The sequence below is a fragment of the Coregonus clupeaformis genome, chromosome 31 (assembly GCF_020615455.1).
Source record: "Coregonus clupeaformis isolate EN_2021a chromosome 31, ASM2061545v1, whole genome shotgun sequence".
Classification (NCBI taxonomy): domain Eukaryota; kingdom Metazoa; phylum Chordata; class Actinopteri; order Salmoniformes; family Salmonidae; genus Coregonus; species Coregonus clupeaformis.
Window position 1 is genome coordinate 3,127,935 of NC_059222.1, and position 72,089 is coordinate 3,200,023.

Sequence of the window (72,089 nt, forward strand, 5' to 3'; positions counted from 1 at the left end):
TTATCATTGGCCCCACCCAGGACCTGCTGGACTGTCGATTTCCAATCATTGGTGACCAAAGTGAATATGCTGACCATACAATACCAGGAACGTTTCCTACTGTACAAGCAAACCCTACACACAAACAACAGGACATAAAAAAAAACTATCCTAAATAGTGCCGCGCTCCATGGATCTGGCCATAGACAAGCCATATGCTGTGCCCATTCTTTTTTTTATCACCTTTATGTAACCAGGTAAGCCAGTTGAGAACAAGTTCTCATTTACAACTGCGACGTGGCCAAGATAAAGCAAAGCAGTGCGATTAAAAACAACAACAACACAGAGTTACATATGGAATAAACAAAACGTACAGTCACTAACACAATAGAAAATCTATATACATTGTGTGCAAATGTAGTAAGTTATGGAGGTAAGGCAATAAATAGGCCATAGTGCAAAATAATTACAATTTAGTATTAACACTGGAGTGATAGATGTGCAGAAGATGATGTGCAAATAGAGATACTGGGGTGCAAATGAGCAAAATAAATAACAATGTAAATAACAATATGGGGATGAGGTAGTTGGGTGGGCTAATTACAGATGGGCTGTGTACAGGTGCAGTGATCGGTAAGCTGCTCTGACAACTGATGCATAAAGTTAGTGAGGGAGTTAAGTCTTCAGCTTCAGAGTTTTTGCAGTTCGTTCCAGTCATTTGCAGCAGAGAACTGGAAGGAATGGCGGCCAAAGGAGGTGTTGGCTTTGGGGATGACCAGTGAGATATACCTGCTGGAACGCATACTACGGGTGGGTGTTGCTATGGTGACCAATGAGCTAAGATAAGGAGGATTTGCCTAGCAGAGATTTATAGATGACCTGGAGCCAGTGGGTTTGGCGACGAATATGTAGTGAGGGCCAGCCAACGAGAGCGTACAGGTCACAATGGTGGCACTGTGATAGACTACATTCAATTTGCTGAGTAGAGTGTTGGAAGCTATTTTGTAAATGACATCGCCGAAGTCAAGGATCGGTAGGATAGTCCGTTTTACGAGGGCATGTTTAGCAGCATGAGTGAAGGAGGCTTTGTTGCGAAATAGGAAGCCGATTCTAGATTTAACTTTGTATTGGAATGCTTAATGTGAGTCTGGAAGGAGAGTTTACGGTCTAACCAGACACCTAGGTATTTGTAGTTGTTCACATATTCTAAGTCAGACCCGTCGAGAGTAGTGATTCTAGTCGGGCGGGCGGATGCAAGCAGCGTTCGATTGAAGAGCATGCATTTAGTTTTACTAACGTTTAAGAGCAGTTGGAGGCCACGGAATGAGTGTTGTATGTCATTGAAGCTCGTTTGGAGGTTTGTTAACACAGTGTCCAATGAAGGGCCAGATGTATACAAAATAGTGTCGTCTGCATAGAGGTGGATCTGAGAGTCACCAGCAGCAAGAGCGACATCAGTGATATACACAGAGAATAGAGTCGGCCCGAGAATTGAACCCTGTGGCACCCCCATAGAGACTGCCAGAGGTCCAGACAACAGGCCCTCCGATTTGACACATTGAACTCTATCTGAGAAGTAGTTGGTGAACCAGGCAAGGCAGTCATTTGAGAAACCAAGGCTATTTAGTCTGCCAATAAGAATGCGGTGATTGACAGAGTCAAAAGCCTTGGCCAGGTCGATGAAGACAGCTGTACAGTACTGTCTTTTATCGATCGAGGTTATTATATCATTTAGGACCTTGAGCGTGGCTGAGGTGCACCCATGACCAGCTCGGAAACCAGATTACATAGCGGAGAAGGTACGGTGGGATTCGAAATGGTCGGTGATCTGTTTGTTAACTTGGCTTTCAAATACTTTCGAAAGGCAGGGCAGGATGGATATATAGTATCTCACAAAAGTGAGTACACCCCTCACATTTTTGTAAATATTGAGTATATCTTTTCATGTGACAACACTGAAGAAATGACACTTTGCTACAATGTAAAGTAGTGAGTGTACAGCTTGTATAACAGTGTAAATTTGCTGTCCCTCAAAATAACACAACACACAGCCATTAATGTCTAAACCGCTGGCAACAAAAGTGACTCCACCCCTAAATGAAAATGTCCAAATTGGGCCCAATTAGCCATTTTCCCTCCCCAGTGTCATGTGACTCGTTAGGTCTCAGGTGTGAATGGGGAGCAGGTGTGTTAAATTTGTTGATATCGCTCTCACACTCCCTCATACTGGTCACTGGAAGTTCAACATGGTACCTCATGGCAAAGAACTCTCTGAGGATCAGAAAAAAAGAATTGTTGCTCTACATAAAGATGGCCTGGGCTATAAGAAGATTGCCAAGACCCTGAAACTGAGCTGCAGCACGGTGGCCAAGACCATACAGCGGTTTAACAGGACAGGTTCCACTCAGAACAGGCCTCGCCATGGTCGACCAAAGAAGTTGAGTGCACGTGCTCAGCGTCATATCCAGAGGTTGTCTTTGGGAAATAGACGTATGAGTGCTGCCAGAATTGCTGCAGAGGTTGAAGGGGTGGGGGGTCAGCCTGTCAGTGCTCAGACCAGACACTGCATACTGCATCAAATTGGTCTGCATGGCTGTCGTCCCAGAAGGAAGCCTCTTCTAAAGATGATGCACAAGAAAGCCCGCAAACAGTTTGCTGAAGACAAGCAGACTAAGGACATGGATTACTGGAACCATGTCCTGTGGTCTGATGAGACCAAGATAAACTTATTTGGTTCAGATGGTGTCAAGCGTGTGTGGCGGCAACCAGGTGAGGAGTACAAAGTGTGTATTGTCTACAGTCAAGCATGGTGGTGGGAGTGTCATGGTCTGGGGCTGCATGAGTGCTACAGTTCATTGAGGGAACCATGAATGCCAACATGTACTGTGTCATACTGAAGCAGAGCATGATCCGCTCCCTTCAGAGACTGGGCCGCAGGGCAGTATTCCAACATGATAACGACCCCAAACACACCTCCAAGACGAGCACTGCCTTGCTAAAGAAGCTGAGGGTAAAGGTGATGGACTGGCCAAGCATGTCTCCAGACCTAAACCCTATTGAGCATCTGTGGGGCATCCTCAAACGGAAGGTGGAGGAGTGCAAGGTCTCTAACATCCACCAGCTCCGTGATGTCGTCATGTCTCCAGTGGCAACCTGTGAAGCTCTGGTGAACTCCATGCCCAAGAGGGTTAAGGTAGTGCTGGAAAATGATGGTGGCCACACAAAATATTGACACTTTGAGGGCGGGGGCATGGGCAAGTTGCAGCAGAGGGTGCAGAGCTGGTGGCCAGGGTAGGGGTAGCCAGGTGGAAAACATGGCCAGCCGTAGCAAAATGCTTATTGAAATTCTCGATTATCGTAGATTTATCGGTGGTGACAGTGTTTCCTAGCCTCAGTGCAGTGGGTAGCTGGGAGGAGGTGCTCTTATTCTCCATGGACTTTACAGTGTCCCAAAACTTTTTGGAGTTAGTGCTACAGGATGCAAATTTCTGTTTGAAAAAGCTAGCCTTTGCTTTCCTAACTGATTGTGTATATTGGTTCCTGACTTCCCTGAAAAGTTGCATATCGCGGGGGCTGTTCGATGCTAATGCAGTACGCCACAGGATGTTTTTGTGCTGGTCAAGGGCAGTCAAGTCTGGGGTGAACCAGGGGCTATATCTGTTCTTAGTTCTGAATTTTTTGAATGGGGCATGTTTATTTAAGATGGAGAGGAAAGCACTTTTGAAGAACATCCAGGCATCCTCTACTGATGGAATGAGGTCAATATCCATCCAGGATACCCAGGCCAGGTCAATTAGAAAGGCCTGCATGCTGAAGTGCGTTTGACAGGGAGCGTTTGACAGTGATGAGGGGTGGTCGTTTGACCGCGGACCCATTACGGACGCAGGCAATGAGGCAGTGATTGCTGAGATCCTGGTTGAAGACAGCGGAGGTGTATTTAGAGGGTAAATTAGTCAGGATGATATCTATGAGGGTGCCCATGTTTACGGATTTAGGGTTGTACCTGGTAGGTTCCTTGATAATTTGTGTGAGATTGAGGGCATCTAGTTTAGATTGTAGGACGGCCGGGGTGTTAAGCATATCCCAGTTTAGGTCACCAAGCAGTACGAACTCTGAGGATAGATGGGGGGCAAGCAATTCACATATGGTGTCCAGGGCACAACTGGGGGCTGAGGGGGGTCTGTAGCAAGCAGCAACATAAAGCACTGGTCAAAACACACTGACATTCACCATTCAGTTCCTATTTATGGAGTGAGATTTATATATTTTGTAAGTGTGTCTACCACAATCCGTGCGTGTATTCAACATAACTCACAAATAAAACAATGATCTGTGAATATATTACAATATTTTGTAAATAAAACCAAAAATCCATAAATATGTACAAATATTTCACAAATGTAACCATAATCCGTGAATATGTAAAGATATTTACAAATACTCACCATAAATCACAAATAAAAAAAATCCTCATGAAGCTGGTTGAGAGAATGCCAAGAGTGTGCAAAGCTGTCATCAAGGCAAAGGTTGGCTACTTTGAAGAATCTCAAATACAAAATATATTTGTATTTGTTTAACACTTTTTGGGTTACTACATGATTCCATATGTGTTATTTCATAGTTTTGATGTCTTCACCATTATTCTACAATGTAGAAAATAGTAAAAATAAAGAAAAACCCTTGAATGAGTAGGTGTGTCCAAACTTTTGACAGGTACTGTATATGATTATGCATAGCTTAACGCATTACTAATACTTGTGACAAGTACTGAGGATACGAAGAGGCAGGACACAGACACAGGAATTAACAAGGTCAAGGTTTACTGAATAACGAGAAAGAGAATAACAAAGCAAGAGTAAACGTCACAACGCTTAACAATCACACACACAACACAATACAGAACAGTCCAGGGCTAAATAGGGGTGGTGATGAGATGATGAGGTGCAGGTGCGCTGGAGGTGATTAGGGTGCATTGGGTTTCCATTCCGGTGTTGCCGAGGTGGTGCGCTCAGACCGGTGGCTCAGTAGACCGGCGAATCAGAGTGCCGGAGGGGAGCAACGGGAGGAGACGTGACAATACTTGTCATATTTTGTGTCTTCTTTTCTTTTCAAGTTTTTTTAAAAAGCCAACTGAGAATTTTAATCATGTTTTCTTTTCTGTTAATTTATAAGTAATTTCAAAGTTTATATGTTGAACATTACGGAGTTACTATTCAAAAAGGGGGGACTGTTGGATTCTAGCTTGAAATATACTTATTCATGTTACCATACTCTCAAATTCAATCAATCAAATTTTATTTATAAAGCCCTTTTTACATCAGCAGATGTCACAAAGTGCTATACAGAAACCCAGCCTAAAACCCCAAACAGCAAGCAATGCAGATGTAGAAGCACTTATTGATTACTTCACATGTATAAGGAATGTATATGTTGGGGTCAATGGAGGGTGGATAAGAAGTAGGTGTATGGAATGTTACTGAGTGAGGAAGGGGGAGTGCAAAAAGTTTACATTCTGTCAAAACATGGTATTGTTAAATCTCATGGCCCCTATTGAGGGAGGCAAAGGGCAACAGTCTGGTTTCAGTCACTGATAAGGTAGGACAGGCGTGGATCAGGGAGGAGCGAGGAATTCGGCCCGAGGTCAGGTCAAATAAAGTGAAAAGGAACAGTCCTATCCCACACACATACTTCCACGCCCACGAAGGTTCTAGCATCAGGCAGGGCCATGACTACACCAGTGACAGAAACCAATGAAGTTCCTGCCAATACAACAGAGATGTATTGGCTGTCTAGATGTGCAAGGAGTTGACTCCGCCTAGTATACTACCGATCAAAAGTTTTAGAACACCTACTCATTCAAGGGTTTTTCTTTATTTGTACTATTTTCTACATTGTAGAATAATAGTGAAGATATCAAAACTATGAAATAACACATATGGAATCATGTAGTAACCAAAAAAGTGTTAAACAAATCAAACTATATTTTATATTTGAGATTCTTCAAATAGCCACCCTTTGCCTTGATGACAGCTTTGCACACTCTTGGCATTCTCTCAACCAGCTTCACCTGTAATGCTTTTCCAACAGTCTTGAATGAGTTCCCACATATGCTGAGCACTTGTTGGCTGCTTTTCCTTCACTCTGCGGTCCGACTCATTCCAAACCATCTCAATTGGGTTGAGGTCGGGGGATTGTGAAGGCCAGGTCATCTGATGTAGCACTCCATCACTTTCCTTCTTGGTCAAATAGCCCTTACACAGCCTGGAGGTGTGTTGGGTCATTGTCCTCTTGAAAGACAAATGCTAGTCCCACTAAGCGCAAACCAGAAGGGATGGCGTATCGCTGCAGAATGCTGTAGTAGCCATGCTGGTTAAGTGTGCCTTGAAGCCTCTTCTTCTTATTGGTGTCCTTTAGTAGTGGTTTCTTTGCAGCAATTCAACCATGAAGGCCTGATTCACACAGTCCCCTCTAAACAGTTGATGTTGACATGTGTCTGTTACTTGAACTCCGTGAAGCATTTATTTGGGCTGCAATTTCTGAGGCTAACTCTAATGAACTTATCCTCTGCAGCAGAGGTAACTCTGGGTCTTCCATTCCTGTGGCAGTCCTCATGAGAGCCAGTTTCATCATAGCACTTGATGGTTTTTGCGACTGCACTTGAAGAAACTTTCAAAGTTCTCGAAATGTTCCGTATTGACTGACCTTCATGTCTTAAAGTAATGATGGACTGCCGTTTCTCTTTGCTTACTTGAGCTGTTCTTGCTATAATCTGGACTTGGTCTTTTACCAAATAGGGCTATCTTCTGTATACCACCCCTGCCTTGCCACAACACAACTGATTTGCTCAAACGCATTAAGAAGGAAACAAATTCCACTAATTAACTTTTAAGAAGGCACACCTGTTAATTGAAATGCCAGGTGACTACCTCATGAAGCTGGTTGAGAGAATGCCAAGAGTGTGCAAAGCTGTCATCAAGGCAAAGCGTGGCTATTTGAAGAATAAATGGAATGATATCGAACTCATCAAACCCATGTGTTTGATACCATTCCATTCACTCCATTCCAGACATTATTATGTGCCGTCCTCCCCTCAGCAGCCTCCTGTGGAGTAGAGAGAGTTCCAGGGTAGAGAGACCCACAGTAGCAACTGTAATTTAGTACTGGCAGTGTCTGCTGTGGCATGTGGGAAGGTGCAAGTTACCTGAAAAATATCTAATCTCTCAATGTTTGAATCGCTCAATGTTAATCTCAAAGTGCACCAAATTCATGTATTTAGCTGTTGAAATTATTTTCTTAATTTTTTTGCCGTGGGAGAATGTACCCAAGAATGTACCCCCTACTGGCTTTGGGCTAAGCCCACAATGCCTTCAAATCCTAGAAACGCCCCTGATTGTTTTTATGCGGTTTTTAAAATATTCCCATGAAAATCTGTCGCCAATAGGATGGAAACCTAGCTATTGAGAAAGAGGTCAAATTATGTGAAAATTGGCATAAATTGTTTTCTACTGAGGAGAATTGGAGGCAGCTGACAGCAGCGAGAGCTTAACTAAATCTTGAAGAAACTCACCATATTAAACAGGTATGGCTGGTCTTACCTGTCTCAGGCCTCTGTTTACCACTCTCCTTGCCAAACTAAGTACACGTATGTCCTTGTGCGCCGCTGGGAGTTGGCTTGAACAAACTTGTGTTTCTCAGCCTGCAGCGTGGTAGGAGATAGATAATAATACATAATTGGAATAGACAAGCCAGTCTGTTTACATTTACATTACATTTTAGTCATTTAGCAGACGCTCTTATCCAGAGCGACTTACAGGAGCAATTAGGGTTAAGTGCCTTGCTTAAGGGCACATCGACAGATTTTTCACCTAGTCGGCTCGGGGATTAGAACCAGCGACCTTTCGGTTACTGGCACAACGCTCTTACCCACTAAGCTACCTGTTTAACTGATAACAGTCGAAAACCACATACTCAATGCCAGCCTCTTAATGTTTAAATAATGTTTTATCTATATTATATATTGCACACTTATTGCACAGTATTGATATAGCTAATATTTATTTTTATTTGATTTGACCTTTATTTACAATGACGGCCTACACCGGCCAAACCCGGTACATCAGGCCCACTCAAAGGACCATGCAAATGGGTTTTACAATATTCAACAAATTTGTGTCTGGCACAGCTTCCCCAAATAGATAAGGTATTTGCAACAAGGACAGAAATAGAGCATGAACTTGCTTTTAGCATCATTAGCTACATTTCAGTTGCGTTTTACTGTACTACACCTCCAGTACAGCATGTTGCAGTAGTACTCCAATTTTAATTGTAGAACATTTACTGAAGAAGAGGTTCGTATTTGGGAAGTACGCTTTCATCCAACGGAAGTTTAGAAATTCAAGATGGCGCTGGACGGAATGGACCATAATGTAAGCGATTTTGTTGTCTTTATTATGACTATCACCATTTTGAGAAAATATTGTAGATAAGGCATTGATTAGACACTTAACGGTGTGTTCTGTAAAGTTGGTTCTTATCAGAAGTTGATAGAACCGTTTTGAATCGACAAAAACGATCTGTCAAAATAGAGAATCCTGCCAGTTTGCTGTCTCATTGTAAGCTACTTTTAGCAAGCTAGCTAGCTAACTGTTAGCTTTCTAGCTAGCTAATCTAAGTCATTGATCATTATGTTTGTTTCAGGTGACACTCTTTATATTTGTGACTATAAATAACTCGGCATAAGTTAAGTATAATGGACAAAACTATAGTTAGTTATTAAGTAACGTTAGCTAGCTAGCCGCTAGTATGACATATCTTTGTCAGTAAACTGGTAGAAATCTTATTTTATAGCTAGTCGTCTTGCTAGATGGCTAATTAGGCCTATAGCTACAACGTTAGTCACCTTGATGTTAATTAGCCAGCTAACGTTATATACGTTGTTTACTTGACAACTTTATAACAACGATCTCAGTTATTTGATATCTTTCGGTGTATTTGCAGATGGAGATGGAGGACAGTAAAGGTGGTTCTGGTCTCCGGCAATACTACTTGTCCAAAATAGAAGAGTTACAGGTAAGCAAACACAGGTTTTCATAAAAACGTTAATGTTGTCAGTTGACACCGTAGTGACACTGCTAATATAATTTGTCAAGCTAAGAAATAACTGGTCTCTGCCTCCAGTTGACAGTGAATGACAAGAGTCAGAATCTCAGACGTCTACAGGCTCAGAGGAATGAACTCAATGCAAAAGGTAGGAATGATGGTTATCTATCCAGAACAACAACAGCTGAACTTCTCTTCTAAACAGCAATGTAGCTAACTAGCTAGTAGGTAATTAATTGTGACATAGTCTAATTGAAGCAATAATTGTGTAGATTATAAATTGTCAATGCTGTGTCTGACTACTGTAATTTGATTGCACTCAGAAACAAAATGTCACTCAGAAACATGCATATAATGAATTGACAGTCATTGTTCAAATCTATTTGCTTTGTCGCCAGTGCGTCTCCTTCGTGAGGAGCTGCAGTTGCTACAGGAGCAGGGTTCCTATGTTGGAGAGGTGGTGAGGGCCATGGACAAAAAGAAAGTGCTGGTCAAGGTGTGTATAATAGCTTTTTTTTGCTGAAATATAACCCAAACACAAACTTTTACGGTGGTACACTGTAGTTGCTCCCAGATGACACTGACAGTCTACTGTAACTACTTGTCTCCAGGTCCATCCAGAGGGAAAATTTGTGGTGGATGTGGATAAGAATATTGACATCAATGATGTAAGTATGGAAACGTTGTTGATAATTGACCACATTGTGGAGAGAACTAAATATGTTTCTGTGTACAAAGGTACATGTATCTGTGTACAATACAGATTATAAACACACAAGAACCATATTTGAACGATATTTCTTTGTTTTTGTCTAATTGGAATAAGTGTTAAGGAAACAAAATTCAGTTGAAAAGTAAAAATATCCACATCCTATTCAGGTGGCTGGACAGAAGAAGAAAAAAATGGAAATTAAGAATAAATGGAACAAAGTTCCTTATTATTTATGAATGTATCAGACTGATTAACCTTGTTGCCCATTCCCAACAGGTGACTCCAAATTGCCGCGTGGCACTGCGCAACGACAGCTACACCCTTCACAAGATCCTGCCCAACAAGGTGGACCCGCTGGTCTCCCTCATGATGGTGGAGAAAGTTCCCGACTCCACCTACGAGATGATTGGCGGCCTGGACAAGCAGATCAAGGAGATCAAGGAAGTGATCGAGCTGCCAGTCAAGCACCCAGAGCTCTTCGAGGCTCTCGGCATTGCACAGCCCAAGGTGGGTGGCCCAAAAGGAATAAGTCCCTTATTGGGTTCTTGCTTAATTCACATGTTGTGTCATCTGTATATGTTACCCACTCTTACAAGGTAAACTCAAACAATTACCATTTGCATTTGAGTTTACCTTATAAGCATAAAGAGTGTCTGAAAGGGATGCAACACTCCAAAATCTAACTTTTGTCAGACCTTTTCATACCTTGTTGGCAGTGTCCTAAGGTCTTATTCTGTCCAGGTCTCACAGCATTTATCACATATAAACCTCAACAGTCTTGATTCCCAGAAGGAACAGAAAGTGGCACCAGCTAATTCCAGCATAATCACCCTAAAATACATCATGACATTTGAGATGCACTATGTGTCATGTCTCTTAGGTTGTCTAACCCCCCTTGTTGTGTTCCTCTCCACCAGGGCGTGCTGCTGTACGGCCCCCCAGGCACAGGGAAGACCCTGCTGGCCAGAGCTGTGGCCCACCACACCGACTGCACCTTTATCAGGGTGTCAGGCTCGGAGCTGGTGCAGAAGTTCATTGGAGAGGGTGAGTCATCAACGGTCATTCAGTCAGCCATTTCGGTTACCATTCGACAGGGTTCCCAACCGTGAAGTAATTCCCGTAATGTCAAGGAATTAAAGTTAGGGAATTCCAGAATCAGGGAGATATGTTTTGCTGCTTCCATTCGCCAAATAGCTGCTGTTTAGCTAGCTCAAGCATATTGAAGTGCATTTCAGTCCATTTTCATGGAGCACTGCAATGAGTGAAAGTAGTAGGCTAAATGTCTCTCACCGTGCAAGTGGTAAAACAGAAGCTGTTATTATTAGTATTTCACTCATCACACTGCTGGCTGTAACCTTGCTCTCTTCCCCATCCCAGGTGCCCGCATGGTGCGCGAGCTGTTCGTCATGGCCCGCGAGCACGCACCCTCCATCATCTTCATGGACGAGATCGACTCCATCGGTTCGTCACGTCTGGAGGGGGGCAGTGGGGGCGACAGCGAGGTGCAGAGGACCATGCTGGAGCTGCTGAACCAGCTGGATGGCTTCGAGGCCACCAAAAACATCAAGGTGGGTGACGCATACAGAGATACACCACTGTCGTCTTTATAATGCCTTATAAATTCTACTCTACAATAAAACTTGCGCTTATATAACACCCTAACACTCTACACCCTTACTTAATGTGTATGCTATTACTCTGCTATAACGCTCTTGACACCACTTTCTCTGCGGCTTCTCTCACTGATTTCAATCTGTCACTCTCCTGTCAGTACTGACTGACAACACTTTCTTTCCACTGCTCACCAATCAATCACACGCTAGATATTCTATTCTCTATTCACTGTCCTCCCACTCACTCTAACACTCTACAACCTCTCAATCTGTATTTGCATGTTCTCTGTGATGGTACAAATAGACAGAACAAACAGTATTTTTGAAAGACAATTATATAGAAATTAGCAATAAATGCAGATTACAAATATTTCATTATGTCTAAATGTTATAATAAGAAAAACCATTGAAAAAGAGTAGTATAGTTAAAAAATATTTAGAAAATACCAATGTGTTTAAAATATTTAAATTTGATGTTTGAAGACTAAAAGCAGCTATGTCCATGTTGAGCAGTTCAGTTCAGTGCTTGGCCCTCCTTCTTTGAGGCTGCTGACAGAGTGTCAGCAGCCTCAGAGACACCAAGCTGATGTCCACGTCTATCTGGGGCTGCTTGATCCTGCGGCTCAGGTCCAGGCTGTAGCGGCGGGGCTGGCCAGAGGCATTGGCCAGCATGGAGTCCACCATCGAGTGGTGATCTTCTGGGACGCTGTGACCTTTGATCCTCAGGTCCTTGGACCTGCCAGCGGGACTCCTCTCTGGGGGTGCTGGATGGTGGGGGTGGACCGAAAGTCTGGGAGAAAGGCAGCGTTTTTGACGAATCTGACCTCCAGGGGCTCCGCGAGCTCCCGCAGGCTCTCCTCCTGCTCCACCTCCCTCTTCCTCCTCTCCTGATGCTAGAGGGAAGGGGGGATGAATGGACAGAGAAAGAAAGAGTAGGTCAACACCACATGGTATGACAATCACACCCTTAACTCTATCAAAGGGGAAATAGTTTGAGTGGCTCTGTAACAGTACAGTACTGAGTGTAGAAAACATTCAGAACAGCCTCAATTCGTCGGGGCATAGACTCAATTCGTCAGGGCATAGACTCTACAAGGTGTCGAAAGCATTCCACAGTGATGCTGGCCCATGTTGACTCCCATGCTTCCCACAGTTGTGTCAAGTTGGCTGGATGTATTTTGGGTGGTGGACCATTCTTGATACAAACGGGAAACTGTTAAACGTGAAAAATCCAGCAGCGTTGCAGTTCTTGACACACTCAAACCGGTGCGCATGGCACCTACTACAATACCCCGTTTAAAGGAAATTAAATATTTTGACTTGACCGTTCACCCTCTGAATGGCACACATACACAATCCATATCTCAATTGTCTCAAGGCTTAAAAAACTTTATTTGACCTGTCTCCTTCAGTTGTGTTGTGACAAGGTAGGGGTGGTATACAGAAGATAGCCCTATTTGGTAAAAGACCAAGTCCATATTATGGCAAGAACAGCTCAAATAAGCAAAGAGAAATGACAGTCCATCATTACTTTAAGACATGAAGGTCAGTCAATACGGAAAATGTCAAGAACTTTGAAAGTTTCTTGAAGTGCAGTTGCAAAAACCATCAAGCGCTATGATGAAACTGGCTCTCATGAGGACCGTCATAGGAAAGGATTACCCAGAGTTCCCTCTGCTGCAGAGGATAAGTTCATTAGAGTTACCAGCCTCAGAAATTGAAGCCCAAATAAATGCTTCACGGAGTTCAAGTCACAGACACATCTCAACATCAACTGTTCAGATGGGACTGTGTGAATCAGGCCTTCATGGTCGAATTGCTGCAAAGAAACCAGTACTAAAGGACAAGAAGAAGAGACCAGCTTGGGCCAAGAAACACGAGCAATGGACATTAGACTGGTGGAAATCTGTCCTTTTGGTCTGATGAGTCCAAATTTGAGATTTTTGGTTCCAACCGCCGTGTCTTTGTGAGACGCAGATTAGCTGAACGGATGATCTCCGCATGTGTGGTTCCCACCGTGAAGCATGGAGGAGGAGGTGTCATGGTGTGGGGGTGCTTTGCTGATGACACTGAGTGATTTATTTAGAATTCAAGGCACACTTAACCAGCATGGCTACCACAGCATTCTGCAGCGATACACCATCCCATTTGGTTTGCGCTTAGTGGGACTATCATTTGTCTTTCAACAGGACAATGACCCAAAACACATCTCCAGGCTGTGTAAGGACTGTTTGACCAAGAAGGAGAGTGATGGAGTGCTGCATCAGATGACCTGGCCTCCACAATCACCCAACCTCAACCCAATTGAGATGGTTTGGGATGAGTGGGACCGCAGAGTGAAGGAAAAGCAGTCAACAAGTGCTAAGCATATGTGGGAACTCCTTCAAGACTGTTGGAAAAGCATTCCTCATGAAGCTGGTTGAGAGAATGCCAAGAGTGTGCAAAGCTGTCATCAAGGCAAAGGGTGGCTACTTTGAAGAATCTAAAATATATTTTGATTTAACACTTTTTTGATTACAACATGATTCCATGTGTGTTATTTCATAGTTTTGATATCTTCACTATTATTCTACAATGTAGAAAATAGTAAAAATAAAGAAAAACCCTTGAATAAGTAGGTGTGTCCAAACTTTTGACTGGTTCTGTATAATACAGTGACATGACTCTGCCTCAGCCATGTGAGAAAAGTCATCCAGTTTGGTGAAGAACATGACAGAGCTGGGCCTGGGGACCATAGAATTAGGAATTACAATACTAGAATGGACATGAACCTGCTTATGATGGTCCAAAGCTCAGCCATGTTTGTCAGGTAGTTGGTTAACAATGGTTTACCAGTGCTTTGATAAGGTAGTGTTAAAATATGAATGTGAAGAATGTATCAGCACTGTATGTATGTGTGTTAGCTAGCTAGCCAGACAGTTTTAAAGGAATGATTCCATGATTTTTTCAAATTAACTGCCAATATGCCAACATTCCATTCAAACAATGCAGTCAATCCACAGCTACACTGGCTCAAATCAGTTGATGCTAGGACTTGGACAAGTAGTAAATGCAACAAGGACTGATATTGTATCATATAATAGCACTCACCAAGAAAACAACGATTTTACTGAGTTAGAGTTCATATAAGGAAATCAGTCAATTGAAATAAATAAATTAGGCCCAGATCTATGAATTTCACATCACTGGGGAGCCAGGCCCAGCCAATCAGAGTTTCCCCCCACAAAAGGGCTTCATTACAGACAAATACTCCTCAGTTTCATCAGCTGTCCGGTTGGGCCTGGCTCCCAAAGAGTTACATTGTTGCCAGCAGCACAGTTACAGTCACCAACGCTCTGGATAACATGAAAACAGCCTAACCAGCTCTGCTAGGGTGAGTAAAATGGTCAGAGTGAGGTGTTCTCTCATTTGTGTCTGGAAGTAGCTAGCAAGCTACTGGTCTGCGTTCCATTGACCTCTTTACTGCATCTATGCGAGTCTGGAATTAGAAATTAATCATTCATTTTTTAATTATGAGGATGTCATAAGAAGCACTGAAGCACCCAGGAGCCAAAGGCTGCCAGTTCTAGAGTAAATTCATTGTTGTAGATGAGTGTACAGGCCCATTTAATAATGCTCATTTTGACTCTTGGGTCAAATGGTTCAAGGATTTGGTGTAGGGCCATGTTGTGATAAAATGTCAACATTTTCCTGGAATGGGCTACTGTTCAGCCCCACACAACCCTCAATCCTTCCCTTTTACTTTGTGTATCACTCTCCTATCTGACACAATACTCACACACCACTTCATATATCTCCTTCTACTGCTTTGTATGATGCCCACATGTAACTGGATTTGAAATTATTCAATTTCTAGAGCAAACCTCTAAACAAAATGCACAGAAACTTGCACAGTTGTAAAAGTATTTAACGTTATTATCCAACTTCCTATCAGATTTGTTTCTAATTCTGTTGAATTTACAGAACAAATGTTGAGACTGGAGTAGCTGGGAATAATTTCTGTGGTCAGACGTGTTAATTCCCTAAACCCTTTCTATCTAATGTTCTTGCAATCTACAACCTACTTTCCCACACTGCAATGCCTTCAGAAAGTATTTTGTTGTTACAGCCTGAATTAAAAATGGATTAAATAAAATTTTGAGGAATGGTATAATGTGTTGTGTTGAATTTGCCCCAAACATGTGCCAATTTTTTTGCAGTATTACTTAAGTGCCTTGTTGCAAACAGGATGCATGTTTTGGAATATTTGTATTCTGTACAGGCTTGCTTTTCATTCTGTCATTTAGGTTATTATTGTGGAGTAACTACAATGTTAATTCATTCTGTTTTCTCATATCACAACCATTAAACTCTGTAACTGTTTTAAAATCACCATTGGCCTCAAGGTAAAATCCCTGAGCAGTTTCGATCCTCTCTGGCAACTGAGTTAGGAATGACACCTGTATCTTTTGTAGTGACTGGTTGTATTGTTACACAATCCAAAGTCTAATTAATAACTTCACCATAGGATATTCAGCGTCTGCTTTTTATTATTTTTATCTACCAATCGGTGCCCTTCTTTGCGAGGTATTGAAAAACCTCCTTGGTCTTTGTGGTTGAATCTGTGATTTGAAATTCAACTACTCGATTGATTGACCTTTACAGATATTTGTGTGTGTGGGGTACACAGATGTCATTCAAAAATCATGTTAACCACTATTATTACTGAACATGGAGTCCATGCAACTTATTATGATATTTGTTAAGCACATGTTTACTACTGAACTTTAGGCTTGCCATAACAAAGGGGTTGAATACTTATTGACTCAAGACATTTCAGCTTTTAATTTGACACACTAAATTCCACTTTGACATTATGGGGTATTGTGTGTAGATCAGTGACACAAAATATCAATTTAATACATTTTAAATTCAGGCTGTAGTACAACAACATGTGGAAAAAGTTAAGGGGTGTGAATACTTACTGAAGGCACTGTATTATCTCCCCTTTACGTGTAGTAGTAAACATTTCACGGTAAAGTCTACACCTGTTGTATTCACCACGTGACGAAAATACAATTTGATTTCAGATGTATTGAACATGTATTTTGTTTGTATTGAAAGAAAGTCACATAGGGCTAACATACAGTGCATTCGGAAAGTATTCAGAGCCCTTGACTTTTTCCACATTTTGTTACGTTACAGCCATATTCTAAAATGGATTAAATTGTTTTTTCCCCCTCATCAATCTACACATAATACCCCTTAATGACAAAGCAAAAACAGGTTTTTAGAATTGTTTGCAAATTGTATTTTAATAAACCCGGAAATATCACATTTACATAAGTATTCAGACCCTTTACTCAGTACTTTGTTGAAGCACCTTTAGCAGCGATTACAGCCTCGAGTCTTCTTGGGTATGACGCTGCAAGCTTGGCAGACCTGTATTTGGGGAGTTTCTCCCATTCTTCTCTGCAGATCCTCTCAAGCTCTGTCAGGTTGGATGGGGAGCGTCGCTGCACAGCTATTTTCCAGAGATGTTCGATCGGATTCAGGTCCGGACTCTGGCTGGGCCACTCAAGGACATTCAGAGACTTGTCCCGAAGCCACTCCTACGTTGTCTTGACTGTGCTTAGGGTTGTTGTTCTGTTGGGAGGTGAACCTTCGCCTCAGTCTGAGGTACTGAGCGCTCTGGAGCAGGTTTTCATCAAGGATCTCTCTGTACTTTGCTCCGTTCATCTTGATCTTGACTAGTCTCCCTGTCCCTGCTGCTGAAAAACATCCCCACAGCATGATGATGCCACCACCATGCTTCACCGTAGGGATGGTGCCAGGTTTCCTCCAGACGTGACGCTTGGTATTCAGGCGAAATAGTTCAATCTTGGTTTCATCAGACCAGAGAATGTTGTTTCTCATGGTCTGAGAGTCCTTAAGGTGCCTTTTAGCAAACTCCAAGCGGGCTGTCGTGCCTTTTCACTGAGGAGTGGCTTCTGTCTGGCCAGTCTACCATAAAGGCCTGATTGGTGGAGTGCTGTAGTGATGGTTGTCCTTCTGGAAGGTTCTCCCATCTCCACAGAGGAACTCAGGTTCTTGGTCACCTCCCTGACCAAGGCCCTTCTCCCCCGATAGCTCAGGTTGGCCGGGCGACCAGCTCTAGGACTAGTCTTGGTAGTTCCAAACTTCTTTCATTTAAGAATGATAGAGGCCACTGTGTTCCTGGACCTTCAATGCTGCAGACATTATTTTGGTACCCTTCCCCAGATCTGTGCATCGACACAATCCTGTCTCGGAGCTCTACGGACAATTCCTTCGACCTCATGGCTTGGTTTTTGCTCTGATATGCACAGTAAACTGTGGGACGTTATAGACAGGTGTGTGCCTTTCCAAATCATGTCCAATTTAATTGAATTTACCACAGATGGACTCCAAGTTGTAGAAACATCTCAAGGATGATCAGTGGAAACAGGATGCACCTGAGCTCAATTTCAAGTCTTATAGCAAAGGGTCTGAATACTTAAGTAAACAAGGTATTTCTTAAAAACCTGTTTTGGCTTTGTCATTATGGGGTATTGTGTGTAGATTGATTAACATTATGTATTTAATCCATTTTAGAATAAGGCTGTAACGTAACAAAATGTGGAAAACGTCAAGAGGTCTGATTACTTTCCTAATGTACTGAATCTAGAAAAGAACGGCATACCAAAGAAGCCAATAGTGATAAGGTGAATAAAGAAGCTGAATAAGACCCAAGGACTAATATTGTATGTTAAATGTGTTTGTTCTGTTTCAGGTCATCATGGCCACCAACCGTATTGACATCCTAGACTCTGCCTTGCTCCGGCCCGGCCGCATCGACAGGAAGATCGAGTTCCCCCCTCCCAATGAAGAGGTCAGTACTGGCCAATATTTTTTTTGCACCTAAAACATTCTGTGATGATCAAAATAGTAAAAATCTGCCTTGGGCCGGGATTCAATCTGTTGGTGCTTTGTTAGCTGTGCACCTTTTAAAGAGCACTGCCCCTAAAAGCAACTCCTCGTTTAGAATGTGGCATCAATTTGAGTCAGAAACATTTATTTTAGTGTCAAAATTTACTACAAAGTCAATCTCGTCCAAAACAGAGATTTGCAAGATGATAGGGGGAAAGATTATGAAACGGAATTAATGTTACCGTAACAGTTGTCCTTGGGTTGGGTTTATTTCAATTATGCCCACAGCTGGCATCACCAAAGTAATCATCAGTTCTGAGCGCAGCACTACGATACCTGGTCGTAATTTACATTTGAGTCATTTAGCAGACGCTCTTATCCAGAGCGACTTACAGTTAGTGAGTGCATACATTTTCATACTGGCCCCCCGTGGGACACGAAACCACAACCCTGGCGTTGCAAGCGCCATGCTCTACCAACTGAGCTACAGGGGACTGTGGTAATGCCCATGGTCAATTTGGTTTGACATTCGATATCCCTATGGGGCTAGCTAGGGACCATCAGTAAATTACACTATGTACACAATATTTTTACATGTCACTAACTCCAAATTTCAATGACTTAAAAACCTCAAACCAACTATAAATTGTAGAAATGCATATACATATATTGAAAGCATTTGAGACAACTAAAAGATGTGCAACATGAAAATAGTATTGACGGTCCCTAATTAGCCCCAGAGATAGGCTATCCAATGTCAAACCAACTTTGCCACAGTCGCACACCAGCCAGCTGAAGCTAATTGAAGAAGAAAGAAATAGCACTAGCTATACTAGGCGACTTCAAGACCTGGTTAGACTGTTTCAAGTTATCTATCAGGCCGAAAAACGAGGCCAAATCAGGAAGTTCAGCCCCCCTTTAAAGGCAATGTTCCCGCGTTCACAGAGGACTCATTCACGGTAAACGCTGCATATGTCGGCTCAATCGGAAATTACTTTTAAATGTCAAGCGCACTATAATGCAGATTTTTCCTGATCGGATTGAATCCCGGGCTCGGTATGGCAAGACGGCACAGTGCAACATATTTTGAGTGTCGGTAGTAATGATTAGATCTGTTAGTGTTGTATCCTGTACCATTTGTTAATTTAAAAATATATATTTATACAGTACCAGTCAAAAGTTTGGACACCTACTCATTCAAAGGTTTTACTTTATTTTTACTATTTTCTACGTTGTAGAATAATAGTGAAGACATCAAAACTATGAAATAACACATGGAATAATGTAGTAACCCAAAAAGTGTTTAAAAAAATCAAAATATATTTTAGATTCTACAAAGTAGCCACCCTTTGCCTTGATTACAGCTTTGCACACTCTTGGCATTCTCTCAAACAGCTTCATGAGGAATGCTTTTCCAACAGTCTTGAAGGAGTTCCCACATATGCTGAGCACTTGTTGGCTGCTTTTCCTTCACTCTGCAGTCCAACTCATCCCAAACCATCTCAATTGGGTTGAGGTTGGGTAATTGTGGAGGCCAGGTCATCTGATGCAGCACTCCATCACTCTCCTTCTTGGTCAATTAGCCCTTACACAGCCTGGAGGTTGAATGATATGGTAGCCATGCTGGTTAAGTGTGCCTTGAATTCTAAATAAATCACACAGTGTCACCAGCAAAGCACCATCACACCTCCTCCTCCATACTTCACGGTGGGAAACACACATGCGGAGATCATCCGTTCACCTACTCTGCGTCTCACAAAGACACGGAAGTTGGAACCAAAAATCTCAAATTTGGACTCATCAGACCAAAGGACAGATTTCCACCGGTCTAATGTCCATTGCTTGTGTTTCTTGGTCCAAGCAAGTTTCTTCTTCTTATTGGTGTCCTTTAGTATTGGTTTCTTTGGAGCAATTCACCATGAAGGGTTCGTGACGTGACTTTCATTAATGTGAAGACTGTTATTTATCGAATAATTACCTACTATGTTTAATTGTTACTAGATTAAATTAATCATGTAACAATTAACTCATTAGGAATTTGGGGCACCACGGGAAAAGTTGTTTAACAAGTTACCGTTTCCCGAATTAACTCTAAAGATCAGTGGAGACGGCACGGTTAGCTGTGATCATACTTGGTTGGTTTTCCAATCCATCAGTGGGATAAAACGATCCATCAAGTCTGCTCCGAGTTGCAGGGGTTCACTTTCGAGGCTGGTAACATACACAGGGTGAACAAGTGATGTGTCTTCGAAGTGTAGTTTTAGCATGAGTCTCAATGTGAGAGGCGAGGTCTGAGTGAAACCTCTAAGTTTAGTATCCCATCGTTCCGTTTTTAACCAACGTTTTGCTGGGTTCAAAGCCCTTTTGCGATCATTGAACAACGTTTGAGAGATGAGCGATATTGTCGAGCCTGAATCAATTAGCTCGTGACAGGATAAGCAGTCCTCCAGGACTGTTTCCAGGTATGGGCTGTTTGAGTCGCGTTTTTGTGGTCATATTCCCCACAAAGTGGAGTGGTTGTTCGCATTGAAGTGATGTGTCATTAGTGTTCATGGTGAAACAGGTCGACTTATCGGGTTTTGAGTGGAATTGGCTATTGCGATGTTTTTTACCTTTTGCTTCGCAGCATTTGTATCAGAGTCTATAGACAAAGCCTGTGTGCTTGTTTCTAGATCGAGCAGGCCCTGGATAAGGTCTAGAGTGGGAGTAAGTTGATCGTTTACATCCTCGCAAATTGTGTTAATTTTGGCAGACCTGTTGTCCGGCAAATCCACATCTAGTCATAATTACTTATCTTTTTCCCCTTTCTCAATGTTTGCACTTCTGTACTTCTCTTAGCAGAACTTCTAGAGAGAATCTGTTTAAGTTGTGATCGTCATTGAACCGTTTGTTACCCTGGTTACCCTTGTGCCCTGACACTTTGTGTGGGTTGGGTGCAGGAACGTAGCGATCAGGTTGATTGTAGCGGTAGTCGTTTCGCTGGCGGCATACTTTACAGTTATTTCGACCGCAGCGGGTATTGGTATCGTGTTTTCGTGGTAGAAACCGTTGTTCTGTGTCATCACTCAACGCTTCAATACCTGATAACTGGAGTGAGTGCTCCTGTTCAATCTTCAAACCCAAGATTACAGGGCTCTTAGCGTTGCGCACTTTTGATGCTGAGATTGGCAAACCAATGTGGGCTGTAGGACATGTTCGACAGAAACATTTGTTTGAATGGTAATAGCTCTTCCATTCCTGTTTCAGTGAGTAGGCCACAGTAAGCTGAACGAAGCCTATTATAGGAAGCTTGTGGGTGTTCATTCCGAGCTTGTTTGAGAGTGTTAGCCAGCGAGCTGTCGTGTTTACGACTCACTGAACCACTGAATTCTATTTTCAAAGCCGTGGCAAGTTTAGCGTAGTTGTTTTGCACGTGTTGCTGTTGTATATGAATGAACCTTGTCACGTGTTTGTCAACGTTTGTTTCAACAGGTAAAGCCTTTCAGAATCCGTAGCGTTCGGGTAGTCATCCAAGGTGTCCTCTATATCTACTAGGAACGTCTCAGTGTCGTTTGGCGTACCTGGAACGGGGTCAAAGGTGCGGAAGTTTTTGACGAGTTTGTCAAGGTGTTCCGTGCCGAGTGAGCGGAGAGGGTTGGCTTCATCCTGTGGGGAATTGTGGGCCAAGAGGAGAAACCAAGCTTTGGCTTTGTTGGCGAGGAGGCGCCATATTACTCTGCCAAATGGCCAAGAGGAGAAAACTGAGGGACACCTGAGAGAGGCAATGTCTGAAACCTTCTGTCGTCTTCACTCCTTTGTGTACCGAGCTCCTGTTGCGAGCTTGGTTGCTTGACTAGGAAGTCACGCTGTAGCGCCAGACTGTTCTGGAATTCCTCCAGATGGTACCTAACGGTTGTAATCTGCTGCATAGCAGAGTCCTCTTGAGCGCTTAGAGTACTTATTTTAGACACGCGAGTGTCACACTTGCTTCGTTCGGCCTCATACTTATCTGTCATGGTTTGCAGGTAGAGGTCTTGAGTACGGAGCGAGAGATTCAGTGATGAGATTTCCTCCGCTTACTTAGAAATCAATTTGTCCCTCTTCATCACCTGGGTTCTCGCATCATTCATTTTGTCAGCGACTTCAATGAGTTCCGCTGATTTGTCATCCAACTTGGTCATTGTGTTCAGTAACTGATCGTCTTTGGCCTGCAGCATTTGGACTAGAATATTATTGCTTTGAGTAACGTTCATCAAAACTGCATGCATGTTGTCAAGTTGCGCGCTCCTGTTTGTAGATAACTTGTCAGATGTATCTAGTTTAGCGTGGACCTCGTCATATTTTGTTTTGGCTAAATCGAGTTGTTAATGTAGAACATGATTTTGTTGAAGTTTTTGTGCTCGTTCATCGTAATACGTTTTCGCAATTAATTTAATTGTTCCGTTTTCAAAAGCAGTTCCATGGGTAGCAGAATTTTTCCCTTTTCTACTCTTGTCATTAGTGTCCCGGTTCTCTTCACCTGTCCCTTCATGTCAACTGGTTCTTGCTCGTGCTTCTGCTGTGCACTGCAGTACTGGAGAGATGCCAATCTCTGATGGCGATACATCAGGGCTAAACTGGAGAGAACATTTACAAAGCCAGCGCCCGATAGTGTACTTTGGAGGGCGTTTGTCGCAATTTCTGCGGTTTTTCCGCTAATGGCATAGTTAGGGTTTATATCGCTGATGAGGGCAGCGATCAATCATTTTATGGGTGAGGGTTCACTAATTAGCGGGGGAATGGGGACCACCCCCTCTGATAGCTTGTACATTATTTTAATTTTTGGTTTTGCGTCGTTGGAAGCTGCAAAAACGATTTTAATCTATTTATATACGTTAATGGACCATCAACTGGATCAGTAATGTGGGAGTTGGATATGAATTAATTTGTAAAAGCAAATGTAATTGATTAATCAATGTTGATGATTAATCATACCTGTATAGGCTATCTGGGAATTAAACTTTAGTTATCCTGATAGCATCGCTGTATCTAAATTAATGTGGAGAAATGTAAAATGTCTCATTGGTTTGAACAAATACATTTGGACCTTATCCAAATGACCAACCCTGAAAAAGGTTTGTTTGACAATTCACCTTCCCGGTTAAATCGAATGAGACGATGATATCCAATCAGTTGAGATTGGATGGATATCATACATTGTAACCCGTTGTAACAGTGGGTTAAGAGTGTGCCCTCGAATTGTGTGAATAAAAAAAAAAAAACTATTACTGCCGATTCTTCACCACCAGAGGTCGCTGACCGCAGAAAGCTGAAATCAAACGGGAGTCCCGATGGGGCGGAACTTCAGTTGGAACAAAGGGAGAAACAAAAATGGCTGCTCTCCCGTCATTAGCTTAGCATCTAGTGCAAAGCTAGCCCTACTTGTACAGGAATCTCACATCCAAGTACACACAGGGTCCCCTTTAACAAGGGAAGGGGTTTATTAATGACGTCTCACGTTAACCCTTTCGGCAATTCTTTGCTAGCAATGTTTTACCGGAACACGCGAAAACATAAAATAAATACCTGCCTTGAACTCCTCACGCTACTGAAACGCGAGAGATAATCAGTCTGTTTCCGTCAACCAAATATATGTACTCAAATTTCTATAATTGGCGGGCCCATATGTCCACGCTCTAGAAATTAATTATGACCGAGTCTACTCGCTCCTGAAACGCGAGAGACAGAAATAGTACTATGTTTGGCCCAACTAGTCTATTTCTCTTGATTCCTATATTGGCTGGCCCATATGTCCTAGCTCGTAGCATACACACTGACTTTTCGTTAGATATACAACACCGGAGTCAATCTCTCCCTACTAGTATCTGGATGAAAAGGGACCACACACACGCCACTCTCAACAATAATCCTGCGTACAGCGCTATTGGTGTATAACATATCTTGCTACACAATTCCTATAGACTGAATTCAACAGTAAGGCCTTGTTTTATCTTAGACTCCTCACAGGGGGCACCAATATGTTGTGACGTGACTTTCATTCATGTGATGACTGTTATTTATCAAATAATACCTACTAGATTAAATTAATCATGTAACAATTAACTCATTAGGAATTTGGGGCACCACGGGAAAAGTTGTTTAACGAGTTACCTTTTCCCGAATTAACTCTAAAGATATCTAGATATCTCATATCATTTAACAGTCACTTATTAATCATTTACCTCATAAGTCTCATTCTGAAAGTCGTAGACTCCTTAAATCCGCACAAACCCGGGTCTTACTGATCGTTCCGTACCCCACAAATTGATTTAATTATTTATTTATTCACTAACTAATTAAAATTATAACACAAGATACAAACACATACACGGTATAAGTTAGGGATTAGAAACTTAATACAATGAAAACAGGTCCCTAGCGGACTAACACAATATGACACTTTTTACAAAAGATGGTCAGTTAGAGAGAGAGGGAACACTTGGATACACATGGAACTACGCTCACAGTAATCCTAATACCTTGCCCCCGAACTGCCGCCCGTTCTGCAGTCTGTGGACTGACAGGGTAATGTTCACTCTCCCTGTTTTGGAAGAGTGATCTTCTGAGGACGGCTAATCAGCCGGGTCGATGATCCGTGTCAATGGGGTGATGAGAACAGTGTTGTTGATGATGATTTGAAGAGAGTAGCCGGATGGTCCTACTTAAATTCACTTTCTTAGATATAGTACTTAGAAAATGTTCTCAACCATAGCATTGACTGTTAGAGGCTCCTTTGTCTTCTTCAACCACATGTTGGGTTTCAGGGTCGTGACCAATATAGACCTAGCTGCAGCTTGAGGTCCGTCTAGTCTACCTGTTGATTCTTAACTCAACTTTTTATACATTCTGGTAAAGAGGGCGTTTGCGTCATGCTGACACTCTTTCTGAGTTCCCGTGGGCGTGGCTAGTTACTGGAGCAAAGTATTCTGAACACTATGATTTTGTTAGAGAACCAAAATCATCTTCCTATCTTTACAAAAATATTATCTTACTACGCAACGTAACGGATGCAAACTTGAAATGCACAGTATGAAAGCTCTTCAAGTTACAATATTTAAAAAAAAGTTTTAATGACATCACAAAATATTCATTAATTTTCCATATTCCCTCTGTCATCATTCCCAACATTCGGATGTTGAAATATACTGTTCCAGTGTCCACCTTTGGTCGTTAGAGTTTTTGGGCAGCAATCACAGAGACATTCAGATCACCAATACTAGGGACCAACAAGGAGTCGTTTGCTGCAAACCATTTAGATTGGTGTGAGGGATCATAAAACCCCCCACATCAATCCCTAATTTGTTCTGCGGGAGAGAGAGAGAGATCTGTAGACTGTTACTTCTCTGTATTCTGATCTTGGGCTTCTCACGTGGGACCGTCACATGAGTCATGACAAAGGCCTGATTCACGCAGTCTCCTCTGAACAGTTGATATTGATGTGTCTAACTTGAACTCTGTGTAGCATTTATTTGGGCTGCAATCTGAGGTGCAGTTAACTCTAATGAACTTATCCTCTGCAGCAGAGGTAACTCTGGGTCTTCCATTCCTGTGGCGGTCCTCATGAGAGCCAGTTTCATCATAGAGCTTGATGGTTTTTGCGACTGCACTTGAAGGGACTTTCAAAGTTCTTGAAATGTTCCGGATTGACTGACATTCATGTCTTAAAGTAATGATGGACTGTCATTTCTCTTTGCTTATTTGAGCTGTTCTTGCCATAATATGGACTTGGTCTGTTACCAAATAGGGCTATCTTCTGTATACCACCCCTACCTTGTCACAACACAGCTGATTGGCTCAAACGCATTAAGAAGGAAAGAAATTCCCCAAATTAACCTTTAAGAAGGCACACCTGTTAATTGAAATGCATTCCAGGTGACTACCTCATGAAGCTGGTTCAGAGAATGCCAAGAGTGTGCAAAGCTGTCATCAAGTTAACGGGTGGCTATTTGAATAATCTCAAATATAAAATATATTTTGATTTGTTTAACACTTTTTTGGTTACTACATGATTCCATATGTGTTATTTCATAGTTTTGATGTCTTCCCTATTATTCTACAATGTAGAAAATAGTAAAAATAAAGAAAAACCCTGGAATGAGTTTGCGTGTCCAAACTTTTGACTGTTACTGTATATTTATTTTTAAATAAAGGATTTATACCAATGAGTCTAGTCCAGCATCCTCACTGTCTCCTCACACTCAGATATTTGTGTATTTGTGTTGCCACTCATTCATCTTCATGTGAGCAGTTTGCTTCTACAGTGTCTTAATTCTGGCCCGTCCCATTTCATTCTGCTCCTCCTCAGGCCCGTTTGGACATTCTGAAGATCCACTCAAGGAAGATGAACTTGACGCGTGGTATTAACCTGAGGAAGATTGCAGAACTGATGCCCGGAGCCTCCGGGGCCGAGGTTAAGGTAATAGACTGAGACGCACAGTTTGGAATAGGGCCCACCATATGAAGGCTAGCACAGGGCTGAGGAAAGACAGTTCAGTGTATGAGGGGTTCAGTGTATGACTGCTAGTAGGGAAGCCTTTGGCCCCGTCCAGAGATGACCCCTAGCCCCTATCCCTTAGACAGTTGTGTAGATCTGTTTGTTTCACCATTGTACATTTTACATTTTGTAATAGTTTGTTGTAGTGGACACGTGTCCCACAGGGTTTTACATTTACGTTGTGTGTAGAATATCAGGAGAGAATAACCGCAGACTTGATCCTCCCCAAGTTATTGAATGGGGCCCACCACATTAGGGCTAGCACATGCACAAGGGCAGAACATGTACAACTAGGGTTGTTGCAGTGACTGTATTATCGCCACACCGGCAGTCATCAGTCATAACCGCAGTAAAATTCTATGTGACCATTGCATCACGATAATCTCCTAGTAGTGCCCAACTCTCTAATGATCATCAAGTCGCTAATGGACTGGTACTCAGGGCTCTATTGTCCCTCTAACCACTCTGACATCAATGCAAATGCAGTCGAAAATCACAAACACTTATCATCAAACCAGTATGTGCTTTTAAAACTCACCTCCTGTGATTGATCCATTTGAAGAAAGAAGTTCAATAACAGGTTGAAACTGAGTGGAAAACATGGTTGTGGTGGATGTGGTTTCAAAGCCTACACAATGAAATGGACAGCGCTTTCTAAGTTGATGATTAATCCAAAACAACAATTTTTTAGACTTTTTTTTAATGTAGATGTTCCAAAGGCACTCATCAGTGGCTTGTATGCGTGGAGGCCTGGAGATGCAAAACGTGTTTATGTTAATTAATGGTAAATTACCGTGAGACCGGCAGTCTTTTACATGACAATAACTGGCTGACAAAAAGTCATGACTGCCACAGCCCTATGTACAACTAGCCATCCTGAAACATCCCCTAGCCCAGGGATTGGTAACCCTGTTCCTGGAGTGCCTTAGTGTTCGACCACTGTGGGTATTAATGACTTTTTCTTATTTCACCATGGTAAAACCTTTGTGTGTTTCTGTTCCATCTTGCTTCTCAGGGTGTGTGCACCGAGTCAGGGATGTACGCCCTCAGGGAGAGGAGAGTGCACGTCAACCAGGAGGACTTTGAGATGGCTGTTGCCAAGGTTAGTCTTCTATCCTAACACTCTCCAAGAGACAGTTTGTCTCTATTTTACCTCTAGCTCCCTTTATTGTCTATATAATGCCTAATATATCAATACTACACTGAACAAAAATATAAACACAACATGTAAAGTGTTGGTCCCATGTTTCGTGAGCTGAAGTAAAAGATTAAAGACATTTCCCGTACGCACAAAAAGCTTTTCTCTCAAATGTTGTACACACATTTGTTTCCTTGTTAGTGACCATTTCTCCTTTGCCAAAATAATCTAACCACCTGACAGGTGTGGCATATCAAGAAGCTGATTAAACAGCATGACCATTACATAGGTGCCACTCTAAAATGTGCAGTTTTGTCACACAACACAATGCCACAGATGTCTCAAGTTTTGAGAGGGCATGCAATTGTTAACTGACTGCAGGAATGTCCACCAGAGCTGTTGCCAGATAAAAAATGTTCATTTCTCTACCATAAGCTTCCTCCAACGTTGTTTTAGAGAATTTGACAGTACGTCCAACCGGCCTCACAACCGCAGACCACGTGTAACCACGCCAGCCCAGGACCTCCAGTTCCGGCTTCTTCACCTGCAGGATCGTCTGTGATAAGCCACCCGGACAGCTGATGAAACTGTGGGTCAACCAAAGAATTTCTGCACAAACTGTCAGAAACCATCTCAGGGAAGCTCATCTGCGTGCTTGTCATCCTCACCAGGGTCTTGACCTGAATGCAGTTCGACGTCGTAACCGACTTCTTCAGTGGACAAATGCTCACCTTCGATGGCCACTGGCACGCTGGAGAAGTGTGCTCTTCACGGATGAATTCCAGTTTCAACTGTACCGGGCAGATGGCAGACAGCGTAGCGTGTATGGCGTCGTGTTGGCGAGCGGTTTGCTGATGTCAACGTTGTGAACAGAGTGGCCCATGGTGGCGGTGGGGTTATGGTATTGGCAGGCATAAGTTACGGACAATGAACATAATTACATTTTATCGATAGCAATTTGAATGCACAAAGATACCGTGATGAGATCCGGAGGCCCATTGTCGTGCCATTCATCCGCCGCCAACACCTCATGTTTCAGCATGATAATGCACGGCCCCATGTCGCAAGGATCTGTACACAATTCCTGAAAGCTGAAAATGTCCCAGTTCTTCCATGGCCTGCATACTCACCTGCATATGTCACCCATTTGAGGATGTTTGGGATGCTCTGGATCGACGTGTCGACAGCGTGTTCCAGTTCCCGCCAACATCCAGCAACTTCGCACAGCCATTGAAGAGTAGATGGACAACGTTCCACAGGCCACAATCAACAGCCCGGTCAACTCAATGTGAAAGAGATGTCGCACTGCATGAGGCAAATGGTGGTCATACCAGATACTGACTGGTTTTATGATCCACGCCTCTACTTTTTTTTTTAAAGGTATCTGTGATCAACAGATGCATATCTGTATTCCCAATCATATGAAATCCGTAGATTAGGGCCTAATTAATTTATTTCAATTTACTGATTTCCTTATATGAACTGTAACTCAGTTAAGTCTTTGAAATTGTTGCATGTTGCGTTTATATTTTTGTTCATTGTAGTTGATCAGAGATTTTGTATACAATTTTTATTTTATCTATACTGGTCCCAGATCTGTTTTGTCGTCTTTCCAAACTGTTTGACATGACAACGACCATAGGAGTTGGCTATACACAGCTCAAACAGATTTTGGACCAGACTAACTTATATCTGTGTCTTGTCATAAAAAATTAAAAAATAGTCGATTGATGTGCCAGCGTGTCAATTGCATTAATATAATACAAAAATCCCCCCCAAAATCCCCATAAAAATGTGTTTAAGCTAGACTTATTTGGTACCGGTCTGCATCTCAGTCCACCGCATCCGCCTATGTCAGCCTTCCACATCTGCGATGGCAGGTGGCAGAGCTACAGCGCTATTTGTCAGACCGGGAGACATCCCGAAAATCTGTCTTCTCACAAACAAACGTCTTTAGCGTTTTGCTCTACGACCCCCACAATCCCCACGGGACTTGTCTGAAGTCAGTACCACCAATGTGCCAACTTCTGTCTGTAGCGTCCGAACGGTTTGGGCTACAAACTAATATGACCACTAGTGTTGTCACGATACCAGATGTTTTGCTTCAATACCAGGTTTAGTATCATAATACTCGATACTCTCAATCCGTATATGACGTGAGACAAATGACAGAAGTACCGAATGTAACAACGATTCTAGGACTGTACGGTTTTTCATGTTCTAGTATCGGAAAAAGTACATACGTTTCGGTATACCGTGCAACACTAATGACCACACTATGGAAACGAGAGACTCACGAACATGATGGTGTTCTGTCCGTGTTGCCCCCCACAAGTGTCACAGGACTCGTCTGAAGGTAAGCCGGTACCGGTTTAAAAAGTGATTGGAAGTATGGAAGTAGTTTTGTGCCAACAAAAAAAGGGGTTTAAATATGTGTCAAAATATATATTTCCTGAGCTTTCATGTATCTCCTAGATATAGGACAGACACTTCAAAACCTTATTTTCTTATGATTTATTTTTTGACTGTCTGTTTTACCATGTATGAATGTTTTATTCAATGCATTTCAATGGGCTATAGCCAGGACTCTAAAGTCTGACCAATTTGGTCGCATGTGCAACAAAATATTTTGCTGTGCGACCAGGAGTTTTATTTTGGGAGCACTGTGCGACTCGGAAAAAAATCTCCCAGATAATAATTGTTGTAATGATAAGGCTTCGCTGTACCGTTGTTTCCGAGTATCCTAGAGAAAAAAGGTGAGTGCAAATTCGATAGCGTCATGGTTACTACAGCGAAACCGGCTTGCTTTTAGCACAACCAGGTCGAAAGATCTGACCCATATTACCGGCGCAATATTTTTATCTTCCTTTTATCTTCCTACAGCAGATCGCCGGGACCGCATTCATAAACCATGTCCTGGGCCGTTCTAAAACTACTTGTGTGTCGTTAACCATTTGTTTAAACTTTGTGCAGTCATTACATCATTGGCGAGCTAGCTAATTTGACCAGTATATCCAAACATTTGGGGGCACAGAAAGAAAGGGATCGGTTATACAGGAGATCAATGATCATAGCAATGAATGAATGACAGATCTCTTGCATGTTGTAGTCACAAACCTGACATCTTTAAAGAGACTGTGTACAATATGAAAATAGTGCTTTTACACAATGTAGAAACCCATATTCCACAAATGACTTTGTAATTTCAATGACAGGTATTTGTATCAGCATTTTAGCTTTTATAATAAACTAATGTCTTTACATTCGTTTATTACAAAGGTTTATACTTTTAGGGATTAAAATGGACAGATAGACCCCTTTCCCCAGAGTTTGTTGTTTTGCTGATCACTGATTTTAATATGGCTCCTTATGATAAGGTCCTTTATCACTGGCTAACGACTCCTGCCCTGTGTCTTTCCAGGTGATGCAGAAGGACAGCGAGAAGAACATGTCCATCAAGAAACTCTGGAAGTAGACCTTTGGGATTTTTTGGGACCCGAGGGCAGACCTGCAAAGTCACACATGTATATTTTTACTCTTGTTTAGGATTGGTTTATAATTGTTACCCAAAATTAATTCTAAAATAAATGGTGTCTCCCCACTGAGAAACAAGTCCCCCATTTCCCTTTTTTTCCTCCCTATCTCCTCTCCTGTAGCCTGATCCGAGATCTGTTTGTGCTGGGTAGCCTACACGACTATAGGAGTTGGCTATACAGGCTATCACTCCCCGCATTCAAGGTAAATGCTGCAGATGTTGGCTCAATTGGAAATGACCTTTAAATGTCAAGCGCGCTATAGCCTGGTTTCTGATTGAATCCCAGCCTGAATAAGGAATACTCCTCTGGGCAGAATTCCAGGGCTCTTTCTCTATTCTTTCCTCAATTCCTTGTGTCCCATCTTCTCGCCTCTCTCATCCAATAGATCTCATCCATTGAGATTTGTGCGGGGCCTAGTAGAGCCCTATGCTGTAACAGTTTTACTCCAGAAGTCGAGAACCACTTTTTACACGCCAACAATCCAATCACCAGATCAAGAAAACCACATGTTAATGCAAGGTGTAACCAGGGCTAGAAGGTCAATGACAAGTGAGGCCAAATAAACAGGGTCACCTTGTATCTTTATGGAAGAGATTTTCTTGAATGGTTTGGTTAAATATGAGAGATCTCAGAAGCACACAGTCCTCAATTAGTGTTATTTTGCATACAATGAATAATGATTGATCATTCATAATCAATATCTTCATCTTGTCCACATCTATTGTTATGTTTCATTTAAACCAATACTTGTACTTACTAGACTAATCTACACATTGTAGATTATTGTAGAGGGCATAGCTCTGATAAATAGTATATACTGGTTGTCACATTGCTGATTTAGGCCTATAATGCACTACACAAGTCCAGCCAGTATCCACAACTCCCCATTGCACATATACACAATAAAAACAAATCTGTAAACCGAACAAGCTCATACAATGAGGATGAATGAGTAGTACCATTTTTTTTTTAAAACTGTCCACAATGCAAAAGATAATTGATCTTGAGGTGACAAACAGACATCCATTGTCAAGAGCCAGGCAAACCCAAGCAGTTTCAATTGATTCCAATTCCCAAGTACCCTCTTCATTCTCCACTCATCTCAATGTCCTTTTGCCACCACCAACACCATCACTCTGGCAGTGGTGGTCTCTCGTGACTGTTAACGTAAGCGCATGTGAGATTTTGTTCTGGTTGCTGAGATTATGGCACAATGGCAGTGAAACACCTATGTCCAATCCATTCCCAATATCTCAATGTTTCCACTGGCATGGTTTACTTACAGTAATGGAGCTGTACACATTTTTAGTGTATTATATGCAATAGCCCCTCTGTAGCTCCAGGGAGTGTATGCTAGGTGGTTTGGACCCAGCAAACAGCCACCCAGTGGACCTCGGTCTCAACCCTCTGCAGGATGTCCTGGAGTTCTACACAGGCGCTGTCTAAGTCCTCCTTCACAAGGACCCAGTCCATTAGGTGGCCATAACGCTCGTCCATCAGCTCGGCCGACTGCCTCATCTCCTGAAGGTCCTCCTCCTAGCCATGGAACAGAGAGCGAGAGATTCAGAAGTATCAGATGTTTTAAAAGTATGGGTTTTACTGTAGCTACATACAGGTGACTGCCAAAATAATGGAAACACTTTAGTAAATGAGGGATACAATGTGTATTGAAACAAGGTGCTTCCACACAGGTGTGGTTCCTGGGTTAATTAATCAATTAACCTCCCATCATGCTTAGGTTCATGTATACTGAACAAAAATATAAACGCAACATGTAAAATGTTGGTTTCTTAAGTTGGAATAAAAGATCAGACATTTTCCATATGCACAAAAAGCTTATTTCTCTCAAATGTTTTGCACTAATTTGTTTACATCCCTGTTAGTGAGAATTTCTCCTTTGCCAAGATGATCCATCCACCTGACAGGTGTGGCATATCAAGAAGCTGATAATAAACAGAATGATCATTACACAGGTGCACCTTGTGCTGGGGACAATAAAAGGCCACTAAAATGTGCAATTTTGTCATACAACACAATGCCACAGATGTTTTAAGTTTTGAGGGAGTATGCAATTGGCATGCTGACTGCAGGAATGTCCACCAGAGCTGTTGCCAGAGAATGTAATGTTAATGTATCTACCATAAGCCACCTCCAACGTAGTTTTAGAGAATTTGGCAGTACGTCCAACCGTGGGTCGGTTGTACTCATGGATAGGACAGTTTATGTAAATGAGTGTCACAGACAACTGCTTGACAACCCCTTTTACAAGAAACTCAGAAGTGACCCCACTTCCCAATTTCAGAACACTATTTTTACTGTCCTAGATGGGTATTTAAGTTCTGGTCAAATCACCAAAAAATAACACGTTTTTTTGGCTATTCAACACCCTAAAATTGCCACGTTCTATACTTTGCCGAAATTACACAAGAATGTTACAAAACCTCCAGGGCGCCCTATTGTAGCGGGCATTGATGCAGTAACAGCCCCTTTATCGACCTTTGTTGACTTTTTTATTAGACCTCTCGCAGAACAGCTCCTTTGTAAAGGACACCAGCAGTATGATCTCTATTATTGAATGTCTTGATCCTCTCCCTGATAATACCTTGTTAGTTACTTTTGATGTTGAGTCGTTATACACATATATTCCACACGAGGGCGGTATTGAAGCCATGGAACATTTTCTTCTGCAACGTGACCCAAATGAACTACCTTCCAGTGCATACATTATAACATTGGCTGAAATAGTACTCACACACAACTACTTCATGTTTCTAAATTATTTATTTATTCAGATGAAGGGTACTGCTATGGGATCCCCTATGTCTCCTAACTATGCTCATTTACATGTGGGTTACATTTTCTTGCCTAATATTATTATTTGGAAACGGTACATTGATGATATTTTTGTTCTATGGAGGGGTGATTCAAAACAGCTCCAGGCATTCCATGCTTTTCTTAACTCTTGTTCTGAGCACCTGAGATTTACTATGCAATCTGACACACGTCAAATCAGTTTCCTTGATCTTCTGATATTGTTTGAGGATAATGTTCTATACACTGATCTTTACAGGAAACCTACTGATCTTAACAGTTTGTTGAGGGCTGATAGTTGTCACCCGCTTCCCTTGAAAAACAGTTTGCCCTACAGCCAATTCTGTCTAATCAAAATAATTAGTAAAAAACAATCAGATTTCGACCAAAATACAGCTGAGACGCAAAGAAAATTCAAGGAGAGGGGGTACAAAAATGGTCCGATTAATACTGCCATTGAGAAAATTCTAAACAAATCGAGACCTGATCTCTTTCAAGGACAGTCTCGCAAAAATAAGCATTATTGCGTTCTAACTACACACTATTCAAAGTGCTCTGAACAAATTAAGGGAATCGTTCACAAACATTGGCACATTCTAAGATCCGATGACAGTATTGGTAATGTGTTTTCAGACCCTCCCTTGGTTGTATTCTCGCGGGGCAGAAATCTCAGAGATCAATTGGTAAACTCTGATTTACCACCCCTAAATATCCCTGCACAACGTCTATTTGCGCCTCTCCCGGATGGAAACTACAAGTGTAACGGCTGTGCTCAATGCAATGGCACTTACAAATGTAGATCCTTCAAACACCCCCAAACAGGGAAACAGATCCCAATCAAAGGTGTTATTATGTGCTCCACTAAGGCAGTTATTTATCTTATAACTTGTCCTTGTGGTAAAAATTATGTGGGTAAAACAAAGTGCAAATTAAAAGTACGAATCTCGGAGCATCGTAGCACCATTGGGTGCAGAAACTCGACATCCCCAGTCGCTGCCCATATTTTGGAAGCGAACCACTCGATTTCGTCCCTACATTATATCGGCATCGAACATGTCACCCTCCCTAGGAGAGGGGGTGACCTCGACAACTTATTGTTAAAACGAGAGGCTGCCTGGACCTTTAATTTAAAGACCCTTGCTCCATTCGGTCTCAACGTAGACTTTGATTTGAAGCCATTCTTGTGATTATTGTCATTTTGCTATTCATTGTAAATGTTTGTGGGCCTATGTAGCCAAGTTGTATCTATGCTCGTATGCTATCTATTCATATTTTTTGTATGTTCTGTTTATCTGTGAATTAACCAATGCTATCAGGCCACACCCGGCCATGATTACAGACACCTGCGTGTGTCCTTTGACACTATATAAACTAGTGACCTGCAGTGTTTGTCATTATACCCTGATGAAGACAGCTTGTCTTTCGAAACGTTGGTTATTAGGTTATTAAATTATTGCATCTGAGCTCCTAGAGTGTGCAGCTCTCCTTTTCTTTTTCAAGTGCGTCCAACCGACCTCACAACCGCAGAACACGTGCAACCACGCCAGCCCAGGACCTCCATATGGTTTGATTAGAATGAAAAATATGTAAACCATATGCCATGGCCGTCTCAGTCTCCAGATCTCAACCCATTTGAGATTCTAGAGCGGCGCCTGAGACAGCGTTTTCCACCACCATCAACAAATCACAAAATTATAGAATTCCTTGTGGAGGAATGGTGTCACATCCCTCCAATAGAGTTCTAGACACTTGTAGAATCTGTGCCAAGGTGCATTGAAGCTGTTCTGTCTCGTGGTAGCTCAACGCCCTATGTTGGTGTTTCCTTTATTTTGCCAGTAACCTGTACCTAGGTATTATCCTGTCCATTTTAAATCATTTTGTCTATTTTGTTCTCAAATTGTGAAACTGAGCTGCTTTTCTCTCTTTCAAAGTATGTATGTCAATAGAATATGACCGCTGTCCCTATGAGGGTGGGCGTGTCCATAGGTTGAGTTTGACTTAAAGGGGAATTGCACCGGCTGATTTCGCCTTATTTTTTTGGCAAACGTGAGTTGGCTTGGGGGTGTGGGTTGATGTGGGTGTTTCTTGGGTGTGTCCTTGCCACCACCAAGACACACCAATCTGTCAGAAGCTTGCCCACAGCTGTTAACCCCCACTCAATCACAACAAACAAACCTCCTGCAGGTTGAGTTAAAAAACTACAGGCAGATGTATGGTGAGATGCCAGAAGAAGCTTTGCAGAGGTCAGTAGCCTACAGAGTAATATGAGAAGAATGCAATTGTTGAATTTATGTAGATATTCTAAACTAAGTGTTTTGATAACTTTCAAATATAGTAATGGGTCAATGTAGAATAAACATCCTTTACATAATACCATAGAAGCAGTGTTCTGCTAATATAACAATATGCACCTTTCACCTTTAATTTACCACGTTTACATGCACACCAATATCCCATTATTATTCAGAATACTCTATTATTCTGTTTTTGAGTTGACGCATATAAACATCATATCCCGTTTACAATAATCCGAAAAAGCTTGTGTCCCAGTTATGAGAAACCCGGATAAGATGCCTGGGATAGGCGGATCTTAGACAGGATACTGTGGCATGTAAACATCTAGTTTACTGTTGTTTTTCGCAGTTGCACAGGCTCAAATTCACATATCATGGGTGTTGTGTGACGATGTTTTCATCTGATTGTCAAAAAAATCACTTCAAAAAGTAGGCTGCCTGCCACGATAATAACAATTTATTTTGCTCATACTCTATACTGGACCATATAGCCTACTGGCTACTTTCACCCCTAATTTAGACAAGTTTCTGCTTATAATTTCCAACGTTTGGTAGGCCATATTATAACTTCCGACGTTTGGTAGGCCATTTGTTTGTGCAGCTTCTCTTCTGTCATAACTTGTTGCCCTAGAAGACTAAATAAAGTAGTAGACACCAGAATAATATCTTACATTGAGAGAATCAATGCATTGGTCATCTAGTTAACGCCGTTAAAGTTGTCTGTTTTGTTTAGGGACCGGGGAGAAATAACAATAACTCCAAAACAGTAGAAATATTGTTCCTCTGCAAATTGTCATCAGTTTGACCGGTTTTAAGGAAATTAAAAGCTGAGAAAACGATTAAAACACGTTTCTGATAAGACTTCAGTTCGGGCCTCCTGAGTGGCGCAGCGGTCTAAGGCACTGCATCGCAGTGCTAGAGGCCTCACTACAGTTTAATGACTGTAATAGGAGAAAACTGAGGATGGATCAACAACATTGTAGTTACTCCACAATCCTAACCTAATTCACAGAGTGAAAAGAAGGAAGCCTGTACAGAATCAAAATATTCCAAAACATGCATCCTGTTTGCAATAAGGCACTAAAGTAATACTGCAAAAAAATGTGGCAAAGCAATTACCTTTTTGTCCTGAACAGTGTTATGTTTATGACAAATCCAATACAACACATTACTGAGTACCACTCTCCATATTTTCAAGCATAGTGGTGGCTGCATCATGTTATGGGTATGCTTGTAATCATTAAGGACTGGGGAGTTTTTCATGATAAAAAAGAAACGGAATGGAGCTAGGCACAGGCAAAATCCTAGAGGAAAACCTGGTTTAGACACTGGGAGATGAATTCACCTTTCAGCAGGACAATATGCTAAAACACAAGGCCAAATGTACACTGAATACAGTTGCTTACCAAGAATACAGTTCCTGAGTGGCCGAGTTACAGTTTTGAATTAAATCTACTTGAAAATCTATGGCAAGACCTGAAAATGGTTGTCTAGCAATGAGCAACCAACTTTTCAGAGTTTAAAGAATTTTGAAAATAATAATGTTGCACACTCCAGGTGTGGAAAGCTCTTAGAGACTTACACAGAAAGACTCACAGCTGTAATTGCTGCCAAATGTGCTTCTACAAAGTATTTACTCAGGGGTGTGAATAATTATGTAAATTAGATATTTCTGTATTTCGTTTTCAATACATTTGTCATTATGGGATATTGTGTCAATTTAATCCATTTTGAATTCAGGCTGCGACACAACAAAATGTGGATTAAGGCAAGGGGTATGAATACTTTCTGAAGGCACTGTACAACAGGAGTTCCCTGATCCTGGTGCAGAATAAACAGGGTTCTCCCTCCCCATATTGACTGATACCGTTCAATTGAATAATACATTAAGAAAACACACATTACAAGTAAAAGTTGTGTCAAGTAAAATTGTAATGCCGAGTGCCATTTAGAGATCAGTATCAAGCCCGTCTGTCAGTCTGGACTTCATCACATCATCTTGCAAGTCTCCATACATGTTTCTGTGAACACATACACACATAGTCACTGTTCTATTACCAATGGCAGTTACTGTAGGATAGGTGATATCTGACACACAAACATGTTGAAGCTTGAACAGGTCAAATAAAACCTACCCAATTACGGTCTCCCCATCAAATGACGAGGCTGGCATCTGGCAGGAGCATCTACAGTCCTCTCCATTTTTTGAAATAGGCAGAGTTGAGGCAGAGTTCATCAGTGACACATGGAATGAAAAGGGTGTTGCAAATACCTGACATTTCTGCTGTACTGTATTATTTGTAATTACTTTCAGTCCCACCTTGTGGATGTGCTGATTTCCACGTCTCTCTCCATTCAGAGACGTCAGTATCAAGCATGTCTGTTGGTCAGGACTCCATCATATCATCTTGCAAGTCTCCAAGTGCTGGCTCCATAGATGCATCTGTGAACACATACAGTCACTGTTCTATTACCAATGGCAGTTAGGATAGTATATGTTTGTTTGTCAGATATCACCTATGTTGACGTTTGAACAGGTCAGCCTAAACCTACCTAATTCTGGTCTCCCCATCGACGACCGTTGGTAAGCCTGTCTGGAAAGCTTTTGTTCTCCTATTTCCAACAATGTGGATGTATTCCTATTGCTACTGAAAAAGTTAATTGATAATCATAGTAGAATGGAATTGAATGTAGTAGAATTACTTAGTCTATGTTCCATTTCAATGATCACTTAGTGTCAGTCTCTAAAACACGCACCTGTGTCTGAGGTAAATGTGCATGTTTCCTTGCAGGATTTGTCGAAACAAGAGGAGACATCATCAGACTCACTCCTGCTCCATCCGGAAGGATTCAATGTTTAGCCATTCTCAGGTTCCACTTACGGATTGGGTAACGTTTCTTCATCGGTAGGTTCATGAATTTAACACACTAAGAACGTTTTGGATAATAGGTACTGGTGAGTGTGGGGCTCTCTGCTAAGTAATTACGTGTTAGTTAGTGTTCCGTGGCATAGGTTAGTACAGAAGTGGAACAAGGTATGGCGAGTAGGTCTCTCCAGGCTGAAGAGAATGTGGTTTAAGGGCAAGTTAAGGTTTTGTTACCAAAAGCTGGGTCTCAGTGGGTTGAGTCTGGGGCCTATCAAGGGTTTAATTTCTGAAAAAATATTTGTATTTCTATTGTCATATACTATTGATCTGATTTGTTAATTTCTTTGTGGCAATATTGCAGATTTGCACAGGGGCTACACTTGAGTTAAGTTGATATTATAGAGGATGGCATTGCACGGAGATCAAGGACCCTGACAAGAATGACGAAAAGCCTGAGAAAGGTGAGAGGTGCATTGTGATTGTTACAGTTGTCGATCAACACAGAATTATGAGCAATTTTGAGACTGAAAAAGCCAACAGCTTTGTTTACCTATATTCACTCTGAGGAAATTTTAGCTCACTTACAAACAAATGTAAAAGGGTGTTTTTACTAATCAGGCTTTTGGGATATTTCATGCATTATTTACTGGACAGCTTAAAGGGTCTCTCCAAGATTTTCAACATTTAGCTTGCTATGCCACCCATCCCGACCAGTGTTTCCCACAGGTATTTAGGTTACTTGTCATGGTGGCAGGCCGGGAAGGGCAGCATGGCACGACTGGGGAGTCTTGCACCACTGCTGCTGCCCTAATTTATTATTCTTGCGAGCTTACACTTTTCAGGCAAATTAAGTAAAAGCTGTTACAAATGTGTTTTGAGTACTGTTTTTAGAGCTGCAACTAACAACTATTTTGATAATCAATCTGTCAGTCATTACTTTGATTACTCAATTTGTTTCAATTTTTAAAAGCCTGTTTTGTTTACTGAATATAGGCTGAATGTTTTATCAAATATTAAAATGTTTACTGTGCATTACAGTGCAAATAGCAACAACAATCAAACTCCGTTATTTTGTGACAACTTCCATTAACGTGTATTTCCACATGAGACAGGAGCAGTGTCAGCTCAAGACGATTTGGGAACCTAAGTGAGATTTGATTTCGGTGCCCCTCCTATAGAAGTTGATGGTCATGCTTCCCTGGGACACTCAAGTCTTCTGATATCACTAACATTTGTCTTACCTCTCATTATTGAAGGTCTGCAATAAATCCCTGAGGAGGTTCAAGAGGAGGAAGCGTTTCTAAATTGGGTCAAGTTCTCTACGGAGATTGGTGGTGATAGATTAATACAAGTTTTCGCACAAGAGAAAGGTATAGCATTATCCATTTTGATGTAGTAACATTCATTATCTGGGTTTGGGAGCTGAGAGATAATTAGTTGATATATTTCTAAAGTACTCCTCAGTAGATATAATGATATGGATAAAAATAAGAGGGCTTCCCCATTTCATATACTGAATTATTTTAGAAATACATCTCTCAGTGCTCTTGGACACATCATCAGTGATGTTTCCTAGGATCAAGTTTCGGGTCTTCAACATTAAATAACTTCACCCATCAGACCTTAGCTTGTGTCATAAGCCATTCCAAGGCGTGACTAACCACTGGCCAACTCCCTGTCACATAATAACGATATGCACTTGTTCCTATCGTTCAGTACAATCGTGGAAGAATGGGGCCAACGTGGAGAAGACAGGGTTGGGTGTTTGGGATGATGGAGGTCAAACACAACAGACTGCGCCCAGTTCTTAAAATGGTGGAAAACCATTCACAGGAAACCTTAATCCCTATCATCAGACAACATGTGCGAAGAGGTTCCACCATTCTGAGTGATTGCTGGAGAGCGTATGTCAGGTCTCTGAATAGGCTGGGTTACAATCACCAGACAGTCAACCACATAAACAACTTTGTGGATCCTCACATAGGATGTCACACACAACAGATTGAAAGAGCGTGGCAGACAATATAGGGGCAGGTCTGGAGGCTAAGGGGCAATCGGACCAAAAGAGGTTTAAAGAAGCATCTCCATTTTATTGAGTGGATGTACTGGTTGGGTAAAGAAAATAAGAAAGGAGTACTCTCTCAACTCTTCAAAGACATCCGATTAGTATATCAGCTGTACGATTTTTACTCTTAGCATGCACCCCCTAGAGGAAATGGAGCTGGGAGTACCCGGTGCCGGGTACTTTGCCACCAAATTGAAATAGCGGTCAATACCGGCCCTTTAAATGCACGCGACCCCTGCAAGCTCTATTTTGCCGAAAACAACAGAATCTCAACTTTTCATTTATGGCAACCATTACGATATCTTTGGAACTACGATCCTACAGCAAATTAATGTGTTTCATTATTTTGACAGGGTTATAAGCATGTTTTGTTGCTATCAGTGTTTTTTTGGGTCACTCCACTAAAATTGATTTGATATCACATGAAACGGGAGACTCTGGATTCCATTGCTTCCAAACATTTCACTGTACCGATCAACAGGCTATGCACCAACTCTCAAGAAAGTGTATTGCCAAACTTCACATACTACTATCAAAAACACGTTGTAACATAGTAACTACATATTAATTACATGAGTAAATCAAATGCGTTTCACTTTACATTAAGTTGCTTGTTCCTGCGTAGAAACATTGTATTTACAATACTTTTCTTTATAACGACAATGTAATAACTAAACTTTTGATTATACCCTGCCAAATATTTAATAATACTGAAAGTACATAGTAATTACACTTAAGGGTGCTGTAAAAACGTTTTTCCTAGATTGAGATGGATTCCCATTGATCACAACTACAAGTACTGCATTGGGTGTCTGCCATCGTAACATAGTAACTACATAGTAATTACATGAGTAATTCATGATGTTTCACTTTACATTAAGTTGCTTGTTCCTGTGTAGAAACATTGTAGTTACGATAATTTTCTTTATAACAACATTGTAATAACTGACATTTTGATATATCCTGTGAAATATGTAATTGCATTGAAAGTACATTGTAATTACAGTTATAGATGCTGAAACAACAGTTACTGTGTTTCACTTTACTTGAAGCTGCTTGCTCATGAGTACCTACATTAACATTATACATTTTATTATTCTGAACAACATTTCACTTACATTGCACCTTTGAAGCCAGAGAAATAAACCCTTAAATCCCCTTTCAAATGCACGTACATAGTATTTACAAAGGTTATACAATTATGTGTTTCACTTTACATTAAGTTGTTTGCTCCTGGGTAGGTACATTATAGTTACATGCATATCCATTGTAAATACATTGCTCTTACATTTAATTCAGTACATCCTTTAAGCAAAATATTATGGAAATAAGATAATTGAAGCTGTAGTTAATGAAAGGGTGTGCATTGTTGCAACAGCATTGAGAAGAACTGAAATATTGGCTGAAGATGTGATTTCACAACTTGATGAGGCCATTCAGAATGCACCATGCATTTCTTTAGCTGTGGATGAATCAACAGATACCACCGATAATCCCCAGCTTCTAGTATTTGTGAGACAAAATGGCACCATGCTCAGATCTTTAAGTGTGTTTGTTTGTTTTTAGTTGTCCCTTGTCCTTACCAACATCTCCCTCTCACATCGCTGCTCGTATTAATATACATTTACACAAAACACATTGAAAACATTTTCACACACTCATTCTCTGAAGCACATCAAATCAGACCTCTACTGTAAAAAGGTCTAAAGGGAATGAATTCTACCATACAATGACTCATCATGATGCAACTACCCTCAAGGGATGCTGACAAAAAGGGGGATAGATCTGAAGTCGGTGGTCTCCATCACCATAGATGGAGCTCCAGCCATGATAGGAAGAAGGAGGGGACTGGCTGCATGTTTGAAAGAGGACCACCCTGACCTGACATCTTCCCACGGCATCATCAACCAATCTGTCATGTGTGCCAGTCTAGGAGAAGTGTATGCTGAGGTCATGACAACAATGATGAAACGGAGGAACTTTTTGAGAGCATCATCATCCCTACGGCATCGTCTGCTAAGAGGCTTTCTGACAGAGGTTAATGCCAGCTATGATGACTTACTACTGCACAACAATGTCAGATGGCTCAGCAAAGGCAGGGCTTTGGAGCGCTTTTGGGCCATTCGGGAGGAGATCAAATCTTTCCTATCAGAGCAAAAGAGTGAAAAGGCAACTCAGTTTACAGAGTTTTCGGAAGATGGAGAAAATACAAACAGCTGCATTTCTGGTAGACATTACATCACATCTTAATGAGCTCAATGTTAAGCTGCAGGGACAGAACAACACAGTGTGTGATTTGATAACAGCAGTCCGGGATTTCCAGAGGAAGTTTGAGATTTTCAAGACTGATCTCCATGGAGAACTTGTCCACTTTCCCAAACTTTTGGAGCAAACCCAGGGAGAGAAAGATGTGCCCCACCATGGTGATTTCATACAGAAGCTGATGGATAACTTCAAGGCTCGCTTTGATGACTTTGATCTTGGAAGACAACTGCTGCTGTTCATACAGAACCCCTTCTTGGTCACAAATGTCACAGAGTTTTCAGGAGGAAGCAAAACAGACCTTCAGATGGGCAAATGTTGCAACACTATAAATGGAGTTGATTGAACTGCAAGAAAATGTGGCTTTGAATAAGCAGGTTGGTGATTGTGACCCTGTCCGTTTCTGGGGAAAGATGGTGCCTGCAGCTAGTTTCCCTGTTCTAAACAAAATGGCACTACACATCCTGATCATGTTTGGTTCCACATGCTGCTGTGAGTCAGCCTTCTCCACAATGAACATTATTAAAACTGTCACGGACGTTGAAGGACGGGTCAGACCAAGGCGCAGCGTGAAATGCATACGTGTTTATTTAATCAAAATAAACACACGAACAAAACAACGTAACGTGAAGTCCTCAGGCTAAACACAATACAAGCCTATACACGGAACAAGATCCCACAACTAATGAGTGCCAACAGGCTACTTAAGTATGATCCCCAATCAGAGACAACGAGCGACAGCTGCCTCTGATTGGGAATCACACCCGGCCAAACATAGAAACACAATAACTAGAATGTGAACATAGAAATAACAACATAGATCTCCACACCCTGACTTAACATACAAGAGTCCCATAAGTCAGGGTGTGACAGTACCCCCCCCAAAGGTGCGGACTCCGACCGCACAAACCTGACATAACAGGGTAGGGTCCGGGTGGGCATTCCGCCTCGGAGGTGGATCCGGCTCCGGGCGTGACGACCACATTCTCTCAGCCTCCCCGTCGCGCCCCTGGTCTGGTCTGGACCTTGGCGCGCTGCTTCCCCTCTCCTTCCTCCCACGATGCACCAAGCCCTGTCTGGGCCCTGGTGTGGGAGACCCCGAAACTGGAGAGGGGCTGACGTCTGGGTCTGGACTGGAGACGCTGACCGGAGCTGGACTGGGTACCGAAGGAGCGGAATGCTCTGTTTGCGGAGTAGAGCTGCTGACCGGAGCTGGACTTGACCCCGGTGGAACGGACTGCTCTGGCTCCGGAATGGAGCCGCTAACCGGAGCTGTACTGGACCCCGGTGGAACGGACTGCTCTGGCTCCGGAATGGAGCCGCTGACCGGAGCTGGACTAGGCACCGGTGGAGCGGACTGCTCTAGCTCCGGAGTGGAGCAGCTGACCGGAGCTGGACTGTGCACCGGTGGTGCGGACTGCTCTGGCTCTGGAGTGGAGCAACCGACCGGAGCTGGATCAGGCACCGGTGGAGCGGACTGCTCTGGCTCCGGAGTGGAGCAGCTGACCGATGCTGGACCAGGCACCGGTGGAACGGGCATGGGCCGTGCCGGACTGGACACACCACCACTGGTCTGGTGCGAGGAGCAGGCACGGGCCGGACCGGACTAGGAACACGCACCACTGGTCTGGTGCGAGGAGCAGGAACGGGCCGGGCCGGACTGGGAACATGCACCACTGGTCTGGTGTGAGGAGCAGGATCGGGCCGGGCCGGACTGGGAACACGCACCACTGGTCTGGTGCGAGGAGCACCAGACCGATTTCGACAGAATATCCCCAGAGAGCCATGTTTCCGTGAAACAAAGTATGTTACAGGCCTTGATGTGTCTCTGGAAATAAATCCCTGCCTGGAGCTCGTTGAGCTTGTTAAAAAGAGACTGAACATTAGCGAGTAGTATACTTGGAAGCGGTGGGTGGTGTGCACGCCTCCTAAGTCGAACCAGCAGGCCGCTCCGAGTGCCTCTCCTCCGCCGGCGATGTTTTGGGTCAGCCGCTGGAATCAGTTCAATTGCCCTGGGGAGAGCAACCTTGAAGGCGCACTGGAGACCAGGAGCGTTGAGCCGGCACAACCCGTCCTGGCTGGCTGCCCACTTTCGCACGACACGTGCGGGGCGCTGGCACAGAACGCACTGGGCTGTACAGTGCGTATCTCCGCATACATGGGTTCCTCAATTAACCCATGCTCCTTATGTTGCCTAACCAGCTCCTCTCTCCGTGCATCTACTTCCTCCTTCTCCCTACGAGCCTCCTGCAGTGCCTCCTCTTGAATGGAGCTCTCCCGCTCTATTCTCGCTATCAGCCCCCGTAATGTGGTGGCCTCCTCTCTTACCCTGCAGAGCCGATCCTTCTCTCTCTCTCGGCAATCATCCTCCATTGAGGACTCATTCGGGAGCCCCCACGAGTTAGGGAACAGAAACTCATCGTCGTCGTCATCCTCCGACTCCTCAGTATAAAACTGTTCCCACTCTTGTTCCCATGGTCGTAGGGACTCAACCTGGAAACCCACCGGGTGCAGTGGTCGGGGCGCTTCTCTCTCGCTCCCCGACCACCCCTTTAGCCCCCCCCAAAAATGTTATTGGGGCTGCCTCTCGGGCTTCCTCCTCGGCCGGCGCCCTCTGTGTTGCTGTTGCTCCTCTCCTACCTGGGCATCTACCTTCACCCATGGTCCTTTCCCCGCAAATATCTCCTCCCAAGACCAAATCTTCCCCACCTGTGTCCAGGGTGTTTGCTCCTGGGCACACTGCTAGATCCTTGTTTGGTGGGATCTTCTGTCACGTTCGTTGAAGGACGGGTCAGACCAAGGCGCAGCGTGAAATGCATACATGTTTATTTAATCAAAATAAACACATGAACAAAACAACAAAACAACGTAACGTGAAGTCCTCAGGCTAAACACAATACAAGCCTATACATGGAACAAGATCCTACAACTAATGAGTGCCAACAGGCTACTTAAGTATGATCCCCAATCAGAAACAACGAGCGACAGCTGCCTCTGATTGGGAATCACACCCGGCCAAACATAGAAACACAATAACTAGAATGTGAACATAGAAATAATAACATAGATCTCCATACCCTGACTCAACATACAATAGTCCCATAAGTCAGGGTGTGACAAAAACCAAATACCGCACCAGGCTCACCAATGAACACCTGCACCAGTGTCTTAGAATTTCATTCACACCATTTTTGCCAAAGTTCAAAGTATTGGCAGGAGAAAAAATGTGTAATTTCTCTCATTAGTCATTGATGCAAGGCCCAGAGTGACTTGTGCATGCATGGAACACAGTCTGTGCACTCAGATTGTATTTTCTATTGGACTCTCCTTTGTTCTCCATAAAATTGATAATTTTATAATTATAATTTATTCAGTTAAGAGAAATGCAAGGCCCATGTACCTTGGCTCAGTGGCTTTTTTGCATACAGATTACTATGCAACCACTTTAGTTCTTCAGCAATGTTGTCACAAAAATGCACTTTATTATATTTTTGTAAAAACGTTTTGTTGTACTAATTTCTTACATTTCTTTGAAGCAGCATGACAAATAATAATAGCCTACTTACTACTACAGTACAGCCTGTACAATGCACATTTTCACAGTCAAAATAAAGAAGTTGTTTGTAATTCATTAAAATGTATCTAATTGGTCTCATTTAATGTATTTAATAGTAGTTCTGAAAACATTATAATAAAACCATGTATCCCAAATCATTATATGGACAATGGTAAGTTTGTTACTATGCTGTACTAGAGCACCAATAAAAGACTATATCTATTCTATCAGGACTTTTCCCAATTTGTGTGACTGGACCTTCTCAAATTGTAGTTGTACTGCATCAGTGGCTTGTAGGCTATGCGTGGAAGCCAGGAGATGCTAAATGTGTTTATGTTAATTAACGGTCAATTACCGTGAGACCGGTAGTTATTTGCTTGACAATCACCGGCTGACAAAATATCATGACTGCCACAGCCCTACTTCAGGCCGATGAGTAATAGCTACTTGTTTTTAGAACCGGTGTCTTCACCAGACGTTGTCCCCAGTCAGCTTCAGAGTCTTCACCTGAACGAATGTCACAGGCAAAATCACAGGCTGCGTCATGCACTTGATGGGGCGTTGCTTACTAGCGCACGTGCTTCACACATTTTTGTCTGTAGTAGCCCGGGGGGAAAAAATAAAAGCTATCTACAAGGGGTGTATATTCTATTTATATTGGCAAATGTAACTTGCAACATGGCCTTTAACACTAGAACCGCCTGTGTTGTGGAAAATCATCTTTATCTTCACTCGTTTTGTAGAATCAAGATAGACTTTATTACACAAGCAATAAAGCCGAGGTGGTCTGCAGAGCAACTACTCTCCAACCCTCATTTCTCAGTTTATATACAGTTTCGTTCTTGCTCATACAGTGGGGAAAAAAAGTATTTAGTCAGCCACCAATTGTGCAAATTATCCCACTTAAAAAGATGAGAGAGGCCTGTAATTTTCATCATAGGTACACGTCAACTATGACAGACAAATTGAGAAAAATCTTTCCAGAAAATCATATTGTAGGATTTTTTATGAATGTATTTGCAAATTATGGTGGAAAATAAGTATTTGGTCACCTACAAACAAGCAAGATTTCTGGCTCTCACAGACCTGTAACTTCTTCTTTAAGAGGCTCCTCTGTCCTCCACTCGATACCTGTATTAATGGCACCTGTTTGAACTTGTTATCAGTATAAAAGACACCTGTCCACAACCTCAAACAGTCACACTCCAAACTCCACTATGGCCAAGACCAAAGAGCTGTCAAAGGACACCAGAAACAAAATTGTAGACCTGCACCAGGCTGGGAAGACTGAATCTGCAATAGGTAAGCAACTTGGGTTGAAGAAATCAACTGTGGGAGCAATTATTAGGAAATGGAAGACATACAAGACCACTGATAATCTCCCTCGATCTGGGGCTCCACGCAAGATCTCACCCTGTGGGGTCAAAATGATCACAAGAACGGTGAGCAAAAATCCCAGAACCACACAGGGGGACCTAGTGAATGACCTGCAGAGAGCTGGGACCAAAGTAACAAAGCCTACCATCAGTAACACACTACGCCGCCAGGGACTCAAATCCTGCAGTGCCAGACGTGTCCCCCTGCTTAAGCCAGTACATGTCCAGGCCCGTCTGAAGTTTGCTAGAGTGCATTTGGATGATCCAGAAGAGGATTGGGAGAATGTCATATGGTCAGATGAAACCAAAAAAGAACTTGTTGGTAAAAACTCAACTCGTCGTGTTTGGAGGACAAAGAATGCTGAGTTGCATCCAAAGAACACCATACCTACTGTGAAGCATGGGGGTGGAAACATCATGCTTTTGGGCTGTTTTTCTGCAAAGGGACCAGGACGACTGATCCGTGTAAAGGAAAGAATGAATGGGGCCATGTATCGTGAGATTTTGAGTGAAAACCTCCTTCCATCAGCAAGGGCATTGAAGATTAAACGTGGCTGGGTCTTTCAGCATGACAATGATCCCAAACACACCGCCCGGGCAACGAAGGAGTGGCTTTGTAAGAAGCATTTCAAGGTCCTGGAGTGGCCTAGCCAGTCTCCAGATCTCAACCCCATAGAAAATCTTTGGAGGAAGTTGAAAGTCTGTGTTGCCCAGCGACAGCCCCAAAACATCACTGCTCTAGAGGAGATCTGCATGGAGGAATGGGCCAAAATACCAGCAACAGTGTGTGAAAACCTTGCAAAGACTTACAGAAAACGTTTGACCTGTGTCATTGCAACAAAGGGTATATAACAAAGTATTGAGAAACTTTTGTTATTGACCAAATACTTATTTTCCACCATAATTTGCAAATAAATTCATAAAAAATCATACAATGTGATTTTCTGGATTTATTTTCCTCATTTTGTCTGTCATAGTTGACGTGTACCTATGATGAAAATTACAGGCCTCTCTCAACTTTTTAAGTGGGAGAACTTGCACAATTGGTGGCTGACTAAATACTTTTTTCCCCCACTGTAGTACACAGTCACCCCTCTTTATGTAAATGACGAATGTCTTTCAGTGTCGCAGGGTTTTCCCTCCCCTTTGACTCTTAACATAGTTATAGTGGTGGCGTGACCAGGATACTTTCCCCAAAAATAATATACATACATACGTTAAAAGATGATTACATAGTGTGTTGATTATAGTTACTATCCGGACATGCATCTGGATTACAAAGTGTCAATCATACTTATTCTGTTTTGCCCTTAACATTTCATGACATATGTACTGGAAAATTACCCATATATTCCCCCCTTTGGGACTTTATATGTCCCACACATTTCAAAACAATATGTGTTTCTTAATTCATAATATCTCAAAACATTAAAATACATAAGGAAAAATTGCAGCTTTGCTTTAAATATAATATCTATATAAGGCATATATATAATCTTGCATTGGTATAAGCAATACATTAAATAATAATACATTATTTTTCCCCAAATCACCCATATGGTTATATTCCCCTATAATACCATTTTACTACCGTACTCGTTTGAGAAATATCATCCCTTATAATATCATCCCTTATGTTTTACAAGGTCTAGTCAAGTGTGCTCTCCCTCATGGACAACTCCCTGACAACCATTTTCTGAATCTAAGCAGAACCTGTTTAGGGGATTAAGAGCCTGGTCCGTGGACACTCGTAACCAGAAAATCCTATGTTACATACATATACTACTTAAGCAATATATGAGGGAGGCCGAATCTTCATTTATCCATTTAAATGTTACCTCACCCACCTTTCTACATTAATGCTTCATCTGTGTGTACTTAGTTATAAGCTGGGTTTATGATCATGCAGAACTTCTTCCAGCAGTTCCCTATGCTCATGCCTAGCGTCTTCATCATCACTAATGTAGTATGGACCTGGGTATAAATCCGTGAGATTAATATCTCCAAATCCTGTTTTCACCTGTTGATGTTCTTGGTAGTCATGAGACGCCCATCCACCTCCTGGAGTTACCCCATACAGACATTCTGGGTTGCCGTATGGGCAGTTCCTTGGTCCTGGATTTAATTCCATTCTGTTCTGGTTTTTATCGTTGTGCGTTGGACAGTCATCTGTTTCACTGTGGTTTGGACCAGCAGTGATTTCACCAAAGGCATTTGCAGCAAAAGACCACTCCCATTACCACCAGTGTTATGCCTGACATGATGGCCATTTTTGCAAACATTGCTCCCCACTTTCCCAGAGTTAAGTCCATCCAGTCCCAGATGTGAGCATCATGCCCAGCATTGTCCTTAACTTCCTGTCTAAGTCCTTTAAGTTTAATCATATCTTCAGTAAAGGATCCTTCTGGGGTGGTGTTATTGGGGATAAAGGTACAACACTGTTCCCCAAACATTACACAGACTCCTCCTTTTTCCGCTAACAACCAATCCAACGCCTGTCTGTTTTGCCAGGTCATTCTACTGGTTGCGTCTACTTGCTCTCCCAGAGCTGTCAGTGTAGAGTCTGTGTAATTGATAAACCTCTTGATTATAGTAAATGTAAATTATCCACTTTAGATTTTTGTTAGGTGATATCCAGAGAAATATTGATTCAAATCCTGATGCGATCTCATCCCTCGCCTTATATTATTTTGGGATCCCTCTTGGTTGTCCAATCGCATCCAGATAAACTTTTGGGTCCGCCTTATAAGCTCTTCTAACTCTTTTTGGGGTGATGTGGTAATTCTCATTTTCCAAGGGGTCCCAGTCTACTATTACCACTTGTTGCACCAGCTGCACCCTAACACAAAGTCCTTCCCATCCTTTTGGTAATGCTACCCTGAGTTGCCCTTGACAGATCCAGAAGAAATCTGCCACGGCCAATGACTGATCCTCATAAGGAGCGATCAGCGGTAATGCCAGTGTCTGATTCTCGCATACTTCAGGGGTAACTATCACTCCAGCACTTGACCCTGCTGCATGATAGATTTTCCTTTGCGGGGTGTCTGCATTCCAAGAGATATTCCTATCCAGGTGCCATGTAGTTTCACATTTTCCCTTGAATTTTTCCAAATCATGTACCCCAATTGTTTTTGTTGTAGCACTCATACATCTGCCCATAATCTATTTGATATTTCTCCGGTGCTTCCATTTTCCTGGTTTCTATTCTAGCATCTAGTTGCTTGCACTTCTCCCCCACCCTGTCTGACTATAAAATTGTTTATATTCCGGGTTTCCTAAATATGACATACATTCTGCTGGACAATACGGTCTCTCCCAGTCTCTTAGATGACAGAAGTTGGGGTTAAAATCAGCACAGTCCTGGTAGCTGTGGGGATTTGGTACTATTATCAGTTCCTTTAATGAGGAGGGGGTGTATACTAGACAATTGTCTTTCTTCAGTTTTAATGTAGTATATTGTAACCACTTATACCAGTCATTGCCCAGCTCCTCCTTCCATACCCTTACTTCCACATCTGTTGGGGCCCTAGCAGGTAAGGGGGCTGGTGTACGTGCCCATGGAATAATTACTTCAGCATTGCCTCCTGGGAATGCCGTGCTTGTAATTACTACATCATATTGTTTATCTGGGTCTTGGGCTGTTAATCTTATGTCTATGGTCCACCTGTCTCCTTCTTTTATTATCTTGATATCACAGTTACTGCTGTCTCATGTGGTTTCCCCAGAATCCCGGTGATGAGTCCACCCACACAATCCATCATCTGACCCTTGCTCCTTAATAGCGAATGCTTTCTGAATTCCTGTCGTGGTTCTTGTTTGTGCAGGAATGGACATTCTAATCCTGTCTGTTTCTCGTCTTTGTCTTGTTTCTGTGCTTTTCACTACTGCCAACATGCACTTTTCCTTATTCAGCTGTTTTGGTTTCCAATTTCTGTCAGGGGGACCAGTCAAAGGCAGATACATCAATGGTGGGGAGGTCTGGTGAGTCTTGGAGGTCTGGGAAGGTCTTTCCCTCTCTGGTATGGACGGTCTGTCCCTCTACTGAGGGAATCAGCCATAGTACGTAGCTCATCAACAGCATTCCAACTGCCATCCTCCCCCATCTCCTGATTCTGGCCACCCCCAGCAGGGAGTGGTGATTTTGATTGAGCTTCCATCCTTTCTCCTTCTTCTTCTGTTCCTGTTTCCTCTTCTTCCCTATCAGGTGTTTCAGCATCCTCAGATTCCTCATCTCTAGGTTGTTGTTCTCCTTGTGGTACTCTGGTGCAGTGGTTTAGGTGATACCAGGTCGAGCTCCCCTCTATCCGTATGGCCGTTGGTGTAGCCTGGGTGACGGTGTATGGTCCCTCACGTCTTGGTTCGTTCCATTTCCTTCTGAAGACCCGGACGTAGACCTTGTCACCTGGCTCTACTGGTCGTGGTGGATATGATAAAATAAGTATTTGCTGGAGTCCAAGTCAAACTAAGATTCCTTATTTTTCTGAGCTCAGAGAGAAATAAACAGAGTTACACAGCGCAGTGTAGACAGTCTGAATTTTCCGAAGCATTTGGTGATAAGCACATATCTTTATAGTTTCTGTTCTTGGGCGGAACTCTGTTCCGTTTTTATCTATACAAGGACACAGGTGCAGCTGGTTTGCAACACAGGATTATACTCCCCAGAACAGGAGATGATAATAGGACAATTTCACACAGTTTCACAAGGTTAGTCACATACTCACTTATGTGAACACATACAATTAAAATGTCCCATTACACTCCTACCTGTTTTTAATTCCTTAACAATTATATAATCAATTTTAAATGTAGCAAGCTTCTAAAGGCACAATATCATGTAGCCCACCAATTCTTCCATGTAAGTCTCATCCGTTGTGAAACTGAGTTTAAAACCTTTAACCTTCTACACATACCATATACAGTTCTAACTTGCCAGTGCCTGCTGATGATTAGGTATAACAAAGATAGCCAAGTGCATCCTTTCTCAGCAAAGCGTTTGCTCCCAGAGTGTGGCTGCTTAGGAGAGAACACCTGGCAATCACATAGTCTGGGCGTTCAGCCAATATTCCACTCCCACTGAGCCGACCTTGTGAGAGCAAACCTCTGTCTACAACAGGCACATTTCTAAGTATGCAACAGGTCAAACATCACAGTCTTCAGCAGTAAAGGGTAGCTCAGCTAATCCTTCGCAACCTGCATTCTGGCCCTGGGTCATGGCAACATTTAACATTACATTTGGCCTTGAATTTGTTACCAGTTTTAAACACATATTGCAGCAAAACTTCAACATGAAGATGAGCAGCAAAATCAATACAATGACTAAAACAACGGTCAGACACAGTTGCATGATCCACCCTCCAAACCCGGTATTATCTGGCCTAGCAAACGACGGTGGGCCTGTGTGGTTGTGTAATACAGAGAACGTCATGGGGTCAGGGTTACATGGTATCTCTACTAAGAATGGTAAACCATTTGCATATTCAGATTTCCCCTATGGGAACTCCTTCTGGCAGCGTACCAATAGGGAAGCTGAGAGTCACTGCTGCAAAGACACACAGACACAGACAGACAGAAAAGAAAACAATGCTACGCAGTGGCGGGCCATCTTCCTCTTCTGGGGTTGGAACTCTCCTACAGTGGGACACATGGATCCAGGTATCTCTCTCTGCTACTTTCACCGCAATTGAGGTAGTCAGCAACACCTGGTACAAGCCTCTCCACCTAGGGTCTTTCCAGCTCTTTCTTCTGTAGTCTTTTACCGCCACAAAGTCTCCAGGGCGCAGACAATGCTGAGATTCTCCTTCTAGGTTGGGCAGAGAAGCCTTCACCCGTGGGAAGAGAGTCTTAAGAACATTGTTAATTGAGACACAGTATGCTACTGTACCATGTATTCTTATCAGTCAGCAGAAGCCTTGAGATTAGGAAGTGGACATTCTTGCAGCTTGTTGCAGTCCGTTTGTTTCAATCTAATTCCTCGTGACTACTCCAGAATAAGACAACATAAAATCTCTCACGAGATGAAAACACCCAAGGTTCTCTGAGTTTGCAAGGAGTATTTTTAATTGATTACCCTTTAGACTCCATTGTCAGTAACACTCGCAAGGATTATCCAACCCCAAAATCGGCTCCATTTGCTCCCATGTCAAATTATCCTTGTATCGTTACTGGATCAATGTCCAACGACATACAGTTGAAGTCGGAAGTTTACATACACTTACAGTGAGGGAAAAAAGTATTTGATCCCCTGCTGATTTTGAACGTTTTCCCACTGACAAAGACTTGATCAGTCTACAATTTTAATGGTAGGTTTATTTGAACAGTGAGAGACAGAATAACAACAAAATAATCCAGAAAGACGCATGTCAAAAATGTTATAAATTGATTTGCATTTTAATGAGGGAAATAAGTATTTGACCGCTCTGCAAAACATGACTTAGTATATGGTGGCAAAACCCTTGTTGGCAATCACAGAGGTCAGACGTTTCTTGTAGTTGGCCACCAGGTTTGCACACATCTCAGGAGGCATTTTGTTCCACTCCTCTTTGCAGATCTTCTCCAAGTCATTAAGGTTTCGAGGCTGACGTTTGGCAACTCGAACCTTCAGCTCCCTCCACAGATTTTCTATGGGATTAAGGTCTGGAGACTGGCTAGGCCACTCCAGGACCTTAATGTGCCTCTTCTTGAGCCACTCCTTTGTTGCCTTGGCCGTGTGTTTTGGGTCATTGTCATGCTGGAATACCCATCCACGACCCATTTTCAATGCCCTGGCTGAGGGAAGGAGGTTCTCACCCAAGATTTGACGGTACATGGCCTCATCCATCGTCCCTTTGATGCGGTGAAGTTGTCCTGTCCCCTTAGCAGAAAAACACCCCCAGAGCATAATGTTTCCACCTCCATGTTTGATGGTGGGGATGGTGTTCTTGGGGTCATAGGCAGCATTCCTCCTCCTCCAAACACGGCGAGTTGAGTTGATGCCAAAGAGCTCCATTTTGGTCTCATCTGACTACAACACTTCCACCCAGTTCTCCTCTGAATCATTCAGATGTTCATTGGAAAACTTCAGACGGCCCTGTATATGTGCTTTCTTGAGCAGGGGGACCTTGCGGGCGCTGCAGGATTTCAGTCCTTCACGGCGTAGTGTGTTACCAATTGTTTTCTTGGTAACTATGGTCCCAGCTGCCTTGAGATCATTGACAAGATCCTCCCTTGTAGTTCTGGGCTGATTCCTCACTGTTCTCATGATCATTGCAACTCCACGAGGTGAGATCTTGCATGGAACCCCAGGCCGAGGAAGATTGACAGTTCTTTTGTGTTTCTTCCATTTGCGAATAATCGCACCAACTGTTGTCACCTTCTCACCAAGCTGCTTGGCGATGGTCTTGTAGCCCATTCCAGCCTTGTGTAGGTCTACAATCTTGTCCCTGACATCCTTGCAGAGCTCTTTGGTCTTGGCCATGGTGGAGAGTTTGGAATCTGATTGATTGATTGCTTCTGTGGACAGGTGTCTTTTATACGGGTAACAAGCTGAGATTAGGAGCACTACCTTTAAGAGTGTGCTCCTAATCTCAGCTCGTTACCTGTATAAAAACACCTGGGAGCCAGACATCTTTCTGATTGAGAGGGGGTCAAATACTTATTTCCCTCATTAAAATGCAAATCAATTTATAACATTTTTGACATGCGTTTTTCTGGATTTCTTTGTTTTTATTCTGTCTCTCACTGTTCAAATAAACCTACCATTAAAATTATAGACTGATCATTTCTTTGTCAGTGGGCAAACGTACAAAATCAGCAGGGGATCAAATACTTTTTTCCCTCACTGTAGTTATACTGGTGGCGTGACTAGGATACTTTCCCAAAAAAGAATATACATACATACGTTAAAAGATAATTACATAGTGTGTTGATTATAGTTACTATCCAGGCATGCATCTGGATTACAAAGTGTCAATCATACTTATTCTGTTTTGCCCTTATCATTTCATAACATATGTACTGGAAAATTACCCATACCTGGCCTTTCAGCCTATAAGTACCCGCTAGAGAACGTTGCCGGGCGTCTCCTTTAGCATATGCATCCAGTGGCGACCCGTACATTTTTGTCTTGCCTGTTTTGCATTTGATTTGGGCATTAATATGTGTCACATATCAGTTTGCAAACAATGTACCCCAAAAAAATGTGGGAGTTAATAATGGCGCATACAAACATGGTCTCTTTTTTGCTTTATTGAGTAAGGCAGCTCCAAAATGCAGGTGTTTCAGCCTAGCTCATTGCTTTCATGTGTTGGTGGGGCAGCTAGTGGAAAATACGCAGGTGTTGGTAATGTTCTCTAGTTGCGCCGTGATTGGCTCAGTGTTCTGTCACTCATGGGGACACTATGTCACCACCAAGTCTAAGGGTAGAGCTCGAAAATTCAAGCCCCTTGCGTGTTGCCATAAAGTTACATTAGAAGTGCACATCCAAGAAGGCTCAAGGCCACAGATGAAATTACATCAAATCACGTTATCTCTACAGTAGCTTTGATTGGACTGATCATGTCAACACCATACTTTCAAAATCTTAGCTAGCAGTCATCATTATGAATCAAGTCAACAATCTACTGGCAAATCCTTTTTAATCCTTGTCATATGAAGAAAAATAATGAAGAGAAATTATAGATAAAACGTACCAGTGCTCATCGGCCATTGGACATAAACATTACACAACAAGTTGGAAATCGCATATTCAACAATGAGTGGTTTGGAAGGAATCAGTGGCTAACTGCAAGCATTGCAAAGCAATCACTAGCCTGCTATTGTCACACCCTGGCTCTGGGGACTCTATATGTTGAGCCAGGGTGTGTAGATTCTATGTGTTTGTATTCTGTGTTGTAGTTTCTAGTTGGTGAATTTCTATGTTGGCCAGAGTGGTTCTCAATCAGAGGCAACGAGTGTCAGCTGTTGCTGGTTGTCTCTGATTGGGAACCACATTTAGACAGGCTGTTTTCCCACAGTAGTTGTGGGATCTTGTTCCGTGTTGGTTGTGTTTAGACCTAGGACGTCACGATATCGTTTATTGTTTTGTTCGTGTTATCACTATTGATAATAAAGTATGTTTGCATTTCACGCTGCACCTTGGTCCTCTTCCTTCGACGATCGTGACAGAAGATCCCACCATACCAGGACCAAGCAGCGTGTCCAGGAGCAGGCAGCCTGGACATGGGAGGAGAAGCGGCGCCAACCGGGCCGTGGTCGGACAGGCGAGAGGCACCCCCAAAATTTTTTAGGGGGGGGCACATGGCATGGACGACGGGGCTGCTGGAGGCAGAGAAGGGGCGAGTTCGTGGATGAGGTGAGAAGGCCACCGGGTTACGGGAGCCATTGGTAAGAAAAGGGAAGGAAGATGTAGAGGCACGGCGAGAGGTACTGAGGTGTATTGCCAGTCCAGTCCGGCCCATTCCTGATTCCCGTTTAAGGCCAGTGGTGTGTGTTCCCAGTACGGTCCGGCCTGTTCCTGTCCCTCGCACCAAGCCTACGGTGTGCGTCGCCAGCCCGGCCCGGCCTGTTCCTGTCCCTCGCACCAAGGCTACGGTGCGCGTCGCCAGCCCGGCCCGGCCTGTTCCTGCCCCTCGCACCAAGCCTACGGTGCGCGTCGCAAGCCCGGCCCGGCCTGTTCCTGCCCCTCGCACCAAGCCTACGGTGCGCGTCGCCAGCCCGGCCCGGCCTGTTCCTGCTCCCCGCACCAAGCTAATGGTGCGCGTCGCCAGCCCGGCCCGGCCTGTTCCTGCTCCCCGCACCAAGCTAAGGGTGCGCGTCGCCAGCCCGGCCCGGCCTGTTCCTGCTCCCCGCACCAAGCTAATGGTGCGCGTCGCCAGCCCGGCCCGGCCTGTTCCTGCTCCCCGCACCAAGCCTACGGTGCGCGTCGCCAGCCCGGCCCGGCCTGTTCCTGCTCCCCGCACCAAGCTAATGATGCGCGTCGCCAGCCCGGCCCGGCCTGTTCCTGCTCCCCGCACCAAGCCCCTGGTGCGCGTCGCCAGCCCGGCCCGGCCTGTTCCTGCCACTCGCACCAAGCCTACGGTGCGCGTCGCCAGCCCGGCCTGTTCCTGCTCCCCGCACCAAGCCTACGGTGCGCGTCGCCAGCCCGGCCCGGCCTGTTCCTGCTCCCCGCACCAAGCTAATGATGCGCGTCGCCAGCCCGGCCCGGCCTGTTCCTGCTCCCCGCACCAAGCCCCTGGTGCGCTTCGCCAGCCCGGCCCGGCCTGTTCCTGCCACTCGCACCAAGCCTACGGTGCGCGTCGCCAGCCCGGCCTGTTCCTGCTCCCCGCACCAAGCTAATGGTGTGCGTCGCCAGCCCGGTCCGGCCCATTCCTGCCCCTCGCACCAAGCCTACGGTGCGCGTCGTCAGCCCGGTCCGGCCCATTCCTGCTCCATGCACCAAGCCAGGGGTGCGCATCGTCAGCCCGGTCCGGCCCGTTCCTGCTCCACGCACCAAGCCAGGGGTGCGCATCGTCAGCCCGGTCCGGCCCGTTCCTGCTCCACGCACCAAGCCAGGGGTGCGCATCGTCAGCCCGGTCCGGCCCGTTCCTGCTCCACGCACCAAGCCAGGGGTGCGCATCGTCAGCCCGGTCCGGCCCGTTCCTGCTCCACGCACCAAGCCAGGGGTGCGCATCGTCAGCCCGGCCCGGCCTGTTCCTGCCACTCGTACCAAGCCAGGGGTGCGAGTCGTCAGCCCGGTACGACCCGTTGCTGCTCCACGCACCAAGCCAGGGGTGCGCATCGTCAGCCCGGTCCGGCCCGTTCCTGCTCCACGCACCAAGCCAGGGGTGCGCATCGTCAGCCCGGTCCGGCCCGTTCCTGCTCCACGCACCAAGCCAGGGGTGCGCGTCGTCAGTCCGGCACAACCCGTGCCTGGTTCACCGGTGCCTGGTCAGGTACCGGTCAGCGGCTCCACACCGGAGCCTAAGCAATCCGCTCCTACGATGTCCAGTCCAGCTCCAGCCAGCGGGGCCAGACCGGACCAGGGGCGCTACGGGGGGATGGTTGGAGGGTGGTGGTCAAGCCCGGAGCCGGAACCGCCTCCGAGGAGGAATGCCCATCCAGCCCTCCCCTGTTTGGTTTATGTTTAGGCGCGGTCGCAGTCCGCGCCTTTGGGGGGGGGGGTACTGTCACACCCTGGCTCTGGGGACTCTATATGTTGAGCCAGGGTGTGTAGATTCTATGTGTTTGTATTCTGTGTTGTAGTTTCTAGTTGGTGAATTTCTATGTTGGCCAGAGTGGTTCTCAATCAGAGGCAACGAGTGTCAGCTGTTGCTGGTTGTCTCTGATTGGGAACCACACTTAGACAGGCTGTTTTCCCACAGTAGTTGTGGGATCTTGTTCCGTGTTGGTTGTGTTTAGACCTAGGACGTCACGATATCGTTTATTGTTTTGTTCGTGTTATCACTATTGATAATAAAGTATGTTCGCATTTCACGCTGCACCTTGGTCCTCTTCCTTCGACGATCGTGACAGCTATTCAGTGGAGTGTCTGTATGGTCCAAAGTCTGGGTCTCTTTTCCAAGTTAAAAATTATAAACATTCAACATTGGCCATGCTGTCAATGAAGCATGATTTGTGCAGTGCTCAAAACAATTGTTAACTCAGAACTGCGAAATCTGACTTCAGTGAGTTCAAGACAACTGGGAACTTGGGAAAAACGAGCTCAATCAATCAATCAATTTTATTTTATATAGCCCTTCTTACATCAGCTAATATCTCGAAGTGCTGTACAGAAACCCAGCCTAAAACCCCAAACAGCTAGTAATGCAGGTGTAGAAGCACGGTGGCTAGGAAAAACTCCCTAGAAAGGCGAAAGCCTAGGAAGAAACCTAGAGAGGAACCAGGCTATGAGGGGTGGCCAGTCCTCTTCTGGCTGTGCCGGGTGGAGATTATAACAGAACCATGCCAAGATGTTCAAAAATGTTCATAAGTGACAAGCATGGTCAAATAATAATCAGGACTGGGAAAATATGTTTTGAACGGTCATCCAACTCGGAATTGTAAATATGGAACTCGGGCCTCTTTCTAGAACTACGACCTGACGATCACTGACTTCATCATGATTCAACCTTGTTTTTTTCGAGTTCCCAGTTGTCTTGAATGGCACCATAAATCCAGAGAAAGCCAGACTTTGATGACAAAATTTGATGACAAAATTTGCCCATGAAGGACGGCCACGCCACCTTCCTGTTCAAGTGAGCACAGCACAACAAGGTGAGTCCAAAAATGTATTGTATGCTGCTGCATAAATGATGTAATATGCTAGGGAGATATGTATACTGTAGCTAAGTGTATGTTGTGCAGTAAGCTGTTTGTAGCCCATGTGCCTCACCCTAATAATTAGTCTATTTTCACCTCTTAATTTCGCTTACTGTTCTGACTTGGTGGTGCACATGTAGCCTATAACCTGTTTTAGAGAAATGTAATCATCGAATATTGTAAGAGCTTTCATTGTCTGATTATATGCCCCTTTTATTTATCCTACGGTTCTGACTTGGTGTACAGGGAGAACACTATAAGAACGGCCCATGTTCTGAATTCTGTCGCTGTACATGTCAAAAGTGCTGAACAAATAGTTATATTGACAACGTCCGTCCTAGCTCGCTCATTCATGTCTTGTTGTCCCCTTATGCCATAGTTTGTACATCTCAATTGTCATTAGAAACCACATTTGTTTAAGCAAGTCAGACATATCAGCTATGTTGTTTTTTTAAGGCAGTAAATGAGGCTGAATGAACTGTTTCGCTGCCAGACAAGGCTCCGCTGATAGCCAGGTGTAGCAGTGGTAAGGTGTTGGGACTGCTGTTGGGACTCTGCCGTTGGGACAGCTTTATGTAGGCCCTAACAGTTTGTGGGCACCGTTTGTCACCGTTATAGTGCAATTAATGTATTGTTTAGTGTTGTGTTGTGTAGTGGCTTTGCTTTGCATGCATCCCACTTTCTTTTTTTTCTTTTTTTTTTGCCCCACCAAGATTTACATGCTAAAATCGCCACTGTATGCATCAGATGTGTATCAACCCACAAGGTGGGCAAATATAAGCACCAACGCTTGATAAATAGTGCATAAACTATTGTAAAGGATTAATTGTGTGAAGAAATATTGGTGGAAATATATCAATAATAATAAAAAAAAAGTTATTTGTTTAGATAGGGTCAAGGATATGTTTTGTATAATGTCCTAGAAAAAACGTAGGCATATAGCGTATTTTCGTTTCCCTTACAATAAAAATATTACAGATTTATCCATTTAATTAACTTTATTTGTAGATTTGATTAGTAATAGAGTTATAGTAATTAATAAAGTCCAGTTACAGCTTATTTTGACAAAGTAGAAACGAAAAATATAATAATAATAATATAACCAGCCAGGGTCACAGGTGAAATTAGTATTCCTAAACAGAAGCACCAGTGCATGAACAACTGTAAAGGATGAATTGCATAAATAAATATTTGTGAAAATATATTCATTATAATATATTTATATTATTAATCCTTTATTTAACTAGGCAAGTCAGTTAAGAACAAATTCTTATTTAAAATGACGGCCTACCCCGGACCAATTGTGCACCGCCCTATGTGACTCCGAATCATGACTTGTGATACAGCCTGGAATCGAACAAGGGTCTGTAGTGACGCCTCTAGCACTGAGATGCAATGCCTTAGACCGCTGTGCCACTCGGAAGCCCATGTGCCTTTACGCATGAATCAATCTTGTCTTCTTTTTATGCTTCGGGTCCACAGTCAGCTCACAGCTTCGGGGCTTTGTGTGAGCAAGCCCCACAAACAAATCGGTTGCACTGCACACAGTTTCCATGGGCCTCATTTCTTGTGCACCTGCTGCAGGTGTCGCATAATCTCTCTGAAGCGGTTGCGTGGCATGGTCTCTCGGAAAAATAAGTCCACCTCATACCTATCAGACCAAAATGACTCCTTTCCGCCGTATGCCCCGTGGACATACCAGAGTGCAATAAATGCTTTGAGTTCATCCATAGACATGTCCCACATACTGTTTCCTTTTCTGTGCGCATGAGCAACAGTACAATCTCGGATGTGCTGCATCCCTCCCAGACTCCTGTCTCACCGTGGCAGTTGGGATCACCTTCTCAGTTGGCTCTGTTCTGGTTTTTCTGCGGCGAGGCTCAGGCATTTGAGGCAGAGGCTCGAAGTCAACATAAGAATCAGATGAAGACTCTTCATCAGCAACATCGATTTCAAGCTCAATATCCGATCCTCCATCTGACTCCAACTCATCTAAATTCTGAAGCATTTGCCGTTTGGTTCGGCTTGTATGTACTCAGTGTCTGATTTGACTCTCTCAGAGGAAATTATATACCATTTCCAGCCTTTCATAATAAAATAATTAGACCGCCCACAACCCCCAGAATTCTTCATCATCATTACACTATTATTCTAAATTCAATCATCCTCTTCACCCTCATCATTCAGATCAATCAAATTCAATCACCCTCTTCACCCTCCTCATCATTCAGTTCATTGAAGTCACATGCACCATTTTCAGTTTTGATCTGGTTTCTATCGCCCATTCATCCATTGAGACAGAATAGCATATTCTAATTGTATTATGTTACTAGTTTTTGCTTAGTAGCCAGAGAAATGTTGCCGGGCGAGTGGTCATGTGCTGAATGTATGGACAGCACGGATATTCTTGGAAAAAGTGAAATGTGGAAATAGAGCTGCACCTCATGAATTTTGAGAGTTATTTGACAAAGTGTCATAGAAACAGTAGAATATGCTCTTTCTGATACTATATAGAAATAAAAATGTTTTCCCTGCATGTGACTCTGAAGGAGGATTTGATCAAGTTAAACTCCTTTTCCTGCATTTGTCAATTACAAGATGTGCCCATGTACAATTTGACAACTGATAGGCCTAATATTGTCACTCGTCAGATTATTATTTTCAATTTAATCTTGTCTATAGGCTAACTCTTATTATTATGTCTAATTATTAACATGAGCGCCAACGCTGACAAATACGTAGGCATAACACAAACTCATCATAACATTATTGTTGTTCTAAATTAAATCAACATCTTCACCCTCATCATTAATTTAGGCCTAATTTAAATTAGATCGTGAAGTAACTTGCACAATGATCACCCATTCCATCCATGTGTCATTCATTCAGTGGTCTGGCATCGTTTTCTTGCCTGGATAGAGTCAAGGATATTTTTTGCATTATTCTAAATGCCTACTGCAAATGTAGCATGTTTTTGTTTCCCTTACAATAATTTCGATTAATAATAGAGTTATAGTCAATAAAACAGTCACATAACAGTTTATTTTTACAAAGTAAAATGTAAAAGAGAATGGTATCAACCAGCAAGGCGAGCGGTCAAATTATTTGCTGCTGATAAATAGGCATAACACAAACTCATTATTACACTATTGTCTTTCTAGTTTAAATCAACCTCTCCACCCTCCTTATCATTCAGTTAGGCCTAATTTAAATTAAATTGTGAAGTAAGGTGCACAATTAGCGCCCATTCATCCATTTGTCATTCATTCAGTGAGGAGCGAGAGACGCGTTAGTGCCTGGCTGGGTACCAACGTCCTACAGCACTTTGTCTTGGTGGATTAAGTTGGGAATACATGTGAAATAAAACAGGTAAAAAGGCTCTAAATACTTTTCTGTCAAATAAGCAGTGTAAAATAGAAACATTTAGGAAAAGTCAGGGAAGGAGCAGGACATTGCATTTTTGGGGGGCGCTTTTTTTACAAAATCAAACGTCAGTGGCCATTGGCCTAAGGCGGTTCTAGTATTCACAAGTGGCATCTATAAGGGATCATAGCTTTCACCTGGATTCACCTGGTCAGTCTATGTCAGCCTTTCTTAAAGTATGGGTCGCGACCCAAAGTGGGTCGCTGACCTGTTAATGGTGGGACGCGACGTGTCAGAGTAAAGTATAATTATTTCATTAATTACTGGAATTGATTTGGCCAAGTGCAACTGCACTCTCTGTACAGTGCGCTCTCTGCTTAGCAGCGATGTCTCTGCTCAGTTTAGCAGCTGCGCGACCGGGTGTGAGATGCCAGTGTGCCTCGAGGTTTACCGGATCTTTTTTCGGCAGTTTTCTTGAAGATCACTCCGCGACCCACACACTGCACTGTCGTACAGCAGAAAATTATGATGCGCGGTCTGCCACTTGCTGCGTTCAAGACAATTGGGAACTCGGAAAATACGAGGTCAAATCATAACTTCAGTGATCTTCAGGTCGGAAAGTCGGAGCTATAGAAAGAGGCCGAGTTGCTTAACCGTTCAAATCGATTTGACCCAGTCGGAGCTCGAGTTCCCAGTGATTTAGAACACAATGAAGGCATATGTGGGAGATTTCCGAGAATCCAATTCCGAGTTCCCAGTTGTTTTGAAAGCGGCAACTGACTTGTCATTCCCACTCGCCATCACTCACCACTGTCATCAAATGTACTCAAGCTAGCAACAACTTCTAACTGAGCTCAATTGTCATGAAACGCAAATACAGCGATGAGTTTCTCTCTCTTGGTTTAATACACACTTTGAGAAATAACGAGGAGTGCCCACAATATGTTTTGTGCGGGTTAGTGCTTAATGAGTCTCTCAAAACGGAACAAATTAAAACGACAGGTGCTGACCAAACATCCACAGCATGACAGTAAACCCAGCGAGTTCTTTCAGAACAGGGCAGAGTGCTTCAGGAAACAGTGCTTCGACAGTGGAAGACTAAGTCAGCTAGCAAGGCATTGTTGTCATAACAGGTGATGATAATCAGAAATAAGGTACTATCTCTCGTAGTAGTAGTCGATGTGAGTTTCTCTTTCAAACAATCCCCAGGTACACAGCTAACTAGCTAACGTTAGCCAAAGCAAGCTAACTAGCTACTGATAATGCAACCATAAGTAACTACATATGTAGTCCCGTGTAGCTCAGTAGGTAGAGCAGAGCATGGCATTTGCAACGCCAGGGTTTTGGGTTCGTTTCCCACGGGGGACCAGTATGAAAAATAAAGTAAATGCATGCACTCACTAACTGTAAGTCGCTCTGGATAAGAGCGTCTGCTAAATGACTAAAATTAACATGATCAGGCTTACTGTATACATTATTGTTAAAAACAAGTCTAGGTTGGAACTGTTGCTGTTAAAATTAAAGTAGTCTTTTTTTATTCTGAACTGGAATAAACTGATTGAAGCAAGATGCTTTTTGAGGCAAACACACACAGTTCTGGGTTGCTTATCTACAGCAGGAAGCAGTCTCCTGCCTGGCTGAGAAAGCAGTAGATGTTCTGATCCAGTTTGGCACCACATACCTATGTGAGTCAGGGTTCTCAACTCTGGCATACTTAAAAAACAAGTACAGAAACAGACTCAATGCTGAGCATGACCTCAGGGTTGCACTGTCAAAAGCTGAGCCCATAATAGACCTTGTTGAAAACTTCAACCAGTCACACACCTCTCATTAGGACTGTGTGCATGTGTGTTTTCTGGTCTACATCTGTGTGATGCCTCAAAAAGAATCTTGTCTATATTGCATTTGTTTTAGGCATAAGGGCAATCAAATGTACTGACATTTACATATAGTTGCATGTTTTCGTAAGCTTGGGTCCCAGGAAAACACATAATTTCTCATTTGGGTCCCAGGCTGAAAAAGTTTAAGAACCCATGGTCTATGTCATAGAAAGAGCAGGTGTTCTTAATGTTTTGTATACTCAGTTTACAAACCCTGCTTTGCCCATGTCTGTCTGTTAAAGCTTCTACAAATTAAAACATGTGGTGGGTGGGGCATAGAAATAAAATGAATAGAAAGGGCCTCTCTATTCAAGTCAATGATGGCTTAATGGGTGGACTGCAGCCATTTTGAGTGCTCATTACATTACATTATTACTACATTATAATTATAATTATTATTACATTACAGGAAGTAAAAGCAGGAAGTGTACCGCAGGAGACGGAAATAAGAATGATGCTAACTGGTGTGGCTTGAATGTATTTTTTGTAATGTCAGTTGAGTTAACTCAACAAATCACACCACAGATTGAAGGGTACACTTGCAGTAGACTGAAGTAAGAACTGAAACGCACTCTTGAGACCATCAAGACCCATGCCTCACCCCATTGGCCGTTCGATAGCCAATGGGCTCTCAGAAACGCTTCCACCGCCACATCCGATGTAGTTAGCTAGCTAGGGACGGTTGACGTAGCAGGACTAGAATAAATTCAGCCAGCTGCCATTGACTGACAGCGAGCGAGCTACATACCATGCTATATATCAACTGAGCATACTCGCTAATACATTAGATAGGATTACAAGTAGAATTACAGGTTTTCAGACACATAAACTACAGTCATGCTTATGATGGACTAGGGCCCGGTTGCATAAAACATCTTAAATGTTTTCCTTAAGGTTTTACCTTATGGAATATTTTTCCCTTACCTACAGGAATTGTTTAACGGCGTTGCATAGAGCCCCTCAAATATTTCCCTACGTAAGGGCATACTTAAGGGGTTTTACGGTAGTTTGAAGGCATGTACTGCAGAAAGAGTATCTGGTTACCATGGAGACAGACTGATTTACTGACTAAACCTCTCGTCAAAGAGATCACATTTATTTTGTGAGATAGCAAAATCGAACTTCTACGCTACAATCAAGACAGGATAACCACATTGTTTCAGAAGATAATGAACCATGTTTCTTGTAGTTACTTTTTTCTCAACTTGGTTCTATTACTTTCTAGCACCTGAAGCTAGTTTAGAGTAGCTAGCTTACTAGCCAGCTAGCTTTAGCCATGGATTGTGCATCTTCCATTGTTTAGCTAAGTAGCTAGCTGGTTGATGTTTTCTTTTTATAACCAGGGCAGATGAAAGCAACATTCACCTCCACAAATTCCGTTTACATTGATATCCATATTGAATGAAGCAGTTAAGAGACGTCATTGTGTGTGACAAAACTGTACATTTTAGAGTGGCCTTTTAATTGTCCCCAGCATAAGGTGCACCTGTGTAATGATCATGCTGTTTAATCAGCTTCTTGATATGCCACATCTGCCAGGTGGATGGATTATCTTGGCAAAGGGTAAATGCTCACTAACATGGATGTAAACATATTTGTGTTCAAAATTTGAGAGAAATAAGGTTTTTGTGCGTTTGGAACATGGGACCAACACTTTCCATGTTGCGTTTATATTTTTGTTCAGTGTATAATGAGATCTTTGGTTTTCGGTTTCCAGACAAAATTGATTTTTTAACGGAAGTCTTTGGAAATCATATACAGTGGGGAAAAAAAGTATTTAGTCAGCCACCAATTGTGCAAGTTCTCCCACTTAAAAAGATGAGAGAGGCCTGTAATTTTCATCATAGGTACACGTCAACTATGACAGACAAATTGAGAAAATAAAATCCAGAAAATCCCATTGTAGGATTTTTAATGAATTTATTTGCAAATTATGGTGGAAAATAAGTATTTGGTCACCTACAAACAAGCAAGATTTCTGGCTCTCACAGACCTGTAACTTCTTCTTTAAGAGGCTCCTCTGTCCTCCACTCGTTACCTGTATTAATGGCACCTGTTTGAACTTGTTATCAGTATAAAAGACACCTGTCCACAACCTCAAACAGTCACACTCCAAACTTCACAATGGCCAAGACCAAAGAGCTGTCAAAGGACACCAAAAACAAAATTGTAGACCTGCACCAGGCTGGGAAGACTGAATCTGCAATAGGTAAGCAGCTTGGTTTGAAGAAATTAACTGTGGGAGCAATTATTAGGAAATGGAAGACATACAAGACCACTGATAATCTCCCTCGATCTGGGGCTCCACGCAAGATCTCACCCCGTGGGGTCAAAATGATCACAAGAACGGTGAGCAAAAATCCCAGAACCACACGGGGGGACCTAGTGAATGACCTGCAGAGAGCTGGGACCAAAGTAACAAAGCCAACCATCAGTAACACACTACGCCGCCAGGGACTCAAATCCTGCAGTGCGAGACGTGTCCCCCTGCTTAAGCCAGTACATGTCCAGGCCCGTCTGAAGTGCATTTGGATGATCCAGAAGAGGATTGGGAGAATGTCATATGGTCAGATGAAACCAAAATATAACTTTTTGGTAAAAACTCAACTCGTCATGTTTGGAGGACAAAGAATGCTGAGTTGCATCCAAAGAACACCATACCTACTGTGAAGCATGGGGTTGGAAACATCATGCTTTGGGGCTGTTTTTCTGCAAAGGGACCAGGACGACTGATCCGTGTAAAGGAAAGAATGAATGGGGCCATGTATCGTGAGATTTTGAGTGAAACCCTCCTTCCATCAGCAAGGGCATTGAAGATGAAACGTGGCTTGGTCTTTCAGCATGACAATGATCCCAAACACACCACCCGGGCAACGAAGGAGTGGCTTCGTAAGAAGCATTTCAAGGTCCTGGAGTGGCCTAGCCAGTCTCCAGATCTCAACCCCATAGAAAATCTTTGGAGGGAGTTGAAAGTCTGTGTTGCCCAGCGACAGCCCCAAAACATCACTGCTCTAGAGGAGATCTGCATGGAGGAATGGGCCAAAATACCAGCAACAGTGTGTGAAAACCTTGTGAAGACTTACAGAAAACGTTTGACCTGTGTCATTGCCAACAAAGGGTATATAACAAAGTATTGAGAAACTTTTGTTATTGACCAAATACTTATTTTCCACCATCATATGCCAATAAATTCATTAAAAATCCTACAATGTGATTTTCTGGATTTTTTTTCCTCATTTTGTCTGTCATAGTTGACGTGTACCTATGATGAAAATTACAGGCCTCTCTCATCTTTTTAAGTGGGAGAACTTGCACAATTGGTGGCTGACTAAATACTTTTTTCCCCACTGTAAGGGAGAAAGCCAGAAAGAAGAGCCAGGGAGCAGAAGTGGAGGTGAGAGTTCTGGAGGGGGATACATCCTTTGAAGATTTCATAAAGAAGAGTGGAGGGAGCATACATCTGTACCAAACACAAATAAAATCCTCTTGAAAGGCATAACAAACCCAACAGGAAGTCATCTGACCAGCCCAATGAGACCAGGACAAACGGCTGTAAGGCCTATGTGTCCTTTGATCTAATGGATGGACCAAACTCCAAGGTGGTCATCATAAGAAAGATGCTTCAGCACACTGGACACAATAACATGACTGAAGAGCAGAAAAACAACAGGATCCACCCAGACTCACTGTCCCTCATTGAATTCCTGGCTGTTGAAGGGAAGATGTACCACAAGATTGACACGAGTCTAATGGAGTGGTCTAAGGCTGGAGGCTTAATGGACATGCAAGATAGGTGCTACTATCCATCTTTGAGGGACATCATGTATGTCAAGAACAGGATGAAGTCTCTTGAGAGGCATCACAACAATGATTCTCAGAGTGTGGATGCTCTAGTGAAGATGGACCTGCAAAATGATACGTTGTACTATCAGCCACTATGCAGGGCCACTGGGCAGCCACTTCTCTTCATTCTTCAAAATCAAGAGCAGAGGCAGAAGATGTTGAAATGTGGCAAAACCTGTTGTTCATGGATGCATCCTATTCTTGTGAGAATTGTATTTGTATAAACAAATGCTAATCAATCAATAAATCAATAAATCAATCAAATATATTTATAAAGACCATTTTACATCAGCAGATTTCACAAAGTGCTATACAGAAACCCAGCCTAAAACCCCAAACAGCAAGCAATGCAGATGTAGAAGCACGGTGGCTAGGAAAAAAAGCTCCTGAGTGGCACAGTGGTCTAAGGCACTGCATGGCAGTGCTAACTGTGCCACTAGAGATCCTGGTTCGAATCCAGGCTCTGTCGCAGCCGGCCGCGACCGGGAGACTCATGGGCGGCGCACAATTGGCCCAGCTTCGTCCAGGGTAGGGGAGGGAATGGCCGGCAGGGATGTAGCTCAGTTGATAGAGCATAGCTTTGCAACGCCAGGGTTGTGGGTTTGATTCCCACGGGGGGCCAGTATAAATAAATAAAATATGTATTCACTAACTGTAAGTCGCTCTGGATAAGAGCGTCTGCTAAATGACTAAAATATAAAAACTCCCTAGAAAGGCAGAAACCTAGAGAGGAACCAGGCCCTATGGGTGGCCAGTCCCCTTCTGACTGTGCCAGGTGGAGATTATAACAGTACATGGCCATTAAGGCCAGATTTTTCTCCAAGATGTTCAAATGTTCCTAGATGACCAGCAGGGTCAAATAATAATCACAGTGGTTGTAGAGGTTGCAACAGGTCAGTACATCAGGAGTAAATGTCACTTGGCTTTTCATAGCATTTAGAGGTTGAAATAGCAGGTGCGGTAGAGAGAGAGAGAGCTGAAAACAGCAGGTCTGGGACAAGGTAGCATGTTCGGTGAACAGGTCAGGGTTCCATAGCCGCAGGCAGAACAGTTGAAACTGGAGCAGCAGCATGACCAGGTGGACTGGGGACAGCAAGGAGTCATCAGGCCAGGTAATCCTGAGGCATGGTCCTAGGGCTCAGGTCCTCTGTGAGGGGAGGGAGAGAGGGAGAGAGAGAGAATTAGAGGGAGCATACTTAAATTCACACAGGACACCGGATAAGACAGGAGAATAACACCAGATATAACAGACTGACCCTAGCCCCCCGGCACATAGACTACTGCAGCATAGATACTGGAGGCTGAGACAGGGGGGTCGGGAGACAGGGCCAACCAGGCAGGATATAAGCCCACCCACTTTGCCAAAGCACAGCCCCCACACCACCAGAGGGATATCAACAGACCACCAACCTACTATCCTGAGACAAGGCTGAGTATAGCCCACAAAGATCTCCTCCACTGCACGAGCCCGAGGGGGCGACAAACCAGACAGGAAGATCACGTCAGTGACTCAACCCACTCAAGTGACGCACCCCTCCTAGGGACGGCATGGAAAGCACCAGCAAGCCAGTGACTCAGCCCCCTTGATAATGTCAGAGGCAGAGAATCCCAATGGAGAGACAGGAACCTGCCAGGGCAGTTTGTCGCTCCAGTGCCTTTCCGTTCACCTTTGCACCCCTGGGCCAGACTACACTCAATCATAGGACCTACTGAAGAGATGAGTCTTCAGTAAAGACTTAAAGGTCGAGACAGAGTCTGCGTCTCTCACATGGATAGGCAGACTATTCCATAAACATTGAGCTCTATAGGAGAAAGCCCTGCCTCCAGCTGTTTGCTTAGAAATTCTAGGGACAATAAGGAGGCCTGCGTCTTGTGACCGTGGTGTAAGTGTAGGTATGTACGGCAGGACCAAATCAGAGAGATAGGTAGGAGCAAGCCCATTTAATGCTTTGTAGGTTAGCAGTAAAACCTTGAAATCAGCCCTAGCCTTAACAGGAAGCCAGG

At 43.2% G+C, this 72,089-nt stretch overlaps 1 protein-coding gene across 1 annotated transcript; it reads left to right on the plus strand.

The window, feature by feature from the left end:
• The first annotated feature begins 8,306 nt into the window (after positions 1-8,306).
• Positions 8,307-31,572, plus strand: LOC121547170 (26S proteasome regulatory subunit 8). Its single transcript, XM_041858301.2, has 12 exons — positions 8,307-8,405; positions 8,977-9,048; positions 9,157-9,226; positions 9,477-9,574; positions 9,690-9,746; positions 10,067-10,297; positions 10,708-10,834; positions 11,168-11,358; positions 18,173-18,271; positions 26,633-26,743; positions 27,837-27,923; positions 31,381-31,572. Exons 1-12 carry the CDS (start codon positions 8,379-8,381, stop codon positions 31,432-31,434), a joined length of 1,224 nt encoding a protein of 407 aa, XP_041714235.1. The 5' UTR covers positions 8,307-8,378; the 3' UTR covers positions 31,435-31,572.
• Positions 31,573-72,089: the final 40,517 nt, after the last annotated feature.

Bases quoted from the DNA above. Each gene is read 5' to 3' on its own strand.
- LOC121547170 (XM_041858301.2), top strand. From the start codon at position 8,379: ATGGCGCTGGACGGAATGGACCATAAT. The intron at 11,359-18,172 runs GTGGGTGACGCA...GTTCTGTTTCAG, and splicing joins AGGCCACCAAAAACATCAAG to GTCATCATGGCCACCAACCG. The intron at 18,272-26,632 runs GTCAGTACTGGC...GCTCCTCCTCAG, and splicing joins TCCCCCCTCCCAATGAAGAG to GCCCGTTTGGACATTCTGAA.